The sequence below is a fragment of the Vipera berus genome, assembly GCF_964194415.1.
Source record: "Vipera berus genome assembly, chromosome: Z".
NCBI lineage: Eukaryota > Metazoa > Chordata > Lepidosauria > Squamata > Viperidae > Vipera > Vipera berus.
In genome coordinates, this window is record NC_138205.1 from 112,769,077 (window position 1) to 112,841,165 (window position 72,089).

Sequence of the window (72,089 nt, forward strand, 5' to 3'; positions counted from 1 at the left end):
GGCAGAAGAGATTAAGAAGAGGTGGCAAAATTAAAAAATTTATCATGCCCATTTTTGCATTAAATGTTCCCTTCATCTCTCCAATTTTCTTGAAAAGATCTCTGGTCCTCCCTATTCTATTGTTTTCTTCTATTTCTTTGCACTGTTCATTTAAGAAGGCATTCTTATCTCTTCTATCTATTCTCTGGAATTCTGCATTCAATCGGGCGTATCTTTCTTTTTCTCTCTTGCCTTTCACTTCCCTCCTTTCCTCAGCTATTTGCAACGCTTCCTCAGACAGCCATTTTGCTTTCTTGCATTTCTTTTTCTTTGGGATGGTTTTGGTTGCTACCTGTTGTACAATGTTGTGAACCTCTGTCCATAGTTCGTCAAGTACTCTGTCTATCAGATCCAATTCATTAAATCTATTTGTCACCTCTGCTGTATATTCAACAGGGATATGATTTAATTCATACCTGAGTGGCCTAGTGCTTTTCCCTACTTTCTTCAGTTTAAGTCTAAACTTTGCAACGAGAAGCTCATGGTCTGAGCTTTTTACTGATTGTATAGAGCTTCTCCATCTTTGGCTGCAGAGCAAATAGTCAATCTGATTTCTGTGTTGACCGTCTGGTGATGTCCATGTGTAGAGCCGTCTCTTGGGTTGTTGGAAAAGAGTGTTTGCTATGACCATTGTATTCTCTTGACAAAATTCTATCAGCCTGTGCCCTGCTTCATTTTGTATTCCAAGGCCAAACTTGCCTGTTATTCCAGTTATCTTTTGGCTTCCTACTTTATCATTCCAATCCCCCATGATGATAAGGACATCATTTTTTGGTGTTAGTTCTATAAGGTGCTGTAGGGCTTCATAGAACCAGTCAATTTCATCCTCTTCAGCACTGGTGGTTGGGGTATAAACTTGGACTACTGTAATATTGAATAGTTTGCCTTGGATTCGAACTGAGATCATTCTGTCATTTTGAGGATTGTATCCCAGTATTGCTTTTCCTACTCTTTTATTGACTATGAAGGCTACTCCATTTCCTTTGAGGGATTCTTGCCCGCAGTAGTATACCTGATGGTCATCTGAATTAAATTCACCCATTTCTGTCCATTTTAGTTCACTGATACCTAAGATGTCGATGTTCAGTCTTGTCATCTCTTGTTTGACCACGTCCAGCTTGCCTTGATTCATGGATCTTACATTCCAGGTTCCTATGGAGAAAAAATCTTTACAGCATCGGACTTTCCTTTCACCACCAGACACATCCACAGCTGAGCGTCCTTTCGGCTTTGGCCCAGTCGCTTCATTCTTTCTGGCGCTACTAGTACTAGCCCTCTGCTCTTCCCCAGTAGCATATTGGACGCCTTCCGACCTGAGGGGCTCATCTTCCAGCGTCATATCGTTTTGCCTTTTGGTACTGTCCATAGGGTTTTCATGGCAAAGATACTGGAGTGGGTTGCCATTTCCTTCTCCAGTGGATCACGTTTTGTCAGAACTCTCTGCTATGACCTTTCCGTCTTGGGTGGCCCTGCACAGCATAGCTCATAGCTTCATTGAATTACGCAAACCCCTTCACCATGACAAGGCAGTAATCCATGAAGGGGTTCTAAATTATAGACATTATTAAAGGAGTCTTAATATTTGTTAGATAACCACATTCTTCACACAAAGCATATAGTCTCTGAAAAAGAACAATAATTCAGCATCTGAATTTTACAGACAGCAGTGTGAAACGGAATCAAACAAATTCATTGTATTTTTCCTGGAGCAATTGCTCCAGAATCGTAACAGTGAGGACAATCAACCAATGGAACAGGTTGCATTCAGAAATTGTGGGTGCTGCATCACTGGAGGTTTTTAAGAAGAGACTGTACAGTCACTTGTCTGAGATGGTACTTGTTCTCCTGCTTGAGCAGGGGGCTGGACTAAAAGACCTCCAAAGTCCCATCCAGCTCTATTCTATTCTATTCTGTTCTGTTCTGTTCTGTTCTGTTCTGTTCTATTCTATTCTATTCTATTCTATTCTATTCTATTCTATTCTATTCTATTCTATTCTATTCTATTCTATTCTATTCTATTCTATTCTATTCTATTCTATTCTATTCTATTCTGTATAACCAAGACTTTAATATTAGCATTTCAATAATGTTTATAGCTTTGTCTTGAATTTGATAACTGTTTTGCAGTTTAACTTTTTGCATGCTTGTTCAAAAATATATTCTATGTATGCATAGACTGTAGTGTTTTTAATAATAATAACAACAACAACAACAACAACAACAACAACAACAACAATAATAATAATAATAATAATAATAATAATAATAATAATAATAATAATAATAATAATAATAATAATAAATAATTTGTAATGAACTGAACCATTATTTGATGTAAAATTAGCTTTCCCATTTGGTGGCTTGTATCATTGAGCAACACTTATAACTGATCCATTATTTTATGGTATTTTTAGAATCATTTTAGCAATCCTTTCTAATTTGGAAGATAGAATAGAAGACAACAAGGATTTCATGAATTATACTTCACATTAACTTTTAGTATGAAAACAGAGACTTTGACTCTGCATTATTGTATAAACAGAAAGAAAATGTTTGTTTCTCTGGTATTTGCTGTATATAAAATAATCCAGCTTTCTTTGCCTTTTAATGCATTTCCTGTTTTAAGATTTGGATGTTATGCAATGATCACATGAACTGAACAGTTTCCCCAGATTGCAATACTATATACTGCATATTGTAGAGCATTTTCTGAGTAGGAACTCTACTGATTCATCCCAAGCCTTTCAGAACCACTGCTGTTAGAATGTGCACAGTCTTATTGTGTGAGATAACTCAGGAGTAAACACAGTAAACAGTGGTCTATATTAAATGGTGGTTTATCTTACACTTTCAACAATATCCTACACCAGGAACAATATGCATACATGTGTTAATACAACAGGCTCCAACACACAGCAGTTACAGCAGGGAATGGAAGGGAAAGAACACATCTGCGGAGCCTTTTATTTTATTCAAATGATCTTAAAGGGACTCAGACACAGCTGGCTCTTAAAGGGACATAGACCCTGCTGAGTCATTCCCATCATTACATCATGCATCTCACATTACATCAGCTGGTTAGCTTTTAAATCATTAGCTTGACAACTGCAATGGCAACAAAATAAAAGTAATAAACAGAAGTCTACAAATTTTTCCAGTGAAACATACTTAGGCATTGTCTGATTCCATCCACTGATAGCAATGTCTTTCCCTTCACACAATCCCAGGTTACATGTGGTAAAGAACAGCATTCTCTAAAACAGGGGTCACCAACCCCCAGTCTGTGGACTGGCACTGGTCTGCAGCCTGCCAGAAACTGGGCTGCACAAACAAGCGAAGTCCCATCCATGGGATACAAGCAGCACACAAAACCACATCTCCTCCAGTCAGGGGAAAAACCTCTCTCCATGGAACCAGTCCCTAATGCCCAAAAGGATGGGGACCGCTGCTCTATAAAATAGTTTGGGTATTTTTATGAAGATGGCATTTGACTAAATAAAAAGAATCTGAAGAAAGAGTGGACCACCAAATTAGCTGCCTACAAAAAGATCACACTGACTACCTAAAAGCAACCTTAAGATAAAGTAGTAACAAACTATTTGTTTGCAAGCAAAAACTGGTAGGACTACACAATAGATAAAATAACAGAAAATGAAGAACATAAAGTGCTCTGGGGTTTTAGAATTCAAACAGACAAGCGTCTGCCATACAACACTCCAGATTTAACAATGATTAGTAAGGTTTAAAAAAAATTCTTGATAGCGGACATTGTAATAGATTCTGCAGACAGCAGAACTGAAGATAAAAAAACTAGATAAAATCACATAATGCAAGATCTGTAAATAGAAGTAGAACAGCTGTGGCAAAAGAAAGCAAAAGTAATCCCAATAATAATAAGTTCTTGAGCATCACTTGAGCACCATAGGCATTGACAAAATCACCACCAGTTAATTGCAAAAGGCAGCTTTATTTCAAACAGCTTACATTCTGTGGCAATACCTTTAACCCTATGAAGCAATATCTACCTATCCAGGACCTTAGGAAGGATTCAATAGGTGGATAAAAATGTCAAATTCAGTCTAAACATTTGGATGACTGTGCTGCTAACCATAATAATTTCTAATCATAATTCACTGTTTCTCATGTTTGTGGCTTTGTAGCTAAGCCTGCATTGCTTATCCACATGAAAATAATTATTGTCTGCAGTAGATATTAAAAATAAAAAATAAAACAAAGAAGAGGGAGTCAAGCTAGTCTCCAAAATACCTGAAGGCAAGATAAGAAGCAACAGATGGAAACTAACTAAAGAGAGAAGCAACCTAGAACTAAGGAGAAACTTCCTGACAGTTAGGACAATTAACCAGTGGAACAACCTGCTTCCAGAAGTGGTGAATGCTCCAACACTGGAAGTTTTTAAGAAGAGACTGGACAACCATTTGTCTGAAATGGTATAGGGTTTCCTGCCTGAGCAGGCGGTTGGACTAGGTGACCTCCAAGGTCCCTTCAAACATCATCATCATCATCATCATCATCATCATCATCATCATCATCATCATCGTTGTCGTCGTAGTTATCATCATTTTTATTGTTGCTGTTATTAATAATAATAATAATGTAATAATAATAATAATAATAATAATAATAATAATAATAATAATAATTATTTCATTGTCTAGGTAGCTAATTTTTAAACAACTTCTTAGGTAAAGGAAAAGTGTAAATGAGCCCAAGATTTTAATGGAAAAGGTATTTATTTACTTTTATTTGTTAAATGTATAGAATGTGAAGTGAAGTGGGCCTTAGAAAAGCTGAGCAACAACAAAGCTAGTGGAGGTGACAGTATTCCAGCTGAGCTATTCAAAATCTTAAAAGACAGTGCAGTAAAAGTGCTACACTCAATTTGCCAGCAAATTTGGAAAACTCAACAGTGGCCACAGGATTGGAAAAGATCAGTTTACATTCCAATTCCAAAGAAAGGCAGTGCCAAAGAATGTTCAAACTATCGCACCATTGCACTCATTTCTCATGCTAGTAAAGTCATGCTTAAAATCCTACAAGCTAGACTTCAGCAGTATGTGGATCGAGAACTACCAGAAGTACAGGCAGGATTTCGAAGAGGCAGAGGAACTAGAGATCAAATTGCCAACATACGCTGGATCATGGAGAAAGCTAGGGAGTTCCAGAAAAACATCTACTTCTGCTTCATTGACTATGCTAAAGCCTTTGATTGTGTGGATCATAACAAACTGTGGCAAGTTCTTAAAGAGATGGGAGTACCAGACCATCTTATTTGTCTCTTGAGAAACCTATATGCGGGCCAAGAAGCAACAGTGAGAACTGGACACGGAACCACTGATTGGTTCAAAATTGGGAAAGGAGTCCGGCAAGGCTGTATACTGTCGCCCTGCCTATTTAACTTATATGCAGAGCACATCATGAGAAAGGCAGGGCTAGATGAATCAAAAGTTGGAATTAAGATTGCCGGAAGAAATATCAACAACCTAAGATACGCAGATGATACCACTCTAATGGCAGAAAGTGAAGAAGAACTAAAGAGCCTCTTGTTGCGGGTGAAGAAGGAGAGTGCAAAACTTGGGTTGAAACTTAACATTAAGAAAACCAAGATCATGGCATCTGGCCCTCTCAATTCCTGGCAAATAGATGGGGAAGAAATGGAGGTAGTGACAGATTTTATTTTCCTGGGCTCCAAGATCACTGCAGATGGGGACTGTAGCCAAGAAATTAAAAGACGCTTGCTCCTGGGGAGGAAAGCCATGACAAATCTAGACAGCACACTAAAAAGCAGAGACATCACCCTGTCAACAAAAGTGCGTATAGTCAAGGCTATGGTCTTCCCAGTTGCAATGTATGGCAGTGAAAGTTGGACCATAAGAAAGGCTGAGCGCCAAAGAATTGAGGCCTTTGAACTATGGTGCTGGAGAAGACTCCTGCGAGTCCCTTGGACTGCAAGGCGATCAAACCGGTCAGTCCTAGAGGAGATCAATCCTGACTGCTCTTTAGAAGGCCAGATCCTGAAGCTAAAACTCAAATACTTTGGCCACCTAATGAGAAGGAAGGACTCACTGGAGAAAAGCCTAATGCTGGGAAAGATCGAGGGCAATAGAAGAAGGGGACGACAGAGAATGAGGTGGCTGGATGGAGTCACTGAAGCAGTAGGCGTGAGCTTAAATGGACTCCAGAAGATGGTAGAGGACAGAAAGGCCTGGAGGAATGTTGTCCATAGGGTCGCGATGGGTCGGACACGACTTCGCAGCTAACAACAACAACATGTTGGTTGGAGAGTGGAAATTGAAATAGATGGGTGAACTTTGATTTTTAATAACACACTGTTTAGAAAAAACAAGCAAATGGAAAATGAAAGCAGGGAATGGATGATAAGGGATGGTAGCTGGAATGTGTCTTTAATTTTCAATCTTTGCATGTTAATGACAAGCAACTTGAACATGCAAGAAAGCAACAGCATCCTTCAGGTAACCATTTGGCTTGAACTTGCTCAAGGTGTGAAATTATATTAAATTATAAGATGAAAAACCTTTGCCACATCCCACAATATTGTCTGACCAATAGGAAGGGAGAAATGACTATCCGGGTGGGGAGGGGGTATCTTTGGTGCTCTTTGACTTGGTTGAGAGCGACAAAGTCCCTTCCTTTCAACCCTGAGGTATACTGTAAATATTATCCTTTAAAGTTTAGTGGAAAACTTGAATGAACTTACTATGAAAGAAGGAATGTGAGGAACAGAGATATGGTCCATTCTTATTGTGAATGGTAATTTCTGTTCTATTATATAAAGTTGCCATGAGCACCAAAATATTCTTATTGACACTGAAGTATTCTTATTCGACACTGAAACCTCAGCTTGGAACATGCATCTTGGGCAACTCATTATTTTCATCCCTCTGCATGTTTGTGAATGACTGGGAAAGTACTATAAAGTATTGTATTGGGGTTTTGTTTTTTGTTACAAATATATGTTAGCGGAGGAATTCACAAATACGGAAGCGGGAATAATGAGAATCAACTGTATTTAAAAGGATAAGATATAAGATCCATTGTCTAGGAGAGATTACTTTCTGGTTTTCCTAAGAAACAGTTTTAAAATGTTCCCAGAGATGGATACAAAAGATGAGTTAAGAAGCAGTTGCAGCAATGAAAAAGTAAACAATGGATGATTGGAGTCATTGGGAACCAGGTTTCTCCTCCCTTCCTCTACTGGAAAAATCAGATGGAGGAAAAGCTCGTAATGAAAACTGAGTGTGTTGAATAGGCCCTGCATGCTGATTAACAGAATATAAAACAGAGAACCAACAGAGATAGGGAGATGGGGTGAAAGGAAACATTTATTCAGAGGTCTTCACAAGCAGCTGAATCCAAAAGGGAGCAGCTTTGTTATAATAACGTTATTAAATTTTTACAAAACATACAAATAAAACTAAGGCAAACTAAACCCCCAGAAGACAGGTAATGATAAAGAAGATAGAAATCAAAGTGCAGAAAGATATAAATAAATATATGCAAAGAATGTCTTCTGCTTTCTTCTTCCAAGGATATAAGAAACACATCCAGCTTTTAATTCAGCACTATATTATAGTGGCCATTTGCAAAAAAAAAAAGTTTAAACAGTCATAATTTAATTTGTCCCATCTCCTGCAAAATGTCGACAAAAGGCTTCCAGTTGTAGATAAATTTCTCCAGAGACATTTCTCTCATATGAGCTGTTAATTTAGCCATTGTTGCTAAATTAACAGATTTGGTTGTAGCCACCACCTTGACTTTTCAATCTCCATTCCCTGAGAAGACCCATACACATCTTATCCATCTCTCCACCTTACTGCACAACTGTATCAATATTGTCATCCTTTTTGGCTTTGACTTGGACATATTTTTTAAAAAAATATTTGGAGACTGGACTTGGCAGTTATTGGTATGTGTAATCAATTGGGTGTTGGTAATAATAAGTCTTTATTGATTAGCCCTTGGGCCATATCAAAGTGCAAAGTTCCAGTGACAAATTAGTACTAAAATTTGATAAAAACAATTTAAAATGGAATTTGATAAAATACAATTTAAAATGGAATTGGAATAGAATACAATTTAAAATAAAATTGGAATAAAATACCATCTAAAATGAAATTGTAATAGAGTACAATAATTTAAGATATAGGTAAAATATTATGAAATTATATTTTGGAGTCACCCTTGCAATCTACCCCAATCAGTCCCGCATATGCAGATCTCAACCGAACCAGTTTGTTTAAGTACTGTGCTGCGTTAAATGTTATTTTCAAGCCGAAAATAAGGTTAGTTGTTTTGATATGGGGATCCCAATGGGTCATTCATTTGGTATATAGACCGAGGTACCTGTCTCTCACCTTCTTATACAGGCAACATCAAATAGGATGTGAGCCAGGTCTTCTACTCCGCAGATGCATAGAGGCTCATTGTAGGGTATAGAATGAAATCTCCCATATCTGACCATTGTGTCAAGCTGTTCGAATTTCGCTCGTGTAAATATCTCCCTAAGATGGGTGTTGGGGCAGATGAGCTTGCTTGGTTGAAAATGTAGAATTTTGAGTAGGAAAGTATCTATTGGCATAAATAAATACCCAAGATGACTTTTCAGTAATATTTATCATACAAACATGAATTGAAATTAATTATATTAAAACTAGTGCAATTTTAATTAAGTATGTAAAGGTAGTGTATGAAGAGATTTTTTCCCCCCTCAAATCATTTCCTTTGAGTAGTGGGGGATATTTCTAAGATATTTTTTTTCAAATTTAGTGTTTTTGTTTACATGTAATATGTACCAGTAGAAGAAACTATTTGTAGATCAGAGATGACTGTAGGGCCCTTGGTGGTCTCTGAGCCTGGCTGTCTTCTTGCAGACATTTCATTATTCAGGTGAGGTTTGCCTCTAATCAGTTGAAGGTTCTTTGGGCTGGAGAATCATAGCTGGAGCCGAACTGCTTCTGTTGCCTCTATCTGCTCCTCAAAGTGATCTCTCCACCACTTTCTCTGGAGACAGCTGTTTTCTATTTCAAGAGCCTTAACATTGCGGCTTTGTTGATTGTCTTTTCACCTCCAGATTTAGTTTCAGTTGCAGCAAAAACATAACGAACCATTTTCATAAGTTATTTAGTGCTACTGCTGGATGGCGTCCAGCAGCTCCATGTCCTCTTGATATTTCGCTGCTGGTGCGGGTGCGGGTATGTTTAATCATGAAAGATAGCATCACAAGTCAATTCTGCAACTATACATAGAATAAATCAAAGCAACATTTGCCATAAAAACCTGGGGGGAAAAGAAGGCTCAAAGCATTATAAATAGCCTTTATAGAAAGTTGGTGTTCCGATTAATTTGTAATGCACACACAAACATACACATACCCACACAACTCAGTAAGGGGAAGACACTTAATGGTAAAGAGGAGGAGTATATAATAAGGAACATTCCTGTACGTTTATCTTACTTGTCATCTTTCCAGGATGCATCTTGATAATGATGACTAAGTTATTTCTACGTTGTTCTTAATACTTGTTACTCTCTGTACCCCCTTTTCAGAGACTTTCCCTTTCAAAGAAAGAGGGTGGCTTTGCGAGGTGATGGACATAACAAGAACCTTATCACTGTTTCACACAACAAGGAGAAAATAAGTCAATAGTTTTTGCCTTTATCCTTCTGTCTGTTTGCCTGAAATGCAGGGACAAGGCATTTACAGCACATTTTAAAAATCCAACTTCTCATTAGCTAGTTGTTTTTCAATGTTGGCATCTTGAAAACGTATGGACGTCAACTCCCAGGCTTCCCCAGACAGCCAGTTCTGAGATTTGAGGTCCGTACATAAATAAGTTGTCAACGTTGATAAACACAGCTCAAAAGGAACATTAACTTTTAAGCAGGGTGTTCTTCCTTCATTTCACATCATTGCTCACTTTAGTAGATAAGAGTGGCTGGTAGTTTCATTATTAAATATTACTGCAATTGTTTCACATGGGAGACGGGCACATCATTGGCCATTGTCTCACTTTTGACTATTACTAGACAGAAACTGAAACAGGCAGCTAAAGGTTTGGGCTGTTCTACTCATGAAAGTCCCCCTATGTTCAGGATTGTGGATTTCACTTTCCCCCCTTGATTAATGTTTGGGGAAATGTATTATGCACTCCACAACATCCTTTAATGCAAAAAGAGTTATTTGGTGGGTGAAATCCAGGCAATCTATTAGTAAATCAGGTTCTATGGCATATTTTTAAAAATGCACTACATCATTTGCTTAGTGACCACTTGAAGATACAACAGCACTGAAAAAAATGGTTTACAGCCATTGGTCAATTGGTCAAAATTTGACGGATTTGTAATAGCATATATTCATGACAATTGCAGCATCCTGGGGTCACCTTCCCAGAGGGCTTCTGACAAGCAAAGTCAATGGAGTATATACCCTTAACAACTGCATGATTCACTTAACAACTGCAGCTGAAGAGTTTGTAAAATTAGGTGCAACTCAACAACTGCTTCACTTAGCAATGGAAGTTCTGGTCCCAATAGTAGTCATAACTCAAGGATTACCTAAAAGGAGAATATACAGATACTTGCAAATACACCCACAAAGTATGGAAGACGTTCACTTCTGTGGTCATTGACTTCCCATATAAAACTTGCAGCATGTCTCCAATCTCAGCATATATTTTCTTTATATAAAAAAAGAGGTTAGCAAAACTGAGGCCAAGTGGAATGTGTCACAAAGCTAATAAAACAGTGGTCCTGCTTTCAGGCGGTGAGCCAAAGATTGTAGCTTTATTTATTTCAGTGTCAGAAGATATTTTACGTTTAAAACATTCAATTTAGAGAGGAAAAATCTCTAACTAGATGCCCCATTTGTACGTCAGTTCCTGGCTTGGTAACTGTAATTAGAGAGAGAGGCTTTTGGAGGAGTTGGTGGCGGCAGCAGTGTGCTCCAGGGGCGAAAAGAAGCAAGGCCTCTTAAAGGAAAAGGTGGAAGAGTCGGGATCAGAAAAAGGAAAGAAGACGAGGTTGTCAGAATACAAGCTAACTTGAGGGCTAATCCACATGGAGCCCCATTTCCACCTGTCCTGTTTGCCATCGTTCACTCCCTAGAGACTAAAATGGACAATGTGAAATTTGAGCGGGCCATGAACAAGGAGTATATATCGGAGGTGGTGACCCTTTGAGAGCTGTATGCAACGAAATTTCATTTTGATGTATGCTGATTGGTGTACATTCAAAGTGACAATAAAGTTATCATCAATTAGAAGCCATGGCGAAGTCCTCATTCATGAAGCCACAGCTTGCCCAACTGAGGGATGATGGCAGATAAAGGGAGAGAGAACTGCCAGAATCTAATATTCACCCTCATGAGCAACCATTAAACAGCAGGAGGATTAAGTCTGAAATATTCTGTTCCTGAACCCAACATGCTGGCAATCCAGCAAGGGTTCATTTTACGAAGAAAAAACTGAGAGGATAACTTCCACAAAAGGTTCAAGTCCTTGTAAACCAAATTTCCCAGAATTTTTTTTCCCAAATTGTTACTTTGAGAGCACCTGCTTGGCATAAAAATGGACAAGAAGTGGACAAGATCATGGGGAAACTAAGTGCCGCCACATGTTTGTTGGACCCGTGTCCCTCCTGGCTAGTCTATGCTTCTCGGGAGGTTACACGAGGCTGGCTCCTAGCAGTTATCAATGCCTCACTGAGTGAAGGGTACTTCCCTGCTGCCTTGAAAGAGGCGGTGGTAAGGCCCCTCCTCAAGAAACCGGCACTGGACCCAGCTGTTTTAAACAACTTCCGTCCTGTCTCCAACCTTCGCTTCCTTGCGAAGGTCGTTGAGAGCGTGGTGGCACGACAGCTCCCTTTGAACCTGGAGGAAGCTGAATATCTAGATCCGTACCAATCGGGTTTCAGACCAGGGCACAGCACGGAGACGGCATTGGTCGCGCTGGTGAATGATCTCTGGCGGGCCCGAGATAGAGGTTATTCTTCTGTCCTGGTCCTATTAGATCTATCAGCGGCTTTTGATACCATCGACCATGGTATCTTACTGTGTCGTCTTGAGGGGCTGGGAGTGGGAGGCACCGTTCTGCGTTGGTTCTCCTCCTACCTCTCGGACCGTTCGCAGACGGTGTTGGCAGGAGGGCAGAGGTCAAGCCCTAGGCCTCTTAATTGTGGAGTGCCTCAGGGTTCGGTGCTCTCGCCCCTCCTGTTCAACATCTATATGAAGCCGCTGGGAGAGATCATCCGTAGCTTCGGGGTGAAATATCATCAATATGCTGATGATACCCAGCTATTCATCTCCACCCCGAACCAACCCAGTGATGCCCTCGATGTGATGTCCCGTTGTCTGGAAGCGGTACAGATTTGGATGGGAGAAAACAGGCTTCGACTCAACCCGGCCAAGACTGAGTGGCTGTACATACCGTCATCTCGTTTAGTCCAAGAGGTTCCATCTCTGACTATAGGAGGAGAGATGTTACCTCCCATTGATAAAGCACGCAATCTGGGCGTCCTCCTAGATTCACGACTCAGTTTTGAAGATCACATTGGAACCGTGGCTAGGGGGGCATTTGCCCAGATTCGTCTTATATACCAATTGCGCCCCTTTTTGGACCGAGATGCCCTACGTACAGTCACCCACGCACTCGTTACCTCCCGTATTGATTACTGTAATGCTCTCTACATGGGGCTGCCCTTAAAGACCACCCGAAGGCTTCAGCTGGTGCAGAATGCAGCTGCACGGGTTGTGATGGGAGCTTCCCGATACTCCCATATTACACCCCTCCTGCGTGAGCTGCATTGGCTACCGGTTGCCCTCCGGGTGAGATTTAAGGTGCTGGTACTTACCTTTAAAGCCCTGCATGGCTTAGGTCCGGGATACTTGCAGGACCATCTGCTGCCGGGAACAAATTCCCATCGTCCAGTACGCTCACACAGAGAAGGCCTCCTCAGGGTACCGTCAGCTAGGCAATGTCGGCTGGCGACCCCCAGGGGGAGGGCCTTCTCTGTGGGAGCACCAACCCTATGGAATCAGCTCCCCCCTGAGCTTCGGATAGCCCAAAACCTCCAATCCTTTCGCCGCGGCCTCAAAACACACCTGTTCCACCAAGCTGACCTAGACTGACAGGCATTTTAATTAATTTATATTTAGTATTTTTAATTCATTTTTAAATTCTCTAATTTTTTATTGCACTGATGTTCTCAATTTCATTTTATCTTGATTTATGCACTTATTATATGTTTTATTGTGAGCCGCCCTGAGTCCTTCAGGAGATAGGGCGGGATATAAATCCCATCAATAAATAAATAAATAAATAAATAAAAATACCGAAACAGATCTACAATGTGGCCTGCATTTTGAAGAGAAATACGTATATGTTTCCATTTAACATATTTCCTTAATAAAGTTCCTTATTTGGAGGAAGACATATGAATAAATCAGATTTTGGATCTTTGGACAATATCTGTACCGAATTAAAGCCCCCAGGTGACGAGCAGATCTGAATTTATCCCTTGCCCCATTGCCTCATCAGATAGGTATCAAATCTCTCTTAAATCAATTGTTGGTAGATTTTTTTAAATCCCAGTTTTATTTATATCTCAGGGTAGTGAACATACCTAATATTCCTGCTTCATATTTTCCTGTGACATAGATTGGGCTAGGAGAGGGTGACTGGCCCAAAGTCACCCAGCTGGCTGTCATGCCTAAGGGAAGCCTAGTCATCATATGTTCCTAGTTTCAGGACCAGCACCTTGAACAGTAGCCTTAGTATTTTCTCAGTTGATGGAGCATATAAATCAGTTTGGGTCTTTCCCAGAACATCTTCAACAGATTGATTTTAGATTCTCAACTACTAAACCAATGACCTGGATTGAAAATTTGTAAGGAGTCTTCTAAAGAGGGCAACATATAATTTTTTTGCTCACGTTGGAAGCACAGGGAGCATCAGAAACCATTGGCACAACTCCGATGATTAAGAAACTATTAGCTAATAAGTGATTTTTCCTCCTCCCAACAAAATGTCCTAAATCCTCATCGAAGTTCCACTTGGACTTTGTAACTGAAAAGTTCCAAAAAGGCTCCCTGTAAATGTTTAATTTGCTATATAGCAGTGGTGGCAAAACTTTTAGAGACTGAGTGCCCAAACTGCAACCCAAAACCCACTTATGTATCGCCGGGTGCTGGGTGGGTGTGGTCTGCTGGGTGGGCGTGGTCTGCTGGGTAGGCGTGGCTACAGTGGTCTTGGCAGACTGGGTGGGCACGGCCAGGATGGGCGTGGCCAGCTTGATGTTGCTCCTGGGGAGGGGTGCCTGTGCGGGCCAGGCAGGGTTGGAGGAGATCCAGGCGGTCTCTGGTGGGTGGGTCAGTGGGCAGGAAGGTGTCTTGCTCAGCTGATGGCTTGGGGGGGAAGGGGGCAGCTACACCCCCTCCCAAACGCTGCCATCTCATAAAAGCAGGATGAAAACTCCAAAAAGCAACAAGGAAAAAAAAGTTAAAACAGAAGAATGTCTCGCGATGGTTTTCTTCCCTGGGCAAGGTGGGGGGCATGGGGGGAGGCTCCTGAGCAATACAGATCTTCTGAGGGGGGGAGGAGAAGAGTGGGGAGGGGCTGTGCTGGGATTGGGGCTCCTCGTGCCTTCTGCTGCCCACCTGCGCTCTTCTGCTGCAGATGCTGCAGCTCTGCTTGCCTACCAGGGCGGGGGCACGCTCGTGCTCGGGGATGCACGTGGGGCTGCTGCCTCACTTGCTGTGCCGAGGCTGGGATGGACTGGGCTGGGAATGGAACCTCCTCATTGCTTCTTCCCCAACCGACATCGGGAGCGCCCACCCCACCTACTGCTTTTCCTGGGGCAGCTGCTGCTGTCTGGCACTCTCCAGCCCATTGCTGGCCAGCCAAGCGTGCCGGAATGCCTCTCTTTGGGCTGCCTTGGTCTCTCCCCTGCTCTAGGCTACAGCTGGACAGATTCCCCCTGTGGGCAGTGTTGTGCCTATCCCCAGCCAGCCCTCCTCCTCCATCCTCCTGCTCCTTCTGCGGCTGGACCACAGCTTACTGAGCTGGGTGGTGCCTCTCCCTGCACACATCCTCAGGTGGAGGAGACAGGCAGCTGCAGCTCTCACTCCCCTCTGACCTCCATCTGCCCAAGGCCCGAGCTCAGCATGCCCAACTGGCTGGCGATGGGCTGCAGAGTGTGGGACAGTGGCAGCTGCCCCCAGATGAGGGATAGGTGTGTTGCATGCTCCCAATTGTCCACAGGGAAAGAAGTGGTGTGGAGGCTCCATGCCCAGTTCAGTCCACCCCCACCATGGAAAGCAAGGCAGCAGCCCCACATGCATCCTTGTGTGTGAATGCGCCTCTGCTCTGCCAGGCAAGTGGAGCCTCAGCATCTGTGGCAGAAGAGTGCAGGTGGGTAGCTGTTATGGCTCCACTTGCCTGGCAGGGTGGGGGTGCACTCACACACGGGGATGCACGTGTGGCTGCTGCCTTGCTTTCTGGGCTGTGCCAGGGCTGGGCTGGGCTGGGCATGGAGCCTCCATTCCACTTCTTCCCCTGAGGACATTGGGAGTGCCCACCCTGGGGCAACTGCCATGGTCATGCGCTTTCCAGTCTGTCGCTGGAGCTCAGGCCTTGGGCAAATGGAGGCCAGAGGGGAGTGAGAGCCATGGCTGCCCGGCTTCTCTGTCTGACAACGCATGTGGGAAGAGGCACTGCCCAGCTTGGTAAGCCACGGTCTGCCCACAGAAGAAGCAGGAGGATGGAGGAGGAGGATTGGCTGGGGACGGGCACAGTGCTGACCCCAAGAGGAATCTGACCAGCCCCAGCCTGGAGGAGGGGAAGGCCAAGGGAGCCCAAAGAGAGGCAGGTGTGGTGCTCAGGGGGTGGGCCCAGCCTTCCTTCCTTCCTTCCTTCCTTCCTTCCTTCCTTCCTTCCTTCCTTCCTTCCTTCCTTCCTTCCTTCCTTCCAATTCCCTCTAGTCAGGGACACATGGAGAGGGGGAGGGGAGCATCCCTCTGGCATGTGTGCTGACAGAAAGGGCTCTGTGTGTCCAGTCTGGCACGCGTGCCATAGGTTCACCACCATGGCTATATAGTAATTCAAAGCACACCTGCTAGACTTATTCACATCTTGAAATAGGCTTCCTTAAAATGTTCTCCTTCTGCTGTGTTAGATTTCAGCTCCCTACTAGCCATGGTTAGGCTTACAGTAAATCAACATCCAAGACTCTAGGTCTCTGCATTAGGGGTGGCTATACTACAACATCTTGAAAAGTATTCAGAAGTTTCAGCTGATACAGAATGTGGCCCTGTGAGCAATTTTGGGTGCCTCAAAAATGCCGTATGTAATAACTTCTGCTGTGTGAGTTTCATGGGATGTCAGTTTGCTTCTGGTTCAATTCAAGGTACTAGTTATGACCAACATTTGGACAAGATTCTTTACATGGTTTCTAAATCAACCTACTTTGTGGCTTTACACAGGGAATTGAATCAGAATTTGGTCAAATGGGCTATATTCTTTGGGGTCCTAATAATAGTCATCTCTAATTTTGCATCCTTGATCTGGTAACTCTTACTAAGCTATAAAAAACTGGCCAAAGTGAAAACTAACCAAGTTTACTGGGTTGTTGCAATGCACTGCTTGATCTTTAACTGACCTGGTTAAACTGGTTGCACAAGCCACAGTATCAAGTAAACACTCCTCCCCCCTTGAGACTTTTCACAGACAATTGCTTTGGGTCAAAGTGACATTCTAACAGTCCACAGTATTATTTGTACTGCCTGCAGCCCTTTCATGGGAGTTATTTTTTTTCATTGTTGCATGCATAGCATGTATTTTTCTAGTGTTTCAAATATGAGACCTCTTCCCATATTTGATCCTTTCCCTCCCCCCCAAAAAGAGTGAGATTCCTTTGGGATCAGAGTTTTTGAAGAAGAGAAGAAAATTTACTCTGTTTTTCTGTTTTCTCCTCAATGGAAAATCACTTGTGCCAGTCCATACATAGATTTTTTTCTATTAAAAATCACAATATACAGGATATAGCAAATATGACACTAATATTATTGCCTGAGAAAAAGAGGTAATCTCCTCTATTCCAATCTCTTCTGTACTAGATTATTATTTTTAATTACAATCCCTTGACTTGACTACAAGGCATGTACTTAATCAACTTTGTAATTAAGCCCTCAGTAGAATAGAACCTGCTCTGCGTGAATTTCTAGGTAGGGCTGGGAAAGTCTCCCTTCTCTGTACCTCTGGAGAGCTGTCGTCAGTCAGTGCAGATCTTTTCAGAAAGACTCCTTGTTTATGTGAATAAAGAACCTGCTGCATAATGGATAATGGGTTAACCTTTTATTAACTGATGTCCCAAGAGTCTGCTGTACTTGTGATTAGAACATGCTGGACCTCCTGTTTACCTGCCTCTCCAAAGATGCAAAGGATAAGGTTCAGGAAGGGGGGAAGATGTCAACTCTTCATGGTAACTCAGACAAGAAACCAAAACCATGAATACTAACACCAGCACTGATAATATTACTCACTCTGAGTAATGAAACATCTGCAAGAAAACAACCAAGCTCAGCACCAAAGACCCCTTATTAATACTACCTTAGCTGTAAGGTTACAGTACAGGTAGTCCTTGACTTGTGACCATTATAGACCCTGCCCATAATGGGCATAACGTATGATAGTTGTACAGTGCGCCACATGACACTTTTTGTGACAGTCATTAAGCAAACCTAGCATTTGTAAAGAGGCCACCGCAGTTGTTAAGCAAATGCCATAGTCATTAAGCAAACTAACGGTTCACTATGGACATAGGGACGCGGTGGCTCAGTGGGTTAGGATGCTGCGCTTGTCGATCAGAAGATCGGCAGTTTGGCAGGTCGAATCCCGAGTGCCGCATAGCAGAGTGAGAGCCTGTTACTCATCCCAGCTTCTGCCAACCTAGCAGTTCGAAAGCACGTAAAAATGCAAGTAGAAAAATAGGGACCACTACGGTGGGAAGGTAACAGCGTTCCGTGCGCCTTTGGCATCTAGTCATGCCGGCCACATGACCACGGAGACGTCCTCGGACAAGTACTGGCTCTTCGGCTTTGAAACGGAGATGAGGACCGGCCCCTAGAGTTGGAAACGACTAGCATGCATGTGCGGGGGAACCTTTACCTTTACCTATGGACACAAGTTTGCTGAAAACCAGAGGTAAATGCCAGTTTGAGGCAAAACCTTTGTAAAGCACATCATGTGATTGTGGAACACTGCAAATAGCTGTAAACATGGCCCGGTTACTGAGCACCCAAAGTTCAGCCATGTGACAGTGGGGGAAAGGGTGACTGACGGAACTTTGATCAGTCGCTAAACAGAGGAAAATACTTCTGGGGTGCTTTTTTCTCCCCATTCCTTCTGTGTGCTGAGATACTTCTTGTCGAAATATTCCCTGACTGTGGATTTTCCTCCTTCTTTCTGCCTGAATTATTCTCACAGTCCATTTGACTCAGGCCTTCTCAAGTGGGCCAGCAACTTAGAGGAACAGAGCCAGCCCATGGTAGGGCAAGGCAACATTTTCTAAGACCAATTTTGTTTGTGAGCTTTAAATCCAAAACTCATTATGTGAATAATTACAGGAGAGAGAAAGTGGTTAAGCTAACTGCTGTTGCAGAACTAATTTCATCTCCTTTTCATTTTTTAATGAAGAGTTGTTCCTATAATATCTGAAAAAAACCAACAGTCATGGCATATTGCTCTTGAAAAAAAATGTGGCAACTGATTCTTAGTTATGACTGCATTTGATTATCGACATCAACTCTGGTCAGATGAAATTTCACTGGCAAAAATGCTCAGAATGATCAAAACTGAGCTGTAAATGTACATTCCACTAAATACTGTTGATTAAAGATGTGTCAAGCTGGGAACATCTTATTTTGTTTTTCCTCCCCAAAAACATAAAGGGAAAACTAACAGGGAATGAATCTTTTCTGAAGTCTGAAGCATCTAATTTTTTACTAGTTGTGGAGAGGCAAATATAACCCATACATTTTACCTATGCCTAATACCAATTTAATGTGAGTTGGGAAGGGAATGAGTAAGATACCTGTTTTCCTGGACTGTAATGTTGATTAAATTGTGGGACACAAAACATCTTTTTCAGAAAGAACAAAATATCTGGAAGTTCATTTATGAAACTCCCGTGTAATATATAACTAAGCTAGCCAATGTGTGAATAGTGCTGTTATGTAGAATAATAACTTGTGCTCAGTTTCTGATTTGTTTTTGCTAAACAGAGATGTCAAAGTTAGCTTGATGCCTGATGTTACTCTCTAAAGCAACCTGCCCCTATCTTCTACTCTTCAAAGTACAGACTCCAATTCCCAGAAGACATAGCCAAAACAACCAATGCCTGCTAAATATTATGGAAACTAAAACCAGTGTTCTGGACAACATCAGATATGCTGTATGCCATCAAAGCTGTGTTCTACAACAATTGATCCTAACACTGAGTTTCATAATTTCTAAAGCAGATTCCAAAGGATGCCTAATTTCAAATGATTCCCACATTTGAATTCTTGAACAATCCATGGATATGCTGCCTATCATATCCCTTTCTTTTCAAAACCAAACTTTCTATCTTGAACCACGAAATTTGGAGATTATCCAAACTTGTGTTATATTGGATTGTCCTTCGTTACTTTTGCAGCACTACAATATTTTTTATCATGAGGCTGGGAATTAAGTGACACTCAGTGCAACACTTATGAGGCTGAGTAATCTAGTTGTATGCTTCCATGTAACAAATGCAAGGTCAGACAATGTTGTTTGTCTAGTTACATAGAGGCTTCATTGAGATATAGTCATGCATTTCTTTAGGTTTTTATTTTTTATTTTTAGGTGAAAACACTACCATCAGTTGTGTCTTCACAAAATGTTCAGCAGCATGATTTGAGGGCGCTATAAACTGGGAACAGGGAATGCAATCAGTGGTCTATGGTGCCATAGTTTGTCCACCTCTGGACTACCATTTACATGTCAATGACACAAAAATATGTATACCATTTACATGTCAATGACACAAAAATAGTTCTACATATTTTTATCTTCTAATATGGTGGGTTTTCTCTCTGGTCCTTCTATATTTGTGCTCTTACATAGCAAGTTAATCCAAAGAAGTCATCAGTATTGGAAGCAAACAGAATCTCTGAGCAAATAAATTACTCATTCCGTGTCAAAGTAAAGGGCAGGGAAATATGCCAGAAAAAGAAGTAAGAACCAGATGAGGCACTGCCAATCCTCTATGCTTAATTGCCCCACTTCTTTACAGCTTTATCTTTTTCATTCCAAACTTGGTTTTCTACTCTCACAAACTATTTTTGGAGCCCTGAGGGAAAATAGGAGGTTCTGGATTAGAGGAATGATAGGAACATTATACATTTTTCCTGCTTTGCTTTTTCTTGAAGCTCTACAATGGGGAAAAAGGGAGAGGTGTTAGTCTGAGCTAACTTTTAATCTGGCCCTCTCATTTCCAGGATTTAAGAGTTTCAGTACCTTTTCCAGAACCAACCATGTATCAAGGTCACACCATTTATCCCTTCTCCTTCTAATGGATATGGATATGCTTCCAAGTTGCAGAAGGCAACTTACAAAGACACTCAATACCTGGATCCAGAGCTGTTCTTTATAAAGTTTGTTTGAAGTCTCAAGCAAAAGCAGGGTGCTTCCAGATGGAACTGCATAAGGCAATTTATGATGGATAATTCAACCTGCCTGGTAGCAGGTACTTTCAAACGATAGAATCTGGCTTTCTTTATATGAAGGGATGGGAAGACTTGACTCTCATCAAAGCCTTTCTAGAGTGGCTTGGCATCTTAGATTTATTGTAAAAATACATAGTTGGAGTAGTGGCGTGCAACTATGCCTTTAAAAAAAATGGAACATAATTTATTTTTTCTTCCCACTACCTGAACGGCCTTCTGTAGCACCTGAATCCTTTCTTATAGGCCTAAAATCCTCCACCAAATTGCATTGCTAATATTTGCAATAATTTTGTTTGGTTAGGTGTGTTGAATTTACTTTTTTAAAATTTGTTTTATTCATGTGGTGTTTTACCCCCAAGACTTTAGATTTTTCTTTCTGCAGTTCCCAAACACCCACCCACCCCTGTCCCAGCCCAACACACAGAGAAAAATTAACCTGAGAAGTAGATTGAGCTGAAATAGAGTGGTTACTTCACAGTAACCCAGTGAACTTTCAAGGACTTGATCTTGGCTTCCGTGGGTTCCTAATTTTAAATTAGAATTTTGAATTGGAATTTTTGAAATTAAAAATACTCCTGAGTCTGAATTTCTCCAGACTGAATACTGTGTTGCTTTCTCTGCTGTTACCATCTCAAAGGCCTACAAACCATTTGGTGATCAGGTCTTGATTTAATCTTGGGGCATAGGTGAGAATGCAATAAGTGGGACTCATCCTACATATAAACTTGTAGTTTTTTCTGTGAAGAAGATTCTTCCTCCCCACCCCCCAAAAATCATTAAATTAGTTTAAGATTCTATAGGTGGTTCTCAACTTACAATTTACAATATTTGAGGTTACAACCAGTCCAGGTTCTTACAACTGTTGCAGATACCCACAGTCAAGTGATCAAACTTCAGTGTCAAGGATGAAACTTGGCAGCTACATGTCTCTATGTTTCAACTTGCCTTTAGAATAAGGGGGTAGGTTTACTTTCAAGTGGTTTAGATGGAGAAATGAAACTTCTATGATTCCACTGAAGACCGTGAGAGACTGAAACCTTTTCAAGGACACCATAACAGGTGTGGATTTGAAGCAGACAGTTCCCATAACAAAGTGAACTTGTTTATATGGACTACATAGGACTTTGGGGGTTTGGCTGGGGAAATTATTGTTTAAGTCTATGAATTGGTGTTGGAACCTCAGAGTTAGTTTTGCTTTGACATTACCATGTATTCAAATAAACAGTAAGATTTCGGAGACGGAATGAACCTGAATTTTTATTTGGATTCTTGAACTGGAGGTTAGCATTCAGGTACTTGGCAACCAGTATGTATTTATGTCAGTTCCAGCATGTGAGGATCATGGGATTTCCATTTGTAACCTTTCCAGCCAGCTTCCAACCAACAAGGTCAATGGGGGAAGCCAGATTCACTTAAGGACTGTGTGATTCACTTAACAATCACAGTGATTCACTTAACAAAAGGGTCATAAAATCAGCCTCAACTTGCTTAGCAACCATTTTGCTAAGCAGTGGGAATTCTGATCCCAACTGTGGTCATATGTCACTGTACACTGTTTGTCACATAAAGGCAAATCACTATTATGTGAGATGAGCAATTACATAAATTCAATCAATTCAATCAATCAATCAAATATTTAAATAAATAAATCAAAAGAATCATAGCTCTAGGGCAAAAAAATAGCCTTTATTTCAGAATTTGTAGTGGGGGTGGGGGAAGTAGATTCCTAAATTCCTGGCCTTGTTCATTTTTATTGTGACCCTGTCTTGATATGCATGGTTTCCACAAAGCTTTCCCACCTGCAAAAATCTCTACCTTCATACAGTTTAGCATGAAAGCATCTTTTTAATGTTAATATCTGAAGTCAAAGTTCCTTATTCTTAGATACAATCTGGAGATTTATTGGCAGGGCCCAAACAGTGATAGCCCCATGCCCCTTTATTAATGTTTCAATACTAAGCAATGGCATTTCTATTTTCCTGGGTGTTTTATAATGAGTGCTTTGTTCATGTTGTCATGAATCCCTTTAGTTAACATTTTTTTGGGGGTGGTTTGCCAAGAAAGCATTTTTGTGTTAGTAGTGGCATTACTGTACTTTTTGTAGGTTGTGTACTTCTAAGGTGCCTTTTTTGTTTGAAAAATGTTAAATTTGATTTTGACTATTTATTTGGGGTAGGGGAATATAGTTTGCACTAGAAAATTCTTTCTTTGTTAGCCTACCTTCTTTAATATAAAAATGTTAAACTAAAAGTTCATCTTACTTTAGAGCTAAGAGAGCTGGTTTCAAATCCCAGCACAGCCAGGTTGTTGATCTGAAGAGAGTTGTGCTTTCTCTCTCTCTAATTTACCTGTCAGGATTGTTCTGAGGGTAAAATGCATAACTGCAAATGGGGGCCCAAGAATCTTCTGCTCGGCCTTGATCTGCTGGTAGGAATGCGAGAGACATAAATGCAATAAAGACTGGGAGATATTTGAAACCATCAGCAAGCATCCTGCTGTTAGTACTTTCCTCAGGGAAAGTCTGCCTTTAAGATTTTAAGAGTTCTGGGTACAGAAGCTCTTAATAAAAGAATAGCTAAGGGGAGGAGGCTGGGGGGGGGGCGCCGAGAAGGAAAGTGAATCCGGGAAGACATTGTGAAACCACACAAGGTGAAAAACGTGTCTTTGGTTGATCTTCCCTCCTCTGAGTGACACCATACATCAGCTTGAGAGACATAATGATCCTTGCTTCTCTGCAGCCCAAGGGCATGAGTCCACCCCCCCTCCTTTGATGCCTCCCCACCCGCCCCACATTTCTGTCTGATCATCGTCATCCCTGTCCCAGGCAATGAACAAGCCAGCCAGAAATCCAGGCCCCAATGTCGGCACCCCCAGTTTGCCTGGGGGCAGATTTTTACGACTGCATCTGGCTTTGCTTTGCCATACTGTTAGCCTCTCCTTTCCCTCTGACATTTGTTTTCTTTTTATTAAATTTCCCGTCTGGGTCCTTGAATCTGTATTTCTAATGTCAACAATGGCTTTTATCGCAGATAATAACTTCCTCTTACCAAAGGGACAGATGGGAGGGGTAGGAGAGAGGAGGAGATCCTGCCATCCTCTGTGCTTTTCAAAACTGTGTTTTAGGAAATGAAGCTGAAATGTAGCATGGAGTGGTGCTGATGGTCCCGTATATTTATAGCTATCTAATTCTAAGGTACAACTGCCAAGAGTCAAGAAATCTCATCGGTTGTTTGCTGCAGTGGCTCTGCCCCAAACCATGTGCCTTTTTTTTTTACCAGTCTGCATTATAATGAGATGCTGTCTGTGTATAGGGTGAAATGGCTGCAGGTAAATGAAAAAGCCTTGTGGATTCATTTTATTTTATTTTAGTGCCTTTCCTGGCTTGTTAGAGATAGGTGAGGGAAACCCAATGCACATTTGCTATTGTTTCATTTTTCCTTCACTCATGTATTTGTTTTAAAGAAACTCTAATTGTATGGAGCACGGGTGTCAAACTTGCCGCATCATGTGGTGTGTCGCGACCTAGCGTGGCTATTTTTGCATTGCTGGAGTTGGGGTGGGCGCTGCCTCCTTATGATGCAACCAGCCCGTGGGCTGGCAGTTTGACACTCCTGGTACAGAGTCATGGTGGTGCAGTGGTTAGAATGCAGTATTGCAGGCTAATTCAACTCACTGCCAGGAGTTCAATCCTCACTGGCTCAAGGTTGACTCAGCCTCTCATCCTTCCAAGGTCAGTAAAATGAGGACCCAGATTATTGGGGACAATATGCTGACTCTTAGAGAGGGCTGTAAAGCACTATGGGGCAGTATATAAATCTAAGCCTTATTGCTATAAAGATTCATTTAAAGATGCATCCAGAGAATCATGCTTTCATTTGATTGATTTATGAAGCCTATTTACATGGGCCTGCTTCACCTTGTGGTGAAGGCACCATACTGGAAACCAGGACACTGAGTTCTAATCTGGCAGGAAAGCAGCTGGGTGATTTTAGGCCTATCATCAGGAGACTGTGATTTTTAGTCCCACCTTAGGAATTATTTATAAAAATAATAAAGGTGGGAAATAAATAAATAGCTAATTGATAACAGTAGAGTCAGACAATAGAAAGCTATACTGCAACTGGCAAAGTTAGCACTATAATAGTATCGAATGTTAAAAGTTATTACACGCAAGCCCTATAATGTGGTGGGCGGGGAGGGTGGAAGATGGAAGGGAACAGTGTCTCTAGCAGACCTGCAAAAACAATCTCTATTAATGACCTATGAATGCAAGACACGCTCAACAGAAGAAGGAGCTGCTCAAGTAACTTGGATTAAACTGCCTTTGAGTTATCCATCAGCAGGATCTGGAACTGATGCTCATTGTGGGGGGTTTTTTCGTGTTTTTTTTTACTTTTTTCTTTAAAGGCAGCTTAATTCATTTTCTCTCATCTTCAGAAAGAATTATGACTGTTTCTGAAACAGAGAATCCAATTCCTTAAAACAATAACAAAAATCAGCATATTCACTCTAAGGTATTTAAAGGGAGGGGGTAATTCCACAGGGATAATTTGCATAATCATGAACAGTCTGAGCTGCCTTTGCTTAAATTTACTGGGGGATATTTAATGAAGGTAAATACTTCTGTGCTGTTTTCACTTCAGTATTAAGCAATCTGGTATCCAGAGGTTTCATGTGGAACTATGGGAATTATAATTTTGTTAGACAGTAGACTGTCTTGTCAAAGACTGTCATCTTCCACAGTTTCTGAATTACAAATTTTGGGAGATCCAAGACAATTAACCCTCTAATGTGGGTTTCCCCAAACTAATACCCAGTCGGAATAGCTCAATTTCCATCAAGGATTGTGAATCACAGTGGCTGGATTCACAGAACATACATGTAGTCCACAAGTTATGACTGTAAAAGATTCTGTCCATTATAGCCACAAGTCATGATGGTTGTAAACATATGATGAACCCAGTTTTACAATCTTTGCCATAATGGTCATTAAGTAAAAGCCATAGTCATTAAGCTGTCAGGTGGAAGAAATCAGGAACCAAATGAGTACATGTTTATTTGATGCTATCTCTCTGCAGGAATCACAAATACTAATGGTCAAAGTAAGTTGGCAGATAAGAGGAATGCAAGGAGGGCTGGACTTACCGCAGATGTCTTGTGATGTGAAAGGACTCCAAAATGATGTTGCCCTTGACCCCTCCCTAAGGTTTAGCCTGGTCATCTCTTACATGAACTAATGTTTGCTAAGGGGTTAGTTTTGCTGAAGAACCGAGGTAATTTCCAGGTTTATGTAATCCTGGAATGCTACAAGTGGCTGTCAATGCATTACAGTTGCTAAGTGCCTGAAGTATGGTCATGTTTCACAGAAGGGAGGGAACCATCAAAACCTCAAATCTGAGTGGTAAATACTTCGAACAGTTGCTAAGCTAAGTAGTAACTAAGTCTGTGACTACCTATACTGATCCATAATCAAGCAAACAACATGATTGTTTAACAGCACCTGTGGACCCTACCCAAGAATTGTCATTTGCTGGCAACTTCTGATGTGACTCTGGGGCTCATCCAAATCTGCAGAAGCTCAGGGGTCTCAATTTATTCCTGCCCCCCAAATTATCTATTGCTAGAGTCTGCAACTTGTGGAATGCCTTTCTCCGTCAGTAAGTCTGCCAGCTAGACCATCTAGATAGGCAACTGCGATTGTAAAGAGCTCTTACAGTTATTTGTACAGTCTAAAAGTATTTACTTAAGTATTTAAAGCCCAAACTGATTAAGGGTTTATGGGCTGAGCTGGACTTCCATGGCTCCTCTGGTAAAAAATAATTTACTCTGTATGATCTGAGCTAATCTGAAGTACCATGTTTTACTGCAATGCCAATAAAGCTTTATTTACAGATCCTCTCAACACCATTTTTTTTGCTTTAAATAAAAAAGTTCAACAATGTTCATAATGTCAGTGTTTGAAAAACAACAACAACCCATAACTGCAGGCTTATCTCTTGATTTATATAATGTGCTTTATTATAATTATTTTTTTTTCTCCTGCTGGAAATCTTCATGGTCCAACAAACAGATTTAATGTCTTGAAAGAAGTATCTTCAAAAAGCAAACCTCATTAAATGGGTCAAAATCACCACTTACAAACCCCCAGGTTTACAATGAAAACAATGTTACAGTCCTATACTCCTTTTGGAGTGAGATCCACTCCTGTCAATAGGGCTAGGTCTAAATCAGCTCTCAAAAGTGATCAGTGTCAACCCCCAAAAGTTGGTAAGACTATACATTGTTGTTGTTGTTGTTACTATTTGTTCAAGTAGCATTTATTAAATTATTTTCATATAATAAGTTTTTAGGGGATAGAAACAATTTGAAATTTCTTATTGGGGTCAATGAATTGAAGAGTTTGGGGACCTCAGTCTACATCAATGTCTTTCAATCTCAGTAACTTTAAATTGTATGTCCCATGCTTGTGTTGCAACTGTTTAGCCTGGGCAGCTCCGAACTAGTTCCATAGTGGAAAATAACATTTTGGCCAAGATACGCATACTTGAAAGGCCTGCTGTCTTGTAAACAAACACTGCATGCAGTCAGAAGCAGAGAAGAAAACTCAAACTTGGCCTGACTCAGAGTAATTCAATTTTCTATGCAAATCACTGCCTGTTAAGGAGAAGTAACTTAGGGACCTTGTCCATCCCACCAGGTGAATATTTTGAGAACGGATAATTTAATCCAGAGATCTTCCTACAGCAGAGGTGGGCCATTTGTAACCTTTCAGTTTTTGCTGAATTCCATTATTTAAGCAAAACCTAAGCAAATCAGCATTAATTCCTTTGCCATAATTTGTGCTCTGTCACTCCTTTGGCCAGAGCAAGTAAATATAGAATGAAGAGGAGGAGAGAGAGCATAAGATATCTCTCCTCTATTACAGGCCTCTTCAAAAGATGAGTCTGAATCCCTAGATTCAGAAATCTACCATGGATCCTACTTCTGTTAGGTGTTCTAAATCTTACCTGAATTTGCCATATAATATCGTTCTTCTTTAAGCTGTACTTGGGGAGTGGAGCCCATGCTAATAACCAGGCTACCCTCCTTTACTGCAGTGCAGAATACAGGTAGTCTCTGAATACAGGAGTCCTTGACTTACAGTTGTAATTGGGTTCAAAATTATGGTCATTAGATGTTGTGGTTGCTAAGTGAATATCATGTGACCAGACCCAATTTTACAATATTTTCATGGAAGTTGTTATGTCAGTCCTGCAGTCGTTAAGTGAATTCATTTTCCCAGTAGGCGATTTTTGCCAGAAACCAGGAATAATTGTCAGAAAACAAAATTCAAAATTGCAATCATGTGGCCAAAGACATTGCAAACAGCCATAAAAATGAACTAGTTGCCAAGTGCCCCAAATGCAATCACTTTACTGTGTGTGTGTGTGTGTGTGTGTGTGTGTGCGCACGCAACTGTTGTAACTTTGAAATCAGGATGTAAGTAGCTGTTGGGGGGAATCTGTTATAACTTTGTTGGTTTCTAAGTGACCAGTTGTAAGTTAAGGACTATCTGTAGTAACTGCTGAGGTATATCAGTAAAAACTGAAAAAGTCTTTTTGTATTTATCACCTTTGTTTGTCCAGACTAAATCTATAACAATGTTAGCATTTTATGGACTTGACTATTGCAGCATGCTAAATGATGCTTCATGATTTGCTCAATAAAGCATGAGGGCTGGGAAGGCATAAATTGCTAATCGGAAGCACAGTTTGTGTAGTGTGTACATTGGGCCCCCAAATTCATTGCTTTTGATAATAGATAGGAATTTATTAAATTCCTCCTAGGGGAAGGGAGAAAATGGGAAGACCGTCTAGCTCAGAATTAGAGCCTTCGACTTGATGCTTCAACCTCAGCCGTAGAAATTGTGGTTGGTTAGTAATTTCATGGTGTTTGCCAACATGCCCATCAGAGTTGACAAAACTGGGCTAGATGGACAAATATTCTACATTTTGGTTCCAGTCACAGGAGCGACTACCTGCTATGCCCTGCACCTGCAGAGTGGGCAGGGACATCAGTGTGCCAGGCACTGGATGGGATTCCCAAGTGATCCGTAACGCCATGGATTAGTTGGATGTGACTCTCCCTGCTTTTGGAGTGAAGGAGAAGGAGGGGGAGGACTGGATGGAAAAGGCCAAAGCATTAGGAAAAATGTAAACAAAAGGCAAAGTGATAAGATGCCATTTCCTATGATCTCATCATTTAATTAGAAAGGCAAAGCCAAGGTAGCTGCCAAAGTAAACTGTTCTGGGAAAACTGGGCAGTTAGAAATGAGCAGCTTCTAGATAAGAATTTACATCCTTTTGCAGGAGAAAGAGGGGAGAACACTGGAGCTTTTTTAACCTATACGTCTATCTCTTAAACTCCACAGATGAAGACTGCTATATATTTTGCTTTTCTAGATTTGTTAGACCAGTGAATACTGTGTATGTGTGTGTGTGTGTGTGTGTGTGTGTGTGTGTGTTGGGGACATGCTTCATGGTTATGAATCCAAACTGAAGTCTTTAATTATTCAAAGCTTTTTGCTACACACATTAGAAAGACTTTTGCAGAATATTACACTGTCCTGGCACCAAGCTTGGAAATACAGCTCTACTATCTTTGCAACATGTACTTTAGTCAACTTGGGGTTGATTCACATTGATTGTGAGGGCCGTGACAAATCACATAGACAAACAAACCCAGATGATGAAAGCAGTGTTAGCTATTTCCATCATGCAAACATTTAAATAAGATGCGTGCTTACTTCTACTAGCTGATAAGCCATATTTGTTTCTTTCTTTTCCAACTAGAACCTTCCAGCAAGGAATTTTTGGGCTTTTGGTTTCTCTCATCAATAAGGCCTGAAGATTTTTGTTGCGATGACTTCCTAAGGGACCAAAATTACATGCCTGGGAGGGAGCAACATTGGGAAGCTGGGACGAAGTCTAGAGATCTGTCCGTTTGGATTCTCAGTTTGTTTTTGTCTCACTCTCTTTGAAACACACACTGGGCATTGAACGACTAAGGCTGCTTAAAAGCATTCAAAAATAAATAAATAGTATTTGGAAGCATTTTCTTCCAGACATATTTTTGTTTGCAATTTTGTCTAATGTCCTTTTTTTTTTTTTTGCAAATATTTCCCACTCTAATGTGGTTTTGCACATTACTTTCAGGACATTATGCATGTTTGTGTAGGCTTTCTCCTTGGAGAGTAAGCTGCATTACAAAATTTGAAGAGGGAATATCAAAGGTAATTTATTCTTTGATTCCTCTGTTGGTTGAAAAATGCAGCTAGTTTGCATTTAAATATGAAGTAAGCAAGTTTCTTCTCCACTGTTATTAAGAGTTTTTGGGAAAGCTGGCAATTACGTCAATTCCGGATCAAGTTACAAACATTAGCCCAATGCTAATTTCATATACTCTCTAGCACTTGACACCTCAGCTAAATTTGTTTTATTCAGATGTAACATCTGAACAGCCCTTCCTTTTCAATTGATTCTAAGGGCAATTTAGAAGGTAGTTAAAACAAGATCAAAGATTCTTGGACTGTTGTATTAATCTTTAACAATTTAAAATAAAAAGGTATATATTTTTATCAGTTTTCCAAAGGGGTATCAAACTTTTGTTTGGTTTGTTTGTCTTGATTTTGCTTTTGCAATCTGCCAGTTTCCCTGTTTGAGGGGTATTTTCAGGAATGGCTTAAGTAGACATTAACCTCATGACCTCCTTGTTTATACACTTACCATAATTCTGCTCTGCTTGTGTTTCTGAGGTTATGGAAGCAAGCTTGTGTGCACAGACCCTGAATGTCTCTCTGTGTGTACTCTGAAATGTTTTCTGTCAAGGTCAGTGATAACTGCATCCCTGCTAAACAAAAGCCTCAAAGGCTAGCCTGCTACCAAGGATGTAGTTGGTAGCTTTGCCCCCAGCCTGTCTGAACTGTCAGTAAGTAGCTAGGAGTACATATGCAACCTATAAAAGTGCAGTGCATTCTATTTAAATTTAGATCCCTTGGAAAGATGATGCAGGCAATTTTTCCCAATTTGATATAATCACTTATCCACATCAGACCCATGTATGAAAGAAAATTCTTAGCTTAGCTTAAGGTTCAAATTTGCTGGACACTCATTATCTCAGATAAATATCCCAAGTCTCTGGAAAGACAGAGTCATTGGTTGCGTGCAATAGGAAGAGTTTTTTTTTATTTGATTTTAAAAGTCTCTGAAGAGGCTGGGCAGCCACAAATTCAAGCTAAGCAACTTCTCAACAGTTTGCTTCCCTGCAAAAGAGGCCTGCAATGTTCTACTTTACTTGGTGTGCTTGAAAAGGACTTTTGAGTTTTTCTGAGGGGCACATCTGGAGGGAGCAGAAACAGCTAGAATGGCATCATTTTCTGTTACAATGTTTCCTGGTCTGAAAAGATGAACCTGATATAATATAAAGGCACTTTCTCTGTCTGTCTCTCCCTCCCTCTGTTCATTCACAATGTCTTTTTATTTGATTTTAGGAAGCTGGGGGGGGGGAGTAGAGAGCGCTGGGAAGATGATTGAATAATGAAAGGCAGGCCCATTGCATAAGGCAGTCCTTGATTTACAGCTAGTTGCTTAGCAATGATTCAAAGTTACAACAGACTCCCCAGAGGGTACTTATAATGGGTTTCAAAGTTCTGACAGCCACATCTCTTAACAATGATAATGAAGTTGGAAGGGACCTTGGAGGTCATCTAGTCCAACCCACTGATCAGGCAGGAAACCCTATACCATGTCAGACAAATGGCTGTCCAGTTTCTTCTTAAAAGCTTCCAGTGTTGGAGCATTCACCGCTTCTGGAGGGAGGTTGTTCCACTGGTTAATTGTTCTAACAGTCAGGAAGTTTCTCCTTAGTTCTAGGTTGCTTCTCTACTTGATTAGTTTCCATCTGTTGCTTCTTGTCCTGCCTTCAGGTGCTTCGGAAAATAACTTAACTCCTTCTTCTTTGTGGCAGCCCCTGAGATATTGGAACACTGCTATCATGTCACCCCTAACCCTTCTGTTCATTAAACTTGACATACCCAATTCCAGCAACCATTCCTTATATGTTTTAGCCTCCAGTTCCCTAATCATCTTTGTTGCTCTTCTTTGTACTTTTTCTAGAGCCTCAACATCTTTTTTACACCGTGGTGACCAAAACTGGATGCAGTATTCCAAATGTGGCTTTACCAAGGCTTTATAAAGTGGTATTAATATTTCACGTGATCTTGATTCTTTCCCTCTGTTAATGCAGCCTAGCACTGTGTTGGCTTTTTTGGCAGCTTCAGCACACTGCTGGCTCATATTTAAGTGATTGTTCACTAGGACTCCAAGATCCCTATCACAGTTACTACTATTGAGCAAGGTACCACCTATACTATACCTGTACATTTGGTTTTTCTTGCCTAAATGTAGAACCTTGCTTTTTTCACCATTGAATTTCATTTTGTTAAATAGTGCCCAGTGTTCAAATCTGTCCAGATCCTCCTGTATTTTCAGTCTATCTTCTGGAGTATTGGCTATTCCTGCCAGCTTGGTGTCGTCTGCAAATTTGATGAGTTCCCCATCTATCCCCTCATCCAAATCGTTGATGAAGATGTGGAAGAGCACTGGGCCCAGAACAGAGCCCTGGGGTACCCCACTACACACTTCCCTTCATGTAGATGCAGTTTCATTGAGGACCACATGCTGAGTACGGCCTGTCAGCCAGCTGCGAATCCATCTGGTGGTGATGCTATCTAACCCTCATTTTTCTATCTTATCAAGTAGTAGCTTGTGATTTACTTTATCAAATGCCTTACTGAAGACCAAGTAAATTATATCCACAGCATTCCTCTGGTCCACTAATTTTGTCACTTGGTCAAAGAATGGAATAAGATTTGTCTGGCATGATCTGTTTTTGACAAACCCATGTTGACTTTTAGTGATGACTTTGTTTGCCTCTAGGTGTTCACTGATTCATTGCTTGATTATCTTTTCCAGACTCTTCCCAGGTATTGAGGTCAGGCTGATAGGTCTGTGGTTTCCTGGATCTATTTTTTTCCCTTTTTTGAAGATGGGAACTACATCAGCTCTCTTCCAGTCCTCTGGTAGTTCCCCAGTGCTCCAGGATCTTTGAAAAATATAGCTCAGTGGTTCTGAGATCACGTCTGCCAGTTCCTCGAGAACCTTGGGGTGTAATCCATCTGGTCCTGGTGATTTGAACTCGTCTAGGCTGGACAGGTGCTCTTGCCTATCTTAACTTGTATTTCTTTTCTGTTTTTTATGGCACTGTTTTTGATAGGTTGGACTGTTTTTTCTCTTTGTGTAAAGACAGATGCAAAAAACGAGTTAAATAGTTCTGCTTTCTCCTTGTTGCTTATCACCTTCTTGCCACTTTCCTCCCACTAATGGACCAATCATTTTTTTAACTTTTTTCTTTTTTTTTACATGTAGAAAGAAACTTTTTTTTGTTACTTTTGACATATATGTTTGCATTTCAGGCCAATTGGGAACCACCCACATTTATGACTGTTTGCAGCGTCATGTGGTCACATGACTGCAATTTTATTTTTATTTATTAGTTATTAAATAGTAAATATATTAAATCTCAAAAATATTAAATATAAAAATAGTATAAAAATGAAATAATAAAAAACAATGTAAGTACAGCAATATGAATTAAGAGATGGCATGGAGGGAGCAAGATGTGTAGGGGAAGGCTGGGGGAGGATCTACTGCTAGTCTAATAGCTATTTTAAAAATTAAAATGCTTTTGCTGAAAACCAGTGTTTACTTCTAGTTTTCAGCAAAAACTTGCCATAGCTAACGCTTAACAACTGTGTTGTTCATTTAATGACCCAATATTTACTTAGCAATCAGGATGGTTCACTTAATGACCACCACAAAGAAGGTCATAAAAATGGGTCAGTCATTTGATGACCTGCATTATGACTGTCATGATTTATGGCTGTAATGGGGAGGCTTTGTTATGGTTGTAAGTCAAGGACTACCTGTATTTTCTGGCCATCTTACCATTTCAGGAATAATTTTGACAGAACCTGGGCTGGAATCCTTCAGTTAGGACACTACATGCTCTGGCATGTAAGGGTTGCAAGATCCTAGTATATTCGCCTACTCAGTGTAGGAATCCAAAGCTACAACAACCTTAGAAACTGACCATCCAGTTTCTGTTTAAAGACCTTTTAATTAGGAGTAAGAATGCCACAGCAACTTTTTTCTGCTACAGCTATTGCAAAACAGCTCTTTTTATTGGGAATTTTTTTCCTGGCTGCCAAAGTAAATTAAACCCATTGTTTCTCATGGAGCCTTTTAGAACAGCTCTGAACTCTTCTACTCCAGCTTCAGCAGAACATAGATGCACAAACAGAATCACCTCCATCAAAACACCTAGAAACAGATGCTTAAGACACGCCAGAAAGGTAAGTTTATTAAAAAAAAGTGCCTAATGTAATTGAAAAACTCCATCTCTTGTAATGCCCAGCCTAGTTATGAGGGAATAGAAAGAAAAAAAACTCTTATTTAATTTGCAGGAAGTAGACTGAAGGCCCAAATATCTTCCAGTAAGAGGAAAGCTGAACAGAGATAGAGAAACAAAATAAACCAGTGTTTCTCAACCGGGACAGTTTGAAGATGTGTGGACTTCAACTCCCAGAATTCCCCAGCCAGCTAAGCTGATTGGGGAACTCTGAGAGTTGAAGCCCACACATCTTCAAATTGCCCAGGTTGAGAAACACTGAAATAAATCGCTTGCTATCTCTAATCCAGTCTCCAATAAAAGAAAAGGGCCAAACAATCAGTGTCCAGCCTAGGACAATTTCACCTATCTTCTCTTCTTACAAAGAAATTCCAAAGGAAGCTCTGTTTCATCAAAATGACCAAAAATTGGTAAAAAAAATTGCAAATATTTAGATATGTCCTCCCCTAATTAGGGATCTGGATGGCTGGCCTACGTGGGAGAGTTATTGCAGGGTAGCTACAACAGGGTCAAGAGTTTACCTTCTCCCTCTAAAAACCCTAGGGAAAAGTCATAAATACAAAACAGGAACTCTTTGTTTACCAACTGCCTTGTTTGGTAACTGTTCAATGTTACTATGGTTGGGGGAAAAACAGCTTTATGACTAATCCTCAGATTCACAGCTGTCACAGTGTCCTGCTTTTACGTGATTTCTATTCAGGTGATTCATAATCAGCATGCATTTACAACCATTACAGTGTTCATGGTCACGTCATTGCATTTGTGCACTTTACAACTGGCTTCTAACAAGCAGAATTAATGGAAGTGGGAAATTGTATTTTACAACCACATGATGTCTCACGTGATAGGATTAAGTGAATGATCTTTGAAATTTAACATTGTAAGAAAAATTTAATATAGTAAGAGGAATTAATTGTAAGAGGAAGTAGCTGCTAGTGGAAATAGCTGAAAGGTAAAACTAAAGGAATTGTATAACAGGAAAGGCGAAATTAAAACAACTGGATAACATGAAAGGCAAAACTAAAACTGAATAACAGGAAAGAATCTATTGTTCTAAGAAGCCATAAAATGTCCCAGAACTCAAAAACAAGCTAACAGAGCATGCTCAAAATCCTATTAACACACCTTGCATATATTGTCTCTTAATTTAAATGCACATGCAATGTATGATTTAGTATGTAGCAGGAAATACGTAGAAGGCAGTTGGAAGGATTGTAACCTCATAGTACCTCAGCACTGGGGAACAAGGAGGCAGCCGGGAGAGAATCGTTTGAGTTGAAACTTTGGAGAGAATCAAGCTTTGATAGCCTCTCTCCCTGTTTGTTGCAATAAATGAAACAAAAGGCCTTCATTATGTCTTGGCTGGTTATTGGTCAGATGAACTTTCCTCTGGCTCATGGAGGAAAGTAGCCAGGAGCACATAATAGTTAACAACCACAGTGATTCACTTAACATTGAAAATGGAAGATGTTATATATTGAAGTAAATTATATGGGCCATTATAATTGAATAACGGGTGTGTTGTCTGAACATTAATTGCCTGTCCGCAAGTTTGCAAGCTTGTGTTTTGGGTGGGAGAATTGCTTTAATTTCACTGGCTCCCACCTATCGGCGCTCCTTATAAAAAGATGTCAAGGCGGCTGTTAGAGGTGCTTCTGTGTTAACCTAATAAACGTTCTGTTACTTTCGCCTTGTCAATGCCTCAAAGTAAATAACAGTGGTGATGAAGGTGGGATGTGCTGCTAAGGAAGAGAGAGCCAAAGGTCACTAGGGGTAAGACCAGGCATCAGCGCCCTGGTAGGAACCACTATCTAAGAGCAAACCAAGTTAGTGAAGATGGCTTAAAGGCTGCAATGCTACTTTGCATGTGTGGCCAGGCAATGTTCAATATAGCAGAAAACTTAGTCGCTCCAGCAACTCTAGAGTTGGTTGCCTACACTGAGCTCAAGAGAAAACTCAAAGAGCATTTTGAACCAAGGCTCTCTGTCATTGCATGGAGACATGTGTTCAAACAAAGAGAACAGCAATCTGAAGAATCAGCTGCTGAATTTGTGGCCACTCTACGACAGGCGTCCAGGCTCTGCGACTTCACAGACCTAGAAGAAAGGCTCAGGGATTGACTGGTATGCGGGTTGAGGAGAAGGGACCTTCAGTAGAAGCTGTTTGTGAAGGAGACCTTGATGTTCCAGGATGCTTTGAAAGAGATAATGACAGAAGAGGCTGCCGGGGGAGCCGTCAAAGCCTTATGCCCCCCCCAAGAATATCCCCAGTCCAATAACCGTCCACCATGAAGACTCAGAAAGAGCAGACAACCTAGATGTGGAAAATGAGATCGACCGGTTGCAGAAGCTACCAGAAAGAGTGTGATGACCACTTGAGGAGACAGTTCCCTTCACTAGCTGCGCGGGCTGTGGGGGCAGACATCGGCACTCTGAGTGCAGATTCTGTACTGCAGTGTGCTGAGCATGTGGCAAACAAGGCCATATTGCCATCATTTGTAATGGTTGCCAGAGGGACTTTCTACAAGACGAATACCCCAGGAAAGGTACAGGGGCCCCGGGGCAACACAGAGTTCAATATTGCTCCAGCAAAAGGAGTCCATCGCCCATCGCCCCCTTAAAGAAAAGCTTAGGCTTAAAGTCAAGCTTCAAGGAATTCCATGCTCAATGGAATTGGACACTGGGTCAGCCCTGTCCATAGTTTCTCAAAGAACGTTTAACCACATTTACAGTCACAGTGGCAAAAGAGTTAAACTCAAGCCGTCAAATCTGGCGTTGATGGATTTTCAAAATTCCTGCGTAGCGGTTAAAGGAGAAGCTACGTTAAAGGTACAATTCAAAGTTTGAGGGATCCCTCAACGTAGTGGTAGTTGAGGGCCACTGCACAAGCCTCATTGGGTTAGACTGGTTCGATGCCCTGGGCATCCATGTGACTGGCATACATAGAATGCAAGCAGTGGTCCTGATGACTGTTTGCCAGGAATATGCTGATGTTTTCAGCTCTAGCCTAGGGAAGTACAAGGGAGCTCCAATTTCCCTCCATCGAGTTGCCACAGACATCGCACAGCCAAAGCCTCCAAGGCACTTGCAAGTTGGCAATGGAGTCTCAGGGTGCTGGCAAGACTCACGGAGTCGTGGATGGTGCGTTAACTGGGAGTGAATCATTCCCAAGCAGAGAGACTTCACCCATTGAATGGGACTTGCAAACGGACCGGTGTTCCAGCTCATCAGAAACTGCTCCGTCCATGGACTTTGGCTCAGGTCTACCCAGACAGACCAGGCAAAGGGACATGGGTCTACCCATAACCAGAGGGTCAGAGAGCCCCGGTCTTCCCAGCCAAGCGAGGGAGTTGATAGACTGGAACCACCAGTGGCACCAAGGCATTTGGAGAGGTCACGGAAGCCACCAAAGTACTTGCAGGACTATGTTCACTTTTTAACTTGTGAACCATCTAGGGGGAAGGGGTGTTATGTATTGAAGTAAATTATATGGGCCATTATAATTGAATAACAGCTGTGTTGCCTGTCTTCCAGTTTTCAAGCTTGTGTTTTGGGCGGGAGAAGTGCTTTAATTTCATTGGCTGCCACCTATTGGCGGTCCGTCTAAATAGATGTCAAGGTGGCTGTTAGAGCCACTTCTATGTTAACCTAATAAACGTTCTGTTACTTTCACCTTCGTCTCGTCAATGCCTCAAAGATCCCAGTATATAACAGAAGAGACAATCATATGTCTGGGGCAGACACATAATTTTTCACTTAGTGACTGTGACCTTTAGTGAGTTGCCAGTTCCAATTGTGGTCAATAAGTGAGAACAACCTATATCAAATAATAAATATTAGTAAAGTGAATACAAAAGTCTTAAGGTTGCAATACAGCAGACAACTGCTTAGCAACATGCCGGACTGAACGTGCTGCAAAACCTTTGATATAATATTTTTAATCATGATTGCAACACAGTTTCATGGAGCTAACATGGGGGCACTTCATATGCTTTTTGGATTCCAGATTCAAAATATCACATTCAGAGCCACAATGGCAAAACAAGCAAATGTTCTCCTCTGAGCTCAATTTCATTCTAGTTTTGCAGCATGGCAAGGGTTAAATTAAAGCTTCTTCCTGCATTGCTCATATAATATTGAAAACTAATAGCTACATTCATGCTGCATTGGGATGTATTAATTTTAGCTAGCTGTTTGGAGACTACAAGAACCAAAATCAATAGAGGATATAGAAACAAAATTCAAAAACTCCCCACCACCACAAAACCCAAAACAAACAAACCCACAATAATAACAGTAAGAAAAAACCACAGTCATTGTTTTGACAATATGAAGCCTGGCATAAGAATCTTTTAACGCATGAAGTACCAGAAAGAATTTGCAAAGTTTGTACTCAAAAGGATGGTACAAGATACAAGAAGGCCTTTGCTTCCATGAAGTTCTGCTTAGTTACTAAATTGAGAATTTTTTGCTGGGAAGGTGACTAAACCTGCATTTTATGACCTAAGTCTGGAGTTCAGTTTTCTTCTTGGTAGAAAAGAGACTATCCATGTCCCACAATGACTGGTTTGTCACTTTGAAGGACTGGGATTTCATTGGTCATAGGGAAGAAAGCAGCTTAGACTGTAATGTGGAATAGGCCTCAGTCTGAATACAGAATTGTCCTTCCTTCCTTCCTTCCTTCCTTCCTTCCTTCCTTCCTTCCTTCCTTCCTTCCTTCCTTCCTTCCTTCCTTCCTTCCTTCCTTCCTTCCTTCCTTCCTTCCTTCCTTCCTTCCTTCCTTCTGCAACTGTCCAGCAGAAGACAGAAGTCTCTTTCCCAGGAGACCTTCCTTCTTGTCCAGATACACAACAGTGTTAATTTATACATGGAAATAAATATGGGAGTTCCCCACCCAAGCTGTTTTCACTGTAAGATTTGGTAATTCTTTCACCGGCTTAACCATGCCATGTTGGTCTATCATATGGTATGTATAATAAGCAACAGTTAAGCTCAACGAATAATAAAACAATGCATTTAACTGTTATGGACCAGTATCTGGTTTGCTAGTTTGCAAGAAGCATTCCAGGAAACAGAATAACTAGCCCACTTCATCTAAAGAAGTGTTGTAGTGATAAAGACAGTAATTTGTCTGGTTGTGGCAAAGGTCTGTGTTAGTTTAACCAGCTTCATGCTTACCTAATGAGTAAAGACTATAAAATAATGAATTCTGAGTCAGCATGGCTTACTTCTGAGAAAGCAGACTGGAGTGCTCTTAAAGGTGGCTAACAGCATTTATAAATGTTTTTGTAATTGTGTGTCCTTATGTTTTACTCTCTGATAATGTGCTAGGGCAGAGGTGGGCAGCTTTTTTTGGATTGGTTTCTAAGGTCTGAAGGGAAAGTTGCCAGTATTGTCACTGGGCTGATAGGGTGGAAATGGGAGACCTTGTTTTGCTCCCCAACAACAACAAAATTGGGATGTTTGGGACTCAGAGGGCTGCATTCTATCTGATCCGCAGCATAGACATTTTGATGCAACATTTTGCTGATAAGAGACACAAAAGCAGAGCAGAAAGACCTGGCTTCCTAAAATGGCTAAAATGGCTTATGTTGTTGCATGTTGTTCTAGCAATATGCCCAGGAGAGTAGCGGACTTCGCTTCCTTTGATGTGTACAAGCAGAAACTACACTTAATGATGTAAAGGGGTCCCTCTACTTAAGTGGCCTGGGGTTCATGGAGATAATCTCTCTCAACCTCACCTACTCCATGGGAACAAGTGTTCAATGTTCCTGCAGGAAAGTAGGACAGAAATCTAACAAATGAATATATTATGAAGGGTGATGGAGCCATTGGGATGGTATCAGAGGATCTTTCCTTGAGCCAATCCTACTGCCAGTATCAGCTTAGCAAAGTGAAGGCTCACCTAACTCCACTGCACAAAGGACAGTGTGTCCTTCACTATCTCTCCAGAAGATTGTGAACTTCTGTTTTGCCCACAAAAGGAGCATTGGTTCCATTAGTGCTCTGAGAGTGTTTGCCCCAAACTCAGGAAAGCATCAGCAACATAGATGCACGCTGGGGCTTTCTGATGGCTCCACAGACAGACTGCAGAGCTCCAGCCAGACTGATCTCCTGCACAGTGCAGTCCCCAAATGGCATGTGGGCCTTGCGCATGTTGACTCCACCCTGAAAACAAATTACAAAAAGAGCCATTTAGTGAGAACAGCTTGGCTAAGACTCAGGAGGGATGTGTCACTCAAAAACATTGTAGACTTGGAGACACTTTGTCTGCGTCTTTGGTTTAAACAAAGGGCAACCATTATTAATCTATTATATTTTGAAAGGTTCTTCTGCTTTTGAGAGGTTAGGCCGGCCCTGTGTGGTAATGAAGATTGCCTAATACTCCACTCAAGACACTTAAGCGCCAAGTTAACCCGGCCCCGAGAGAGACAGAGAGGGCACGTTCAGAATGACCTCGTCCCATGCATCTTTTATGGAAGTCTCTTCCATGCTGGGTCTGGGCTGCATCGTGCTCGTGTCCTCAGGAAATAGAATTAGCTTTGGAGAAACAGCTCTGGGGCACAAAGGAAAGGCTGATACAAGTCCATCTCTACTCTTGCAATACTTAAAGAAGCAATCTTTCTCTTTCCTATTTTTTTTAAATATTTCACATTTAAAAAAATACCCCACACTAGCTTTTGTTGCTCCAGAAACAAGCTAATAACAGATTCCAGATCAGATCAGATTTGAATAAACAACACTCAAACTGGAACTGGAATCTGAGTGACACTGAAGCTTAGTAGCACAGCAAGAATTTTCCCAGATGAAATGCCTGGAGCGCAGATAAATCTGGCAAAGGCTACCAGTTGTTATAGGTATCCTGACAGCCCAATCCTAGCACTGATGATGTTTTCTAGTTTTGGTAGTGAAATATCTGCAAGAAAACAGCCAAGCTCAGAGAACACCAAGGTCTTCTCAGCCCAGTCCTGCATGTGGCTCCTAAGGATTTTGGATATAGGTCTCCGAGACCCTCCAAAGTTGTGACTAAATGTGTGATAAAGTAGGAAAAATGATAAAATACAAAGGGGAAAAATACCTATCTTAATTATTTGAAACCTAAGACCCATTTACATGGAAATGAAAGGCTCACTGATTTTGGAATGTGTGGGCTATCCACTTGCCATGGATCAGGGATGGTGAGATACTCCTGATGCAGAGTTTAACCCAGGACTTACAGCTTCCAGTCACTCTCCAGTTGTTCCCACCAAGTTGAACTTTTTCAAATGACAGAGGGGAAAGTGTTCTTTGCAGTATGTTTAATACACACACTGATTGTAATTAATTAATTTCATTTTAATTTTTCTTGTCCTGCTCACTTGGTACTGTTCCATTCTCATTTGCTCCCTCTGGGTCACTTGAAGCAAATATGCAGGTGTTTGTCCAAAATAAAGTCACATATCCTAGTTAGAACAACGTTCCCCAATATGGAATCTTCCACATATACAGGAAATTAGCTCCCATCATCAACACCAGTAATGGAACTATGGTCCAACTTGGCATAAAATACTTTCCTACATGCTTAAATTTGCCATAATTCCAACTGCTACTAGAAGACCTTCTACACCAAATTTGGAAAGGTTCGTTATTGTATAAATTGAGATGTCATGCAAGTCTTCCTCTTGGAAAAGACTCAGCCCAGGTTTTTCCTATGTGCAGGTCCTGTCCATTGCCTGCCCTGCCAGGCTGAGCTGATATTCTTTCAGGCTCTCTGGCAATCCTGGTGGCTGATGAATCTGCCTTTTCTTTTCAGAAGGCAATTTGCATTGCATGCGAGCGGCCCCAGTGAATATATCCTGGAGGCAAAATTGGCAGAGTGTCTGTTTCTGTCTTTGGCTGTGCAGCAACTGTGGAGGAAAAGAAGCAGGCAGCCAACACAAAAGAAGACAGAGCCTGCACAATATAATGATTATAAAGGGGGAAAAACCTCACAGGTGATTAAAAAAGACAGGAAGTTGATATGCAAGAAGGAAAGAAGAGAAGAGAGAGAAATTAAAAATAAATCACTATTGGAAATAAGAAACGTAATGGAGTTTAGGTTCAGATTGTCAAGGATGAAATTCATGAGTATTTTATTATTTATTATTTATTTTATTATTTTATTATATATTTTATTTATTATTCTATTCTATTCTATTCTTATTTTTATTATTTTGCTAAAGCAATTTTTCAGTTGTTGTCAACAACTGGAGATTGGGGGAGGGGAGAAGAAGGAGACCCCAGGAGAGTTGGCCTTTCAGGATGGAAAAGAGGAATAGGGTATCTGCGTCATTTTCCCCATTCAGAGCAAGGAGTAACTTAGAGTTGAGTGTGAGATGGAAGGCATTATGCTGTCTGCCACCACACCTATGTTTGACTCAAGACTGCAGACTTGGTGCCTGTTTTCCATACAAAGCTCCTTATGTAATCCAGGATGCTATGGAGCTCCTGATCTAATATAGCTAAGAGAAGTTGCCTTCAGCCTCTTGGGCACCATCTCAGCATTATTTAGGAGCTTCATGAACAATGTTTGGTGAAACTGCTTCGGTTTGCAACTTGCTTGCAGAGTTAGCAGATCAACCTAATAATAGCAACTACTCAGCTGCTGTGTACATAATGTCTATGTAAACATGTAGTTTCAAAAATTTCGTAATTTAAATAAAAATACAGTTCAGACCATCCTAGCAGGGATGATTGCTAAACTAATGTATCTGTTAGCCTAGATGGTCAGTGGTGATGGGCCATCTCAAAACTAATCCTACCCTTCTTTCTTACTTTTGAAGATTAATGTGGAGTTGGTTCAAATAGCTTTTTGCATCCAACAAGTTCTTGGGGAAGGATGACTCCACATAATGTAATGGTGCTGTACAAACATCTGAATGAGATGCAAAGCGGGCATTGAAACATCATATCTTAGGGCTGATTTTTGGAGGATTACTTCTGTCTGCTTCGCCCTGCTGGCTGGGGAATTCTGGAATTTGAATTCCACACCTCTTAAAGTTGCCAAGTTTGAACAACACTGATATAGAACCTATTTTAGGATGCCCCAAAGAGGCAACTGGACTTTCTTGTTTTTCTTTGAAAATGTTTTGCTTCTCATCCAAGAAGTTTCTTCAACTCTGATTTGTTTTTTCTTTGAAAACATCTCACTTCTCATCCAAGAAGCTTCTTCAGCTCTGAAGAAAACAAGAAAGTCCAGTTACCTCTTGAAAAAAAGCAACTTTGGGACAACCATGACCTGGATGACTGAGAATCTTCATAGATACTATTTTAGGATGGACACTACTATATTTGTTTGTTCCTGCTTCAAAATTCCAGGCAATCCCATAGCTTATTTCCAGCAAACACGCTGTATTAACTTGATAGCCTGATCAGAGGATGTGGTAAAAGAGTTTCTTGTGACCCTGGTGACCTCTTCTGAATTACTGGATGTGTGTCAAAAGATACAGCCCTTTGTAGAGTAGGACTCATGCCAGACCCACCTGCTCTGCCCATCCCTGACCTGACCTCAGAGTACCAGCATGAAAACTGAGCTGATTTGCCTTCCAAAGCATGTAACCTTGTAGCTGGAGCTGAATAGGAGATAACAATCACATAAAACATTTACACCAAGCAGACAAGAGAACTGACTGACCAAAATAGAACAAATAGCTAAGCTAGATAAAAGGTTGGTTGCATAATTCACAGCAATCAATGAGAGTTTCATTGCGTAAAGAATGCAGACTAGGGCGGGGGGGGGGGAACCATCCATCTGCATGGGTTCTATTTAAATATTCTGCTTTGTCAGATGTAGAATCTCATCCTCCATTCAAATGGGAAAGGAAAGACATGGATTGTTCTGCATTAAAGCAGTTCAGGTTCCAAAATGTCTTATAATACTTTTGCTGTTAAGTTTCCCTGCTTTCAATGGAAAAATTATAGCTCAGACCTATAGAGTGAAGTCCTATTCAGCTCAAGAGAGCTCATTTCTATACAGAAAGCAGTTTAAAAACCTGGTCTGTTTTTTAAGGGTAGAAAGGGGCAATTTTTGTTTAATTAGGGGCATGCACAGAAAGAGAGAGAGGGAGAGAGAGAGGGGGGGAGGGAAGGAGGGAGGAAGGAAGGAAGGAAGGAAGAAGGAAGGAAGGAAGGAAGGAAGGAAGGAAGGAAGGAAGGAAGGAAGGAAGGAAGGAAGGAAATGTCATATATAGAAAAAATATTGGGAGCTAAAATGTGGGAGACTGAGTTCTAGTTCTGCTTTAGCCATGAAAGCCGGTTGGGTGACTTATCTCCACCTGACAGAGTTGTTGTTGTGGGGAAAAATAGGAGAAGAAAGGTGTATTAAATATGTTTGCCGCCTTGAGTTCTTTCTAGAAATGATACAAATACAATAAAGTACAGAATAGTTCTAGGGCTGTGGTGGCAGGATTAACTGTATTATGGCATCCTATGAATAACAGAGTTTGGGAACATTTGATTTTATTTGTATTAGATTTAGGTACATTGAAACAGCCTGACACCTTATGTAACGTATTGCAGTTTGATACAGTCTGGCAATGTGATCTTTGGAAGTTCTGGACAGTCACAAATCAGGGTTCAAAGGGAGAGTTTGCAAATTACAGTAGAGTACTAATCTCTGCTGTAAAATGTATTCCAACTGAATTTTCAATTACATTTATTCTATATCCCCAACAGCAGTTGCTGCTATGGAGAATCATTGTGGATGCTGAGACTTGTAGCTCAGAAACCTTGGAGGGTCATTGCATCTCTGTTTTGAAAGGAGGAGGAGGAGGAGGAGGAGGAGGAGGAGGAGGAGGAGGAGGAGGAGGAGGAGATGTCCATATTGTAAAATTATTTCCATTAAATTTATAACCGATTGAGTTGGTTGAGTTAATGTAATTACCAAGTCATCCACAAACACTTTCAGTCTATAATCTTGATCTTTAATTTTAACTCCCTTTATTTTCTCTGAATCACGTATCTTGATCAACAATATTTCCAATGTTAAAACAAACAATAATGGCGACAGCGGACAACCCTGTCTTGTTCCCTTTTCAATTTTACAAGCTTCTGTTAAACTACCATTAATTATTATTTGAGCTGTTTGTTTTTGATATATTGCCCTAATAGGTTGTAAAAACTTATCACCAAACTTCATCTTCTCCAAAACTTTAAATAAAAATTGCCAATTCAATTGATTAAAGGCCTTTTTGGCATCCAAAAAGATCAACACTGCGGGGACTTGATTATTTCTTTCCAAAAATTATAATAAATTTACAATATGTCTCACATTATTTTTCATTTGTCTACCACTTATAAATCCTGTTTGATCACTATGAATCATTTGCTGCATAACCTTCATTAATCTATTTGCTAAAATCTTTGCAAATATTTTATAATCATTATTTAAAAGCTATATAGGCCTATAATTTTTAAGTTGAACAAGATCTTGATCTTCCTTAGGGATCAAAGTTATAAATGCTGTTTTCCACAATGGAGGCACTTCTCCTCCAGATTGAATTGTTCTAAATAATTCTTTTAATGGCTCCACCATTTCTGATTGTAAATTTTTATAATAAATAGCTGATAAACCATCTGTACCGGGTGCCTTACCCACTTTTAATTGTTTAATTGCTAAAATAATTTCTTCAGCAGTTATCAATTGATTCATCCCTTCCCGTTGCTCTTGTGTAAGTATTGGGATATTCACGTTCTGTAAGTAACTATCCATATCTAAACCTTGCTTTATGTCCCTACCATATAATTTAGAATAAAATTCAACAAAAGCTTTTTTAATAAGATTTTGCTGAAACACCTCTTTACCCTTATATTCTATCTTGTCAATATTACGTGATCTTTGTTTTTTCCTTAATAAATAAGCTAACCACCTACCTGGTTTATTAGCATTATTAAAAGTATTATGTTTGGCATATTGTAGATTAGTTGCCACTTGATCTGCCATTAGCATATCAAACTGTCCTCTTAACAAGTTAATTACTTCTTTCAACCTCTTATCAGATGGGTTCAGAATAAAAGCTTTCTCTTTCAACTTTATTTCCTCCTCTATTTCTTTACGCTTATATTCCAATCTATATCTATGTTTATTATTCAAATATATTAGCACTCCTCTCATATAAGCTTTACTTGCATCCCAAACCATTTCAATGGGAGTACCCTTATGCATATTCATGATAAAAAATTCTCACATATACTTTTTACATTCTACCACATTTTCTTCATATCTAAACAAATTTTCATTTAATCTCCATGATCTTCTATCCCTCATGCCCTTATCCAATTCCATCCAAACTGGACTATGATCTGATAAAGTTCTTGGGCATATCTTAATCTTCTTAATCCTAGAAAAAAAATCATTAGTAGTTAATATAAAATCAATCCTAGAAAAAGATTGATGTCTGTCAGAAAAAAAAGTAAAATCCTTTTCTTCCAAATTTCGTTCTCTCCAGACATCACACAATTCCAAGTCATCTTTCAAATCAAAAAAAGATTTTGGCAATCTAGCATGGCTTGGAGTATTTTTAAAAAACTCCTTTTTATCTTTCTGAGTATCCAACACTCCATTCCAATCTCCCATTAAAATACTTGATTTATAATCCCATTGAGTTATTTTATTATGTAACAGTTTATAAAATTCTCCTTGCTGTTGATTAGGTGCATATACTCCAATTAAAAGTGTTTTCTTTCCTTCTATTAATAGTTCAATTATAATATATCTTCCTTGTTTATCTGCTTCAATCAAATTAGCTGTTAAGTCTTTCTTTACATAGATACCGTATTTTCCGGCGTATAAGACAACTTTTTAACCCATGAAAACCTTCTCAAAAGTCAGGGGCCGTCTTATACGCCGGGTGTTAGGGTTAGGGGCAGTTTTATTGTCCGATGTTACAGGAAAAAACAGAGGCAACACCCGTCCACACATACACACACACAGGCAACCTCGGCAGCTCATTGATAGGGGGGGAGGAAGGGGGAGAGAATCACAAAATTGCTGTCTGTTGTTGAGCCCTGCGGGCCCGACACTACACAGGGGGTCTTGTTCCAAAAACAAGCCCTGCTTCACCTACTCACCCCCCCACTGCACACGGCTCGCTCCATGACCCGGCGCTCCGACAAACAAGGGAGGAGGTCACCCGTAATCAGCAAGCCCGACTATCAGCTGATCGCCGGTTCCTGGCTCTGCAAACCTGACGACCAGCTGCTTCACAGCGTTTGCACGCGCCTGCATCACAGGGCTTTGCTGAGGACCCCGCAGGCACTCAGGAGGACAGCCCAGTCTGCCTTGCCGTACAGGGAGCCTGGGCACTACAAAACATGCTAGCTGTTCCTTGCCTGCCAATGGACCTGTGCCGGGACTGCATGCTATAGCCTGCGCGCTGGAGGCAAGGGCCAGCTGTTTTCCATCGGTGTCAGATGGACCGAAGCCGGGGACTGCTGGAGGGTGGCCCTGGGACGTGTGGAGGAGCCCGCTGGAGCCAGATACGGATGAGGGGGGGCAGTTGGTTGGAGAGGGATAGGCACACACTGGGAGCCCGTTAGCGTTTTCACCCGGGTTGGGGTAGAGGGGGTTTGGAGAAGAGTCACCCAGGATACTAACAGCAGCAAGGTTTACAACGCTGAAGTTGTCGAGAGTCGGAAGCATGTGGAGGTTAAAGAAACGCAGGCAGGCTCTGGATGCCAGAAGTGTACTTTGTACATTGCTAAGCACATTGATTTGTGCTTTAGATTGTAAGCTGCCCTGAGTCTTTGGAGAAGGGCGGGATATAAATGGGATTTTTTTTTAAAAAATTGCGTCTTGGAGACAGGGAGGGCTGGGCAGGCAGGCAGGGAGGGAGAGCTGACCCACCCAATCCTAGCAGACTTTGTATGCAGTGGGGTAGTCTTATATGGCGAGTATAGCCCAAACCCTATAATTTAACAGGAAAAGTAGGGGGTCGTCTTATACGCCCAGTCGTCTTATACGCCGGAAAATACGGTAACCACTCCATTTTTCTTCTCTGGAGCAGATGAAATAAATTGTATGCCCAGTCTAGAATTTATCAAATATTTTTGATCAGATGCACGAATATGCGTTTCTTGCAAACATATAACATCATTTTTAAATTGTTTCAAATACTGAAATACTTTCTTTCTCTTTTGTGGTGAGTTTAATCCATTAACATTCCAGGTTAGAAACTTTGTCACCATCTTTTGCGACTTGAAGCTTTTGGAGCGTTTCTTGCAGATCCATAAGCATCTGCCTCTTTGGCCTAGCCCCTCCCACTGCTTCACTAGTAAATTCCTGACTTGTAGTTATAGAAGACTGTTTCTGTTGTTGTTGTTCCTTACGTCTAGATCCAGCACGTGTCACTCTTTGAGTCTTAGATTCTTCTAATAAAACCAGGGGTTGCACAGTTTCTGAAATTTGCTGTACTTCTTGTACCTGTCGCTCTCCCTTTTCTTTTCCTCCTTTAACTTCTTCTTTCCCTCCTTTAGCTTCTGAAGATGGCGGTGAACCTGCTTTCAATACATTAGAATAAAAATCATGTGCTTTCAGGACTGTATTAAGACGATATCTTATTCCAGCATAATTCACCACAATCCCCATTGGTATTTCCCATCTGAACTGAAGCTGTTGTTTTTTTAATTCATCTGCCAGAAAAACAAAATCTTTCCTTTTGCTCAAAATTCTTGGGGGAATCTCTTTCAGAATCAAAACCTCTTGATTAGCCACTTTAAATCAATTATTGTAAAAAGCTTGAATGATCTCATTTCTGATCTTTCTCTTTGTAAAATACACAACCACATCCCTTGGCAGTTTCCTTTGCCTAGCAATCCAAGAATTAACACGAAATACTTTATCTATCTCCACAAAAAAAATCTTCCGGTTGAATTCCCAAAATAGGTGCCAGAGCATCCACCAACATCTCCAGATTTTCCTGTGGGTTTTCTTTTAAGCCTCTTATCCTCAGGGCAAACTCCATGTCTCTATATTGTGTCATAACCACGTCATCATCAATTTTGTCTAATTTATTCTCAACTTCATACATTTTAGCCTCCAGCATCAGATTATTTTGTTTCACTTCTTCCACACATTCATCCAGACTCTCAATACAACCTGAGAGCCCTTGAAATGCCATCAAAATGTCCTCCCGTATTTCCTTATTTTTTTCTTCAATAAGTTCTGCCACCTGCTCAGATATGTTTTCAGACTGAAGTTTTAAAGCATCTTTTAAAGAATCTTGTAAGTCTTTTAAAGTCAATGGAGGTGCAGCAGCTGCAGCAGGTAACATCAAAGATTGAATTCCAGATTGCTGAACAGGTGATGCCCCCGGACTTTTAGAAACAGGAATTCTAGGCAGTTTGGAAGCCATTTTAGCACCTAATTAACTTTCTTTACACACTTTCACTTTTCCGCCCCACTTGCAGTTGTAGTTTAAATGTTAAATATCCAAGTCTTATAGTCACTTTTAAACAGCTCCAAAATTTAACAAAATCTTAAAGTCCTGAAAATCCACTTTAGATATTCCTCCTCAGTATCTAAACAATCACTTTCACTTTGAGAAAAAAAACACACTTTCAATGCTTGTTACAAAGAATCACTCAGGCGCCATCTTTCCGTCCTTTTTAAAATGATCGTTGAAACAGGAAAAAAGTTGAAGTTCCAGAGTTAAGGTCTTATACTTGCTGTTTATATTGCTCGCGCATCCGCTCCGCCTGCATCAATTACTCCAAAAAACAAACAAATCCAGCAGGAGTGGATTCAGCGTCTTGTTCTGCTTAAAAGCAGAAAAATCCTGTGATCCAGAGTGTTTCTGGGCTTCGGGGGAGCTCTCACCCTTCAAGCCCCAGAATAAACATTCTGGGGCTCTAGGGGAGCTCTACCCCTACCCAGAGACTCCCCTTCCCCTCTTCGCCTGAGGGGAAGGGTTTTTAAGCTGTGGAACAGCTGATCGTCGGCTGCTCTGTGGCTTTAACAAAATTGGAAGTCTGGCGGCTGATCCCGACCATCCACGATGCTGAAGCGCCACCTAGAAGTTCGTCTCATGGAACTTTTTTTTTGTCCCACAAACACGCGGCGAAGGCTGAGAAGCGAAAGAAGAAACGGAATGCAGCTGAAAGCAGGTTAGTAAAAAAGCTCTTGGGGGAGGCGAGGGCATCTGGGCGGGGGCGGGCCCGGCAACCTTACCCTGAATGGTGGCGGGAGGGTGGGGCGCATGCCCTTCCCATGCCAGGCCAGCCCGTGCAGCCCCAGAGCAGCCTTGCTAGGCGGTGGTGGGCAGGACATTGAGGTGGGGGCCAACAGCCTGACCAAAGCAGCAGGTGGTGCTCTGAGGCTCGGGGAGGGCGGGAGCTGAAGTGGATGGTCGGGCCATTGGCAAAAGAGCAATGCATCGGAGCAGAAAGCAGCCTTGGAACAAGTGGGGCAGGTAGGGAAAGAAATCCTCATTCCCCCCAGAAACTGCCTTTCTTTCCTTACCTGACTCCCAGCCCTGTGCTGCTTCTCCTTCACGATCCACCCCCACCATGTGAAAGGAAACAAAGGAAGTTTTTTTTGGGGAAAAAAGGTAAATCAATCAATTCCAAAGCATCAGAAAAGCAATAATAGATGGAAACTAATCAAGAAGAAAACTAGCCTAGAACTAAGGACTTGTGAAAACAACTAACCAGTGAAAAGGCTTGCCTTCAGAAGTTGTGGAGGCTCCATCACTGGAGGCTTTTAAGTAGAGATTGGATATTCCGTTGTCTGGAATGGTATAGGTCCCCTGCTTGAGCTTGGACTAAAGACCTCAAAGCTGCCAACTCTCTTACTCTTTGAGAGAAGCGCTGCCAACCTCTCCCCCTCTCTCATCCCTTTCTAGGCACAGAGGGAGGGAGGGAAGGAAGGAAGGAGGAGAGGGAAACAGGAAGAAAGAAAGAGAAGGAAAGAAGGAAGGAGATGGGAATGAAAAGGAGGGAGGAAGGGAGAGAGGGAGGAAGGAAGGAAGGAAGGAAGGAAGGAAGGAAGGAAGGAAGGAAGGAGATTGGAATAAGAGGGAGGGAGGGAGGGAGGGTCTGAGGGAAGTGCTGCCTTAGCTATTGGCCACCAGCAGCCCTGTTGCCATTTCGCCATCCCCTGGTGGTCTCCCATCCTATTGCTGAGGATGCTTTGGTTACAAAGCCATGTCTCCTCGCATGGAGAGGGAGTGGGCCTCCCTCTGACCCATGCACTTTGCCCTCCTGCACTCACCATGAGCAACCTGGCCAAGGAGAGCGAGCACAGCAGCAGTAGCTTTGAGGAGGAGGTAAACGCAGCTGGGCATCCCCTCAGGGAAATGCGGCTAGGGTAGACAGGACTGTGGGGTCCTGGTCCTGTGGGAGCTCAAGGGCTGGGCTGGGCACTTGAACTCCACTGCCCAGGGCTCCAGACAGTCCGTGCCACCGTCCAGGGGTCCCCTGCATGGCCTGAGGCTCAGTAGGCTCCTCCAGTGGATCATGCCCTGGTGCTCACCCTGGTCCCACCCCTACTCTGCCGGAGACCCTCAGATCTGCCCCAGTCCTGCCCAGGCCCACACAAGTGCCTCTGACATGAGTGACGTCGAGCTGGCCATGCCCCCCTGGCCATTGATCACATGACCCAGGGACACTGTGAATGTCATAAGTATGAATCAGTTGCTAAGCATCCAAATGTAAATCACATGACCCCAGGGATACTGCAACAGTCATAAGTGTGACAAATGGTCATGTCACTTTTTCAGTGCTGTTGTAACTTTGAACAGTCACTAAGCAAATTGTTGTAAGTGGAGGACTACCTGTACTTTATCATTTTTTTTCCTTTTTTTGGGGGGGGGGTGTCAAATTTTTAACACCTTGCTGGACGACTGGTGGTACTTGGATATTGCCTTATCCTAAAAGTGCTACAATGGGTGAAAAGGTTGAAAAGCCCTGAAGCAGAAGGTATCAGAAGACTTAGAAGATTTAAGGTCCCCCCGCCCCCCTGTTGGTCATTCATTCATTCTTTCTTTTTTGATTGCATAAAATACTTTTAAAGTATTTCTTAGGGGAAAAAACCCATTGTTTTGTATTCTAAGCATTGGAAGTGTTGTTCTCTCTTTTCTGGACTGGAATTTCTGGGCTGCCCTTTATTTTATGTGTCTCCCCTGTACTGCAGATAAAAGCCTTGGGAATGGCTTGGGAACATCTGCTGTTGGGCGGGACACAACATGATAAAAGGAGCACAATGTTGCTTCGTGGTGGCACAGCTTATAAAATGACACGTCTCATTTGTTCAGCTGTTTATAACCTATTTAACGACAGGAAAAAGGAGGACAACACAGGACAAAAAATACTATTAACACATGGGATGCATTTATATCCAATTTTGTTAAGAGAATGAAACCTTGATTCCAAGGTTATTCAGGATATTTCACAGTTAAATGCTGCTGGGAGTTAAGCAGGAAAATTAAAGAGAAGATTAGTTCAGTCTAATTATGTATTATACACATAGACACACACACACAGACACACACACACACAGAGAGACACATACACACTTTAGAGCAAACACATAATTGAGCATTCTTAACAACGAATTTGGCTTGTTCTCTGTAATTTGTATCCACATTAAGATTATTTGTTATATGTGCTTGGTTTCTTTCTGAAGGAGCACTATATATGAGATATTTACTTTTTTCAGCTCTTGGAACTAGAAAACGATCTGGGATAATTTTTTTTCAGCTCCAAAGCTTGTTGATTTTTCTTATGTATATTGTATACAGTAACATTCTATTTAAAAAGGAGGTTAAAACATATAGTCACAGAAGACACAAAGAATGTAAATTACCCAAAATGTTTCCAACATATGCATTTTACTTGGTACTCTTATTCCAACAGTTAATAAAAATACATGTGTTTTCTATATGCCTTTAATTATTTTTAAATACTCTCTATGTGGTCAGTAACTCAAAATGCATGCAATTCCAAAAAGACAGATGAAACAAACAAAAAAGGCAATATATATAAATAAAAGAAAAACTTATTACAAACTATCTAAAGGAAATAGAATTATTTGCTATGCTATTAAGCAAATGATTATAAAATGGTAAAACTCAGAGGCTTAACATATAGACAGTTGAAATGTTAATCAATTCATTGATTGATTTTTAAAGTCAAGCCTAAGCCTTTGTGTAGATATAAATCAAAGATTTACTGTTTTACATTCAGCAGAGCTTTTCATAGTCCATGAAAATCAGGTATTCAATGCAAAAGCCACCGAATCTTAAATGGGAATGTATTTCATTAGATGAAGGGATGAAAATATCCTGTATAAACAGAGCTGAAAAAGAATTGGCTTAAACTAGTAATTTGGGAGACACATATTTGGGCCTCTAGTAAAATCAAGCTTAATTAAAACCTTAATTTAAATAAAAATTAAAGTAAAACTCTGAAGAACAGACTCACACACACACACACACACACACACACACACACACACAAAAAATTCTGTATTGTTGTCAAGAAAACGTACGGAGATGGCTCTAGTATTAAAACAGGCTTTAGATGCCAGGTCATGAGACTGGAAGGCCCTTTTCTAATTACTAAGAAAAAGCAAGTCACTCTATCTTATTATCCCTTAGGCTTTTACAGTATATATTGCTGAAAGAGCAAGATAGACAATGAAAGTCTTGAGCAGTAAGAATGACATACGATGGCTAAATGTAAACTTCCAATTTAATCAAGTAAGGGACAGGAAAAATAATCCAAACAAGAATGTCAGCAAGTTGAAGAGAAAAACCTAGAAAATAAAGCATGTTAAGAAGATCAAAGCAATCACAGAAAAATAAATATCAAAAGTAGAACTATTCAATAATAATCATGGAAGAGTTCTAATAAAAGGAAACCTCTTTTTAAAAGCAGACCTTCTACACATCTTAGACAACTTATCTAAGTAGCTTATTCTGCTGTGGAATCTTTAATATTACACTGAGTTTATTAAAATCACTTTTTTAAAATGCAAAATATACATTTCACAATGCCCAGTTTAGTGTCCTTTACGCTCAATATCTCCAGCATGTCATATGTATGTCCATGTCTGTGGAGCTTCTCAGTCATCCAATTTACAAATGAAATTGTAAAATGTGTATAGTGAGGAAAGAGTTGTTGCCAATAATATATTCAAGGAGACTAAGTGACAGCTAACAGGTAATGAGAAAGACATTATGTTGGAAATAAAAAAAAACCTGTTTTGGACTCACGGATTAAAAAAAGGCTAAATAAAGAGCTTGCAATGGAATGTATGGAATTACAAATGAAATGATTAAATTATTTGGGATGAAACAAAAATACCACTTGTCTACAAGCCAAAAAATGGGCAAAGTAATAGAAAATGAAAAAGCCAAAGTGCTTTGGGGCTTTAGAATTCAGATAAATATCTGCCATCAACACTCCAGACTTAACTATTATTGATAATAAAGACAAATAAATCTCACTAGTTTACATTGCAAATCTCAGAGACAAAAAATTAGAAGAGAAAGAACTGGAGAAAATCACAAAATATAAGGACCTGCAAATGGAAGTAGAACGACAAAAGAAAACAAAGATCATACCAGTAGGGATAGGCACTTTGGGTGCAATCCCAAAACATCTGGAGGACCATGTGAACATCATCAGCATTGAACAGAACTTGAATGTCTCATTCAGGTTGACTGAATGGGTTTTGGTTTTTTCATTTGTTGATTTGAAGCTGGCTAAGGAAGAAATATCTTGTATTTCATTGTTCAATCATTTCCTTGTCATCTTCAGCCTCCAAAGTTTTTCATATTTCTACTAAATCTCAAGGAAAGACATAATATGTCTTCAGATGGTGAATTGTGGGCAACTTAGGAAATTTTCAGCCAGACAGCAACAGAATCTCTAGCCTGTTTCCACCAACTCCACAAAGAAGAGATACTTAAAAACCATCAGGAGGAATTTAAAAAGCTGTTCTCAAGGCCCCTGAGAATAAAGTAGAAATCTAGAAGCTTCTTTTATAGGGAATAGAAAACTTTGGCACAGCATTATTGAGGGAGAATAATTATATGGATTGGGTTGCCATGCGGTTAACCACAGATAATTTCATATACAAATTTATATCCTTGATGGAAAAGGATGCAATCCTATGGCTTCAATCTTCAGGGCTGTCCCCTAATGTTCAGAATGAAGTCTAGGACCCCATACTGTAAAAACTGAAGATGTGAGTGGTTCAGTTACAAAATGATATCAACTTACATAATGGCATGTGAATTCCAGAATTCTCTCCTTTTTTCCAGAATATCTTCTGTAATTATTATGTTATTGTTTAATGTCACTATAGAATTGTATTATATTGTAACATTCTTTCATATATATGCTTCTGAGATATGCTAACATGAAGCATGAATTAACAAAACACCTAATAAATATTAAATTAATAAATAACCTCCCTTTCCCACTTCAGCATATCGTGAAGTCTCAACACTTGCCTTATGATTGGGTAATGTGAGTTCTGTCATTTAAGAATGTTTAGAAAAGATCTAAAGCTGCCAGATATATACAGGTAGTACTTTACTTATGACCACAATGGACCAGAATTTTCATTGCTAAATAAGGCTATTGTTAAGTGAGTTCTACATAATTATACAAACTTTTTGCCATGGTTGCTAAGCGAATCACAGCAGTTGTTAAGTGGATCATATGGTCATTAAGCAAATCCAAATTCCCCCATTGACTTTGCTCATTGAAACTCAGCTGGGAAAGTCGTAAATGGCAGTTGAGGCACACCGCCCCCCCACTGCACTGCAACCATTGTAAATACATGCCGGTTGCCAAGTGCCTGAATTTTGATCATGTGACCTTGCAGATGCTACAACAGTCGTAAATGCAAGGATTGGTCATAAGTCACTTTTTCAGTGCTATTGTAACTTCAGCCAAAAGAATTGTTCTGAACTAGGGACTACCTGTAACAGTTACAGTAGCTGACATGTTTACAGGTTAGGGTTTACAGGTATTGTTAGGCATATGGCTTTAGCCTACAATGTTGGGTTGAAAATATATTAACCATGATGTTATGTCTTTAAGATGTTAATTGGCCAATGGGTGTGTAAGTGTTCTCATGGCTATAAGAGGGAGCTAGTAACGTAGCTTCTTTCTCTCTCTGAATTCACTGCTCTCTACTATTGGTTTACTACTGTGATAAACCTGTACAACTGTGTATTGACCTCTGGACCGGTAAGAAGACTTTGTAGTTGGATTGCTACTTGGACTGTTACTATTGTGTATGACCTGGACTGTTTATTTTTGACTGTGCATTTTTGATTTTACACCACCTTAAAGTAAACTACTTTTTATTTTCACAACTCAGTGTATCTTGTGGTTACTGTGTGACTCTTACTGCTCTCAGTACCCTTCCTTGTCTGTGCAACTCTTTGGTAGCACAAGGAGACCTCTGCACAACAATCCTTAACAGGTATGATTTTTAAAAAATGAGGGCAGTAGCCATGATACTATAATCAAAGTTCTGCTAAAAAAGAGGAAGAGCTATTACTGCTCTGTCACAGGTACTTTTTTCCAAAAGAGTATTTGCATATATTCCTGAACACGAGTGAAATAACCTTTTTTGAAAGACTATATCTTGTCTGTTTTTGATGACCAAAGCAACATCATCACACCCAAGTGTTATTTTTAATTATTATCTTTTTTGCTTACTACCTAAATTCGTGAAAAATGATGAATTGTTACTACACTTGTATGCAGCCTAATGTGTCTTCTGATGCAAAACTGATTGTATATTGAAAGCTTCCTTAGGTAGGGCAAGAGTGACTAATATTTTTAGCTAAATGCCGATGACTTTTTCACGTAATTTCAGTTGCCCCCAACCTTACCCACTGCCCAATCTTAAGTAGTTTTCATTTATGTGATGAAAATAGGAATCAGTTAAATAGAGAATGACGGGTGCACCCAAAGTCTAGTGAGGCACCGTTCAGCCATTGAAAACATGTTATCCATGTGCTTAAAAAAAAAGATGTGTTGGCATTTATTTTTCTAGCATAGAACACTTTTATCTCTTTTGAGAAGATGCAGATGGTTTTGTTTTCAAATGCAGATATATAAACTAGGAGGGGAAAAAAAAAACCTCACCAGAAATCCATTCCAACACAGGCTGATAAGAGAGTGGAATTAATTCTGTTTGATGCCAAGGGATCATTTTGAGTGAGGATAAAAGGAAACGAATGAAACTAAGCCAAGGGTCCCAATGGAATGAAATAGCATTTAAAGCAGTTTATGCCTCTGTTAGCCTGGTTACAATCAAACAGGCTTATTAGACAATTTGATTTGGGTTAGCTAGCTGAAACTGAATTTGAAAGCTGGAATCCACAGAGTATTAATGTTACTCAACATGCATTCATAGAAATTTGTATAATTGATCAGCTATTTTACACATTACTTTTTATATTAGCCCTAATATTGATTCAAAACTTTAGATAAAAGATTGTCCATCACTGATAGAAGCATCTGCAGAATAGGGTCAAAAAGGATGACAACCAAAAAGGCACAATCAGATCTTTCCCTGGTTCCTACGTACACAACATATGCAATGAACATAAAAGTTAGATACAATTTTAATTTCACTGTTGTAAAACCTTGACTTTGTTGATCATATCTTTCGGATATTTCTGATTGCTAGATTTCTGCCAATAATGTGGCTGAGATAGAAAGGATCATTTAATCTAGGTAAATCAGCAAAATCTTTCTGGTGGTCCATTCCCAAAACAGAGAATAAATTAACCCATCCATAGTTTGGAAGTAAACGCTGCAAACCAGCAAAAAAACACTGAAAATCATAATCCTATGACTATGGAATATTGCAAACAGCCATAAATTAGAGCTTGTTGCCAAGTTCCCAAAATATGATAATGGGTCCATGGGGGTGTGGCCATCAGAACTTTGAAAATGGGTCACTAAGTAGCTCTAGAGAACCAGTCATTAAGGGAGAATTGCCTGTAGGAAAATAAAAATTAACAAAAGCTAATAATCAACAAAGAGAATAGAAATGAAGGAAGAGTAAAGAGAGAAATAGTGGATAGAAGTGCAGCAAAATAAAAAATATAGAAACAGAAATACAAATAAAAGAAGAATGACTTCTTTTATAGGAGATATAAATAAAACTTGCATTCAACTTTTGCTCTATTGTTACAATATGGTATCAATTTTTCAAAATAATCTATGAATATTATCATGTTTCCCTTAAAATAAGATCCAATGGAAAAATAAGCCCTAGCATGATTTTTCAGGACACTTGTAATATAAGCCCCACCCCCCAAATAAACTTCAGTTAAGATCGTCAGTGAGACAGACACATTTAATACCATAGGTAAAGGTAAAGGTAAAGGTTCCCCCGCACATGCGTGCTAGTCATTTCCGACTCTTGGGGCCGGTGCTCATCTCCGTTTCAAAGCCGAAGAGCCAGCGCTTGTCCGAGGACGTCTCCGTGGTCATGTGGCCGGCATGACTAGACGCCAAAGGCGCACGGAACGCTGTTACCTTCCCACCGTAGTGGTCCCTATTTTTCTACTTGCATTTTTACGTGCTTTTGAACTGCTAGGTTGGCAGAAGCTGGGACGAGTAACAGGTGCTCACTCTGTTACGCGGCACTCGGGATTCGACCCGCCAAACTGCTGACCTTCTGATCGACAAGCTCAGTGTCCTAACCCACTGAGCCACCGCGTCCCTTAATACCATATTTTCCCCCAAATAAGACCTAACTGGAAAATAAATTCTAATGTGTCTTTTGGAGCAAAAAGTAATATAAGACCCGGTCTTATTTTCAGGGAAACATGGTACTATTCCCCAAACCCATATGTCATAACAAAAAAAATGTGCAAAAAATGTTTGTGCAAAAAGGGACTTCCAGTCAGAATTAATGTTAATCAATAGCTTTTCTCTAATCAAAGCCGTCAGTTTTGCCATCTCAATCAACTCCATCAGCTTTACCAACTGTTCTTTCATTGTACCTGTAGATGTTTACCAGTCTTTTCATTGGTCAAAGTTTTGTTGCCATTATCATATAGAGCGAATTGAATAACATGCAATTTTTTTCCGAATTTTTATCCATTATCTCTAGCAGAAAAAGTCTCTGGTATCGATTGTATATTGGCCTTCAAAATTTTCTGAAGTAATATATGTATTTAAGCCTAGAACCGTTGAGCTTTTTTACAACCGCACCAAAGCAGGAGAAAGTCCTTTCTTGATGTTTACACTTCCAACATATATTTGAAGTCCCTTTATACATTTTTTACAGTTTTCTGGTGATAAATACTATCTACACATCATTTTATAAAAAATAACTTTAAGATTTTAACATAATGTAAATTTCAACCCCTTTTTCCAGTTAAGGACCACACCTGGAATACTGCAGCAAATTTTGGTCACCATATCACAAAAAAGATGTTGAGAGTTTGGAAAAAAATCAGAGGAGAGCAACTAAGATGATCAAAGGCTTGGAGACCACAACATACGAAGAATGGCTGCAGGACTTGGGTTTGGCTAGTCTAAAGAAAAGAAGAAATAGAGGAGACATGATAGCAGTATTCCAGTATTTGAGAGGCTGCCACAAGGAAGATGCGGTCATGTTGTTCACCAAAGCATCAGAGGGAAGGACGAGAAACAATGGCTGGAAACTGATCAAAGAGAGAAGCAAAGTAGTATTAAGGAGAAACTTCCTGACAGCGAGGACAATTAACCAGCGGAACAGCTTGCCTCCAGAAATCATGGGCGGTTCATCACTGAAGATTTTTAAGAAGAGACTAGATAATCACCTATCTGAGATGGTATAGATTCTACTGCTTGAGTAGTGGGCTGGACTAGAAGACCTCCAAGGTCCCTTCCAGCTCTATTCTATTCTGTCCTGTCCTGTCCTGTCCTGACCTATCCTCTCCTACCTTACCCTACCCTACCCTACCCTACCCTGCCCTACCCTACCCTGCCCTACCCTACCCTACCCTACCCTACCCTATTCTATGACTTTCCCTAATGATCTTAGTCAAACATTGGAATATGGTGGCTAGATCTCCTGACTGAAACAAACAGTCCTTGTTTGAAAACATAAGCATCCTCCTTCCTTGGGTGCTGGGCAGAAGAAAATGGAAGCACTTGGAGAAACTGGGTCTTTTGGTTGGGTCTCAGGAATAACTGCTGGAGAGGATGGGATCATTCTTCCACTGAGTCTAGCCACTGCATTGTAGGATCTCTTTGCCACCTGTGATCCTCAATGGAGCTCTCCCCATCAGTGGCCGTCCAGTAGAAGCCTGCCTTGGGAACATGTGCTTGTGTCATTCTATTGACTACAACTAGCTGCATTTTGTGGGTCTCTTTTAAATATTCCTGTCTGAGATTTAGTCTCAGCCATAACCAGAAATAAGTATCTCTTTTTCTGTCCTGAGAATTATGCTGTCCCAGGGTTATTATTATAGCTACATCCCGAGAGTGCCAGAAATAAAAGCAATTGTGAATGTACCAAAGGCACCTTTCTGTCTGCCTTCTGCAAATATTTAACTCGAGTTTTGCCTACCTAGCATTTTGGGTAATTATTGGGGTGGTGGTATTTTTCCACTGCCCACAGGTAGCAAGAGGAGCACAATCCCATCTGTGTTGTGCAGAGAATGCAATTCTTGACAAGGATTCCATAATTCCACCATCATTGCAACTACTGGTTCAGAGATAAATCTTATCATTAATAGTGACAATTGAGCTGTAATGGGCCTCTTAATATTTACTGTTGAAAAAAGATGGATACTATAGAAAGGAACTGAGGGATTTTTTTCTTCAACCCAATGTCTCGGTGAGTACAGGTAGTTCTCAAGTAAAATCATGTCACAATTGAGAAAGTGATTGTTAAGTGGGTCACGCCTGATTTTAATTATCTTTTCTTGTCAGAGTAGTTTGGCGAATCGCTGCCAAAGTTGTTAAATGAATCAAGCGATTCTTCAGTGAAACTGGTTGCCCTCATTGTCTTTGCTTGTTGGAAACCAGCTGGGAAGGTCACAAAGGCTGATCACATGACCCTGGGATGTTGCAACTGTCATAAATACATGCCAGTTACCAAATCCAAAATTTGACCACGTGACTGGGAGTACTGCTCCAGTTGTAAGTGCAGGAACAGGTTATAAACCACATTTTTCAATGCCATTGTAACTTTGAATGGTCACTAAACAAATGATTGAAAGTCAAGGACTACCTGTATTACAACTGCCATCAGTTTCAACCCATATCAGCAGTGGCAAGAGAATTATGGGATTTGTTATCCAAGGTACCTGAATTGCCTCCAGATGCCTTCTTCATCACACTTCTTCCTAAAGTCTACTGATGGCCTTGTACAAAGGAGAAAATATACCATATTACTAATTAATACTTTGTGAAGCATTATTAATTATGGGCTGATCGTGGTATTAAAAAAACATTTGTACGTTTTGTTCACATTGAATTCACATGAATGGATGCCACAAACAAATTTGCTAGAGAACCATTGAATCTTAAATGAACTCCCTTATGGTTCAAGGGCTAAAATTAATGAGTGTCAAATTTGAAGGGGCCGTCGGCAAATTCCTCTCCTTGAAGGGGCATCTGTGGGGGCTTCAACAAAGTCATGATGACAGCCCTGGCTAAACAAGAGAAGCCCCATCTGCTCTTTCATTCATTATACACATAATGCACATAAAATCAACAGGGCTTCTATCCCAAGATTGTGACTGCCATCTTGCCCATTTTGACTCCCAAAATGTATCTGCCTCCTTTGTGTGTTTGCTTTGCAACATTTCAATCAACACTAGGAATGTAACTAACATTTACATTTCCTACAATGCCTTGGTGCCATATGGGGCACAGTGAGAATTTTGAGAACATCTAGTGGATTTTTTAAAAAATCAGTTGTAATGGAAGAAGGGCTGTCATAATGGGCAGGACCAGTCCCTGGAGCCCATTTTTAAGAAGAATTTTGCAGCCTGCAGATTCTTTTTTCATTTGTTTTAAAGAAGAGGATTGTTTGACAAAGCCAGGAGAGGCAGAAATCCTGTTGGGCACTAAAGAAAGCTTCTGATTAGGGAGAATAACAACCAGTAGAAAGCATACTGCTATTACATCTGACCTGAAAAAAAGATGAGGAGTCATTAAATGACAATAAAGACATCAGAGTTTTTGCTGTCACCATGTACCTCTCCAGATTTTTAGAGTTTAGATATGACACAACTCAATTAAATGACAGCTTCCAGATGGAAGGATTCCTGGCTGAGATCAATAGTGAGCTTTAGGACCCCAACATTTATCTAAGGATGTCATGTGTGTGACTGACAGGGTTGCTCAAAAATTCAATCATAGAAGGAGTTGATAGGCATTGTGTCCTACAGATTGGGAAATGAATGAAACCAGGCAGGAGGTGGAGTAGGCAAGAACAAAAGAGTGACTGGATGCCAGAAGAAAAGTGAAGAGTCTGAACAACTGAATCAAAGTTCAAATAAAAATAGAAAATTTATTTTTGGGGACAGAATAGCTAATATTTATTGCAATAGAGAAAGATGAATAAGGAGAGGGTAAATGATTTACCCTGGTCTTTGTCAACTTCAAGAGCTTTATGATGTGTGGCTTCAACTCCAGGAATACCCTAGCCACCAGCTTGAAGATGAAGTTGAAGTCCAGACATCTTAAAGTTTCTGAGGTTGAAAAACATTGGTTTACTCAATGGCCATGTTCTACCTGATGTCACAGACTGGATATGTATCAACAACTTCCATGTGTGTAGGTGAGTGGCAGAATAAAAAGGAGGCAGGGCTTCGATCACCTGGTCATCTTGAGTTTTTTTTAGCCCACCCCTCTAGACAGGGCTGCATGTGACATCTTCTGCAGTTGGATATTTTAAACTCAATAGCTCCTTATGAATTGTAGAGTAGTCAGGTTTTTTGAAGTTAAAGGTTATACCAAGGCTCAGGACAACACTTTAAAAAGCAGGGTAGTACCATGATGAAAGCAAAATTGGATTTAATTTCATTTGCATTGCATTTAATGAAAATTAAAGGTTGTGAATCTGCTTACTTAGCAGCTATCAGTTTATTAATTTCTCATTTGTCTCATTAGCAATTACAACCTGGTAATACCTTAGGAAAGTTTCCCTGAAGCTTTGTCTCTGCCCTTAGAAGCCACAGAACTGACACCTTTGATGTCCAACGTTTGAATCTACTCTCTTCTGGCTAGATAGGTAGACTAGACTGGGTAGAAATCTTGAAGTCAGATCAGCCAATTGGACATAAATATGGTAGTTATTTCTTGCTAGCAATTTTTAGCACCACCTAACCACTGTTGAGTCACTATAAATCCTGTCTTCATAACCAATACAGTGGATCAGCATGGTTGAATGACACTATAAGAGCTAAAATCCTTAGTGAGGAAATGGTCTGAGTTAGCCCACTAAACCTCTTAACTATGTGGGAGGAATAATAGGCAGGTTGTGGGATTCCCCAGAGATTTTTCTGACCACTCCAGGATAATGTATTTATTTAAGGACTTCTTGTTGCTTAAGCAAAATACCTGTTTTCCTTCAGCAATGCCTACAATGACATTACTAAAGATACAACAGAGAGGATATTGTGCCATAACTAAAGTTGCTTAGTGCACCCTGTTATCCCTCTCTGGAGAAGAAGAAAAACAGTATATTTAAGCTGGTAGTTCCTGAGTGTGTTTACAAGCTGAGCCTCACAAATTGCTATCAGTGGCAGTTGTCCTGTTCCTTCTTAAAATGGTTTGGGTTTTCTATTGAAGGGATGAAGTCAGAAACTTGAGTTGATTTGTGTTTTTTTGCCATTATTTCTGATTCTTAGATCGAGGCAAAATTATATTTGCTCCTTGGGGATAGGCAGGTAATCTGTCTACACAACTGCCAAATATTTGCATTGTCTCCACATTGCAAAAAACTTGGAAGTATTGAAATGGGAAGCACTAATGACATATTTTTCTACTGTTATCTGTTCAAGCAATTATGGCAAAACCCTGTAAAATGTGACCCACTATCACCTCCAGGACAGCCAGTCTGGTGTAGTAGTTAAAACACCCAGTGAGAAACTAGGAGACCATCATTTCTACTCTCACCTTAGACACAAAGCCAATCATTTTTTTCTCAACTCTAAGAAGCAGGCAGTGGAAAACCATTTTTGAAACCTTGTCAAGAAAACTACATGTACTTCTCCAAGCAAATGCAAGAAGTCAAAACCAACTTGAAGGCACTCAATCAAACAATTGATCGGTCATCATCAGGAAATATAATCCCTATGCTGCCCTTTATTCATTTAGCTCTCCCCCCATCTCCCAATTTTGCTTTGTTTCATATCTTCATTTGAGACTACAGGCAAGCTGGTTATATTTGGTAACATCAATCTGTAACTTATGTTCATTTTCTATTGACTGTTGCAATGTACTTTAAGTGGAACTACCTTAAAAGTTCCTGGAAGAGGTAATTGATATAAAATGTGGTTGGCCCACTAAGTACCATCTTGATACAGAGTTCATATGAAATCTTCACTGAAAAATCTAGGTACAAGTTAAGGTGTAGCATTAATCCCTAAATCCTTCTGGAAATAGAAACAAAAAACTGAGGTAGAAAAAGGCCTAGTGGTCCATTGTGTCTGCCCTTTGAGTTTATTTGTTTTTTTTCTTCTTATTTATTTATTATTTTCTAATTATTATTTTCATATTTTATTATTTTTTATTTTTGTTGAATGATGGATATGTATGTTATTCCAAGCCTATTTAAAATCATTTACTAATAATTGACCCACTACCTCCACAGGAAATTGGTTCCAAACTTCCACTATTCTTTGTGTCAAGTAAGTATTATCAATGATGTCTCAGTTATCAGAAGCTTGCTGATCTGCAAATAAAAAGGATCTTTCCTTCATTGTTCTCAAGCTAATAGAGTGTTGCCTGTCCATTTGGTAATTCTAAGGAGAAGGTGCTACTTGCCTTTCACTTCATGGATCAATCTGCCTTGGACCATCACTTAAAACAGATAAATGTGTGGAAGTCTGGGTTAGGAATAGCTGAGTACAGAACTCATTCCATGACATGCATTAATTTAACATATATTCCAAACATGTATTAAAATCTGAAGTCAGTGGCTGTGACTAAATCTTTACTGAATCAGAAGTTAATGGTTTGCTAAAAAACACTCATATTTTTTTACTTGGTCGTCATCTTTCTAATCTATATTAATCAGACCGGTTGTGCTCCTGATACTGATGATATTTCACCAGGAGATGATATCCATGCTGTTGTGTATGTAAATAGTTGCAAACTAGGGAATTTGCAGACTGCACCGTAGCTAGGGTTGAGCGGGAGATTCAGCTGCAATCATTGGCTGCGAATAGCAAGAAGCGGGAGAATAAACGCCTCTAATTGGTTACAGTTCAAACAGTTCCACTATAAAAGGTTGCAACACTTGACAGTTGCTAGTTGACATTTGTGTATTCAATAAACTCGTTCATTGCAAAAACCACTCTGAGTCCTCGTCTATCAGAACAAAACAATTGGCGACGAAGGTGGGATAGACAGAAGACCAGAGAATCGGAGAATTGTTGCGCAAAGGCGGCAAATTCGAAAACGAGTCACAGTCAACCAGCGGCCGCGGTGAAATAGAAAAATTCTCCGAATGGCGCAAATAGGGTCCTTGAAGGAATTCAACCCAAACTTCCCCGAGGATTGGGAAGAGTACATCGGTCAAGTGGAAGGGTTCCTGCTTGTGAACGGAATCACTGATGACAGGAAAAAGGCGGCAGCATTATTGACGATTTGCGCCACACCGGTCTACAGAATCGCCGTCAGACTGTGTCAACCGCAACCAGTCTCTAGCGTGCCTTATGCCGACCTTTTAGCCAAACTAAAGGTCCACTTTACACCTAGGAGATCTGAGCTCTTTTGGCGCCGCATCTTTGAGAAAAGGAACCAGAGACCGGGTGAATCCATTCAAAAATTTGTCGCTGCCGTCAGGGAAGCCGCAGTACGTTGTAAATACGATAACTTAGAAATAAGAATTCGGGACCGAGTCGTACTGGGCTTGCGTGATGAGCAGCTACAAAACAGAATAATCGCCAAACCCACCGGCGATCTGCAGGAGGTGATAGACGAACTCTTAACGTACGAGTCTACCGGGTATCGCGACCCCCCCGCAGTAGCATGGCAGCGGCGTCCGAGATCAACCAAGAGGGCTATGTGGACTGTGGGGAGGTGGACCAGCAGTGGGAAGACGACATCGCCGAGGTCTCAAGACGATTCGGGAAATTGGCGCCAAGACCGCCCAGAAGTGAGGGGCCCGATCCTAACCGCCGACAACAACCCGCAACTCCGCAAAGACAAGCGACCGGGGCACAACGACCATGGAGGGACACCGCAACCAGACCGAGAGACAACGACAGCCAAAACCGGTGCGGCAGCTGCGGAGGCAACCATCCCCGGGCATCTTGCCGATTCCGAAATGCAAAGTGCAGGGCGTGTGGGAAGACTGGCCACATCCAGGCCATCTGTAGGAGCCGCGCTCGTGACAACCGCCTGCACGAAGTCGATGTGTGGCCCGAAGGTAAGGTAACCCCTTACTTTAGTGGCAAAGAGACCCCTAGACCCCGGGTTAAAATTCCAAATCTAGGGGAGGTGGCGCGCGTCAATCGCAGGTGGAAAGGGAAAAACAGCAATTTTCCAGAAGGAAAATTAAAAATCATAGTCCATCTGCAAGGGGTTCCTTGCAGAATGGAAATAGATTCAGGGGCTTCAGTGTCAATAATCTCCAGTGAAACCCTTGAGAGGATTGAACAATTAAGTGGAAGAAAAATTCCACTTAGTTCAACAAAAATTCAGTTAACAGACTTTCAAAAAAGCCCAATAAAAATAAAAGGGAAGGCTAGCCTTAGAGTAAAATTTAAGGGATTTAAGGGGGTCTTAGATTTAATAGTTACCGAAGGGCATAGGACTAGTCTAATTGGCCTTAACTGGTTCCCGGCCCTGGGCATTTGGGTCGGGGGAATAAATTCAGTAATTAAAAATAAGACCCTCGAATCAGTCTGCAATGAATTTGCAGACGTATTCGATGGGTCTCTCGGTAAATACAAGGGGCCCCCGATTAAATTTAACCTAGACCCTTCAGTGAAACCTATCAGGCTTAAGGCCCGAAGGGTGCCTTTCGCCCTGAAGGAAAAAATCGAGGCCGAGCTCGACAGGCTAGTAGGCCAAGGAGTCTTAGAACCTGTTGAGGGTGGCCTATGGGAAACGCCGATTGTCACACCCCTCAAACCTAATGGGGATGTGAGAATCTGCGCTGACTATAAGGCCACCCTGAACATTGGAATGAAAAAGCATGCTTACCCGGTCCCGACGGTGAAGCAGGTCCTCGCGACGATCCAGGACGGCGCCATGTTTGCCAAGTTAGACTTGGCGCATGCGTACTTACAATTGACTGTTTCTGAAGAGGCTGCAGAAGCACAGACGATTGTTACCCACAAGGGGGCGTTCCGGGTCCACAGACTGCAATTTGGTATTGCAGCTGCTCCAGGCATCTTCCAAGAAGTGATGGAGAGGACCTTAAAGGGCATACCTGGTGTATGCCCTTACTTTGATGATGTCCTGATAGCTGGAAAAGATGAGGAAATGTTAGTAGAGCGGCTAGAACAGGTACTGGGCAGATTTAGGGGGGCTGGATTGAAATTAAAAAAGGAAAAATGTTCCATTGGGGTTAAGTCCACTGATTTTTTGGGATTCAGGATAGACAAGAATGGAATCCATCCTACCCCTGACAAAATTAAGGCAATTAAATGGGCTCCTGAGCCAAGAAACAAGGCTGAACTACAAGCCTTCCTTGGCTTGGTAAACTTTTACCATACGTTTGTACCTCACAAGGCTGCCATTGCAGAACCCCTCCACAGACTCTTAGATAAGAAGGCCCCTTGGCAGTGGCAGAATAAACATAGAGTTAGTTTTCAAACGTTAAAAGACATTCTTTCCAGCCAATCAACTGTAACCCACTTTATAGAAAATAAACCTATTTACCTAGCGTGTGATGCTTCACCTTATGGTGTGGGGGCTGTGATCAGCCATTTAGACAACCAAGGGATACAAAGACCAATCGCATATTACTCCCGGACACTAACCAAAGCCGAGAGGAACTATGCGCAGATTGACAGGGAAGCATTGGCAATTGTGGCGGGAGTAAAGAAGTTCCATGACTACCTTTACGGTAGGAACTTTACCATACTGACTGACCACAAACCCCTGTTGGGACTGTTTACCACGGATAAACAGACTCCCCAAATCATGTCACCCCGAATGCTGAGGTGGTCCATTTTCCTCTCAGCATATTCATTTTCTCTCCAATACAGACCGGGCAAGGACATGGGACATGCTGACGCCCTGAGCAGGCTGCCCTTGAACATCACTGAGGATGACCCTGCCCCTGTGGGACAAATAATGTCTCTACAGGACATCCCTGACTGGCCTTTAACAGCTAAAGATATAGCTGTGGCAACAAACTCTGATCCAACTTTAAAGAGAATAATGGCCTGGGTTCTAAGCGGGTGGCCAAATGCAAATCCGGATGCCAAGTACATCCCATATTTCAGAAGGAAAGATGAACTGTCAGTTCATTTGGGATGTTTACTGTGGGGAAATCGTGTGGTTATTCCTGAAATCCACAGGCCAGCCATTCTATTAGAATTACATGAGGGCCACCCAGGAATTGTACGCATGAAGGCGTTGGCTAGGAGTCACTTGTGGTGGCCAGGTCTGGACAACAACATTGAGGAATGCGTTGCCAATTGCCACCTGTGCCAACGCTCTAGGCCAGAACAACAACACATTCGTACGCATAAATGGGAGTTAGCTAGAAATCCTTGGTCCAGGATTCATATTGATTTCGCTGGACCATTCCAGGGGGTAACATTTCTGGTGGTTGTTGACAGCTTTTCTAGATGGCTAGAGGTAGTACCAGTCAGCTCTACGACTTCGGGTAGAACAATACAGGTATTAAGGGGCCTCTTTGCCACTCACGGGTTACCAGACGTAATCGTGTCAGATAACGGGCCACAATTCACCTCTGTTGAATTCCAGGATTTCCTCAAGGCCAACTCGATTAAGCACAAGACATCAGCACCCTTCCACCCATCCACCAACGGCTTGGCTGAACGTAATGTGAGGACCACGAAAGACGCTTTAAAAAAGGATCATCCGAGGTGACTGGCCTCAAAGACTGGCTGAGTTCTTGCTGACCCAACACACGACCCCATGTACTGCCACGGGCAAAAGTCCAGCTGAAATGAGGTGGGGAAGAAGACTAACCACCAAATTGGACAGATTACACCCTGACAGACTTCCACCAAGTGCTGAACTGGACATGCCTAGTAGAACATTTAAAGTGGGGGATTTAATCTGGGCTAGAAACTATGCACAAGGGGACAAATGGATCCCAGGGGTGGTTACTGAAATTTTAGGTCCCCTGTCTTATACTATTGAGGGGGAAGGGAATAGGATCAGCAAGAGACACATAGACCAGTTGAGGAAGCGAACTAGTGGGTGCGTACCTGAAGAAGGGGAGCAAAGCACAATTGTGGGAAACAGTACATCCTGGGTCAGGGATAACAACCTGCCAGATAGTGGGGTTGCAGAATTGCATAACAACTCAGTCCCTGGTAACCAACAACAGCAAGCTAGTCAGTACGATTGGGAAATACCCCTGCGGAGTAGGCCAGGATCAGATGATCTTCAAACACAAACAAATCCACAAAACAGCAATAGGGAAGCATCAGAGCCAGTTAACCAAGAGCCCAGGTCCAACAGAGACAATCAGCTAAGCAGACAATCTGGTAAGGGTGTCCCTAGCAGCCAGGGCAATAGATACCCTTCTAGAATCCATAGGCCACCTAAATACTTGAAGGATTTTGTTCATAAATAACAACAACTGGGGGGTAAGGGGTGTTGTGTATGTAAATAGTTGCAAACTAGGGAATTTGCAGACTGCACCGTAGCTAGGGTTGAGCGGGAGATTCAGCTGCAATCATTGGCTGCGAATAGCAAGAAGCGGGAGAATAAACGCCTCTAATTGGTTACAGTTCAAACAGTTCCACTATAAAAGGTTGCAACACTTGACAGTTGCTAGTTGACATTTGTGTATTCAATAAACTCGTTCATTGCAAAAACCACTCTGAGTCCTCGTCTATCAGAACAAAACACATGCAATGGTCCAAGAGCTAGAAACCAAAACCATTCAACTACTACTAATAGGGCAGTCCAAATATGTTTACTCTATTTTAAAAAGTCACATATGTAGAAAGGTTTCCCCAGAAATCTTTTTTAAAGAATACTTTAAAAAAGGATTCTATGAATTTGGATGAGTAAATGTAGATTTAGTATTTGGACTATTTGTATGCATATATGTGTGCCTATGTCTCTTTAATGCTGTAGTTGGCTACCTTGAAAAAGAATGAGAAATAATTTCACTGTAATTTGTAAATAAAATCTGGGGGGCAAAAAATCATGCTGAGAGTGCTAAAACTAGATCTTTGGCTAACACTAACCCAACATCTGAAACTAGACATCTCTGGATATACATGGATTAACAGACATACAGGGTAGTCCTTGATTTTCAACATTCAACACTGAATTACATTGCTAAGCAAAATGGTTGTTAGTGAGTCGTACCTATTTTGACCATGGCCGTTAGTGAATTACTGCAGTTGTTAAGTAAATCACATTGTTATTAAATGAATACAGCTTCCTTTTCAGAAGCCATTTAGGAAAGTTTCAAATGGCAATAACCCTGGGATGCTACAACCATGATAATATATGCTGGTTGCCAAGCACTGAATTTTTTATCATGTAACCATGGGTATGCTGGAAGGTCATAAGTGTGAGGATTGGTTCTAAGTCATGTTTTTCAGTGTTATTGTAACTTTGAAGGGTCACCAAATGAAGGGTTATAATTCAAGGGCTACTGTATATATGGGTGTATGTGTAAATACGTGTGTGTGTATGCATGTGCATATCAGTATGTGTATGTGTATATGTATACATACATACACGGTAGTCCTTGAAGTAAAAAAAGCTAGCTTCTGTGCGATTTCTTCATGAATAAAAGTCATGGCTATAAATTTCTGGAAACAAAAGGGAAGCATGAGCAGACCCCTTAATGTTGAGCAGTTGTGAAGCCCATAACTTTAAGACTTGTGGGCTTCAACTCCTGGAATTCCTTGGCTGTTTGTGGAAATACACAACTCTTAAAGTTACCAAATTAGACAACCCTAAAATCCTAAGCATGGGTCTCTTGAGTGGATTGAACATAATGCCAAGGGCCAGGCAGCCTTGCTCTCCAGGCATAGTAATGGTGGCATAGGAAGGAAGAGGCTTTTGAACTGATTATTATGTTCTCTTCATTCCACTAGAGCAGCTCCAGGCCTTGACAGCCAAAGGGGGTTAATTGGAATGAAAGTGCAGAATCTGGACTGCCCAATATTCTCATAAAACAATCACCAAATTGTTTCAAGGAAACCAATGACACAACAAAACCTTGTCTAATTAGCAAGCAGTTACTGTCAGCCCCATTAAGTGGGTTTTGATGTGATGAAGCGAACAGGCCAACGACAATGGCCTTTTCCCCCTTGCAATCAAGGAGAAGGAATTGTCCTTGAGTGAAACTGACAGACATGTAAAGGGAACTAAATGAATTTGGCTGACCATTCACACTTAGCCCCCCACAGATGGCAGAA